At 38.9% G+C, this 72,089-nt stretch overlaps 2 protein-coding genes across 3 annotated transcripts; one reads left to right on the forward strand and one right to left on the reverse strand.

The window, feature by feature from the left end:
* Positions 1 to 10,175: 10,175 nt before the first annotated feature.
* Positions 10,176 to 29,275, reverse strand: TNMD (tenomodulin). Of its 2 annotated transcripts, XM_043896063.1 has the most exons (7): positions 29,047 to 29,275; positions 28,749 to 28,880; positions 18,312 to 18,452; positions 17,999 to 18,100; positions 12,822 to 12,975; positions 11,041 to 11,210; positions 10,176 to 10,553 (listed from the first exon to the last, which is right to left on the reverse strand). In XM_043896063.1, exons 1-7 carry the CDS (start codon positions 29,092 to 29,094, stop codon positions 10,344 to 10,346), a joined length of 957 nt encoding a protein of 318 aa, XP_043751998.1. In that variant the 5' UTR covers positions 29,095 to 29,275; the 3' UTR covers positions 10,176 to 10,343. The 2 variants fall into 2 exon arrangements, with proteins under 2 accessions (XP_043751998.1, XP_043751999.1); XM_043896064.1 differs by lacking the exon at positions 29,047 to 29,275 and having other exon boundaries at positions 28,745 to 28,880.
* A 32,089-nt stretch (positions 29,276 to 61,364) lies between these two features.
* LOC122690153 (60S acidic ribosomal protein P2-like) lies at positions 61,365 to 61,797 on the forward strand. The gene has a single exon (XM_043897167.1). It carries the CDS (start codon positions 61,373 to 61,375, stop codon positions 61,760 to 61,762), a length of 390 nt encoding a protein of 129 aa, XP_043753102.1. The 5' UTR covers positions 61,365 to 61,372; the 3' UTR covers positions 61,763 to 61,797.
* The last annotated feature ends 10,292 nt before the right edge of the window (positions 61,798 to 72,089 follow it).

Genomic DNA, 72,089 nt, shown 5'->3' on the forward strand with positions numbered 1-72,089 from the left:
GCTTCCTGACCTGCGTACAGATTTCTCAAGAGGCAGGTCAGGTGGTCTGGTATTCCCATCTCTTGAAGAATTTTCCACAGTTTTTTGTGATCCACACAGTCAAAGGCTTTGGCATAGTCAGTAAAGCAGAACTAGATGTTTTTCTGGAACTCTTTTGCTTTTTCAATGATCCAGTGGATGTTGGCAATGTGATCTCTGGTTCCTCTGCCTTTAATAAGACCAGCTTGAACATCTGGAAATTCACGGTTCACATATTGCTGAAGCCTGGCTTAGAGAATTTTGAGCATTACTTTACTAGCATGTGAGATGAGTGCAATTGTGTGGTAGCTTGAACATTCTTTGGCATTGCCTTTCTTAGGGATTGGCATGAAAACTGACCTTTTCCAGTCCTGTGGCCACTGCTGAGTTTTCCAAATTTGCTGGCATGTTGAGTGCAGCACTTCGACAGATAATCTTTTAGGATTTGAAATAGCTCAACTGGAATTCCATCACTTCCACTAGCTTTGTTTGTAGTGATGCTTCCTAAGGTCCACTTGACTTCACATTCCAGGATGTCTGGCTCAAGGTGAGTGATCACACCATCGTGATTATGTGCGTTGTGAAGATCTTTTTTGTACAGTTCTTCTGTGTACTCTTGCCTCCTCTTGTTAATATATATCTTCTGCTTATGTTAGGTCCATACCATTTCTGTCCTTTATTGAGCCCATCTTTGCATGAAATGTTCCCTTGGTATCTCTAATTTTCTTGACGAGATCTCTAGTCTTTCTCATTCTACTGTTTTCCTCTATTTCTTTGCACTGATCACTGAGGAAGGCTTTCTTATCTTTCCTCGCTATTCTTTGGAACTCTGTAATCAAATGGGTATATCATTCCTTTTTTCCTCTGCTTTTCACTTCTCTTCTTTTCTCAGCTATTTGTAAGGCCTCCTCAGACAGCCATTTTGCTTTTTTGCATTTCTTTTTCTTGGGGATGGTCTTGATCCCTGTCTCCTGTACAATGTCACGAACCTCTATCCATAGTTCATCAGGCACTCTGTCTGTCAGATCTAATCCCTTAAATCTATTTCTCACTTCTACTGTGTAATCGAAAAGAATTTGATTAAGGTCATACCGGAATGGTCTAGTGGTGTTCCCTACTTTTTTCAACTTAAGTCTTCAATTTAAGTCTGAATTTAGCAATAAGGAGTTCATGATCTGAGCCATAGTCAGCCCCTGGGGTTGTTTTTGCTGACTGTATAGTCCATGAGGTCACAAAGAGCTGGACACAACTGATCGACTTTCACTTTTGTCCTGACCAGCTTCTTTGTGATGCCAATCTGGAATGTAAACATGATGACTAGAACTAGAGTTGGTGGTAATCATCAGCTATCCTTGAGGATGGAAACCATATACTGAGGGTGGTAGAGCAGAAAGTTAAGTACAGTTGACTGGACTATGTGGATTACCTACTTCTGCCTTGTTTGTGCTGTGTGCTGTGCTAAGTCACTTTGGTCATGTCTTTGTCACCCTGTGGACTGTAGCCTGCCAGGCTCCTCTGTCCATGGGATTCTCCTGGCAAGAGTACTAGAGTGGGTTGCCATGCCCTCCTCCAGGGAATCTTCCCAAACCAGGCCCTCTACCTTTTTTAAGTTATGTCATTTTGGAATTTTCTGTTATGTGCAACTGAACTTGATTTGAAAGAGACAAATGACAAATATCTTTTGGAAATCAAGGCTTTGTGGTATCTCAGCAAAATTGGCAGGTTTATTCTGAGAAAACAGTCACTGTTGGCTTTTGAAAGAGCATGTGGAGAACTGTTGCTCTCCTGAATCCTTCTGAAAAAATCTGTCTTATACTTTCCTAACTGTTCAGAAGGAATAGATCTTATCCTGCCAAAAATATTGTGAATGACTAGAGAACAAAGAGGATAACCTATCTGCCATGCTACACTATCTAGCAGAGCGAAATGCTGGGTTCTTCATATTTTGTTAATCATATTGATGTAACAGTTACCCTAAACTGACATGCCCTGATACAGAGACACTCTCAAAGAGGGAAGTAGTCTGGAGGAACAGGAAGTGTAAAAGGTCAACGGCAAACTATTCTGATTTGAACAGAATGTGATTTAGCATAAAGTGAGTGAAAGTCACTCAGTTGTATCTGACTCTTTGTGACCCCATGGACTATACAGTCCATGGAATTCTCCAGGCCAGAATACTGGAGTGGGTAGCCTTTCCCTTCTCCAGGGGATCTTCCCAACCCAGGGATCGAACCCAGGTCTCCTGAATTGTGGGTGGATTCTTTATCATCTGAGCTATCAGGGAAGCCCTTGATTTAGCATAACCAAAACATCAAATGCTATTAGTGGGAACATGGAGGTTTAAATCACAGCAGTACATCAGACAGACACACAGGGCTAGAGCAACATTGCTGTGAAGAGGCAACCCTGCCCCAAGGGATAGATTTCAGTGGACACTGAATTTTTGGTCAGCATGCCACTTGGGCCCCTTTGCAAAATAAACAAGCTCAAATCCCTGTGTTTTACTTGTAGTTAGCCACATTGCTGCTTTTTAACTGTCTACTTCAGCAACTCAACCATAGCTAGGGCCTGAACCCTAAATCCCTTACCTTTGGCAAGTGTCTTATTCTTGGCCCACTGATGACTGATGTGGGTATGAGCCTGAATTGTATTTCAGTAGCCAACATCTCTGTAAGACCAGCGGGAATACTGCTGTCAGTGGAAAATCCAGAATGGCAAATGATAGCATCAGCAGGGAAGGATAAATATAAATAATATATTCATATCACTGTTAGAGCTCATCACAGCACTATGGACTCGCTGATTTTTATTTGTTTACTTGTTTTGGTTGAGGGATTTATTTTGGCTGGGCTGTTTTCCCTTGATTCAATGTGCTTTTCTCTTTCTGAGCCTTTTTAGCAAGGACAATAGGTCCCAGTGTCAAATAAGTGATTAAAAAAAAAAAAAGGCAAATGGGAGTGTGTGTGTGTGTGTGTGTGTGTTAGTCACTCAGTTGTGTCCAACTCTTTACTACCCCATGGACTGTGGCCCACCAGTCTCCTCTGTCCATGGGATTCTCTAGGCAAGAATACTGGAGTGGTAGCATTTCTCTTCTCCAGGGGATCTTCCTAACCCAGAGATTGAACCCAAGTATCCTGCATTGCAGGCAGATTCTTTACTCTCTGTGCCACCAGAGAAGCCAGGTAAATGGGAACCAAATATCAAAGCAGTAAGTATTCAAGTGACTTTTCACTCATTAAGCTACGAATGTCAGAATTGACCATTAATCTGAATTGCAGTCCTTGGGTAAGTAGTTTTCATGCAAGTTAATTAAAGATACCAGAAGAGACTTAGAAACATGATTTTGAAATGAGCCACAAACAATATTTTTTGTGTATACTTTCATACCTGATTTTAAATATGGAGCCACTTTTCTTTCTTGTTAGGGAACAGCATGTTGTCAGCAAAATTAAGTCCTGGAATGAAACTTCTTCAAAAAAAGAAAGCCAAAATGAAATCATTTTTAAGGGTATAAATAAAATAGTTACACACATTTCCTGACAGCGTAAATGAGAAGGTCCATATTTATCTCAGTAAGCTTTCAGCATTAGACTTTAGGAGCCAAAGTGACAGTTTTGGACTCAGCAGACAGTGAGCCTTATATATAAAGACTCAAAATAGATTTCCTTTGCCCCTAGTGCTGCCAAAGAGCCATTTTAGGTGTGCAGGAAGGGACTGAGCACACTAATGCAGCTCTGCTTCACCTGACTCTTCTTGATTGGAATTTAGATTCCCAAAGAATCTGAAAGGTGATATAGTCTTCATGATTTCACAGCAGATGTGCTTTTTGCCTTTTTTCCTTTTTATGCATGGAATCATTGAAAATTGAGAAGAAAATGCAAATAGTCTGCATTCGTATGAAGGAAAGAAATAATTGAGCTGTGGGCCATCAACAATGCTTTTGATCATTCCGGGATTAGAGGAATTCTTCATACTTGTAGAAACAGACTGTGTCAAAAGATAAGAAGTACAAATATTTAGGTAAGATAAGAAATTTCATCCTAAATTTCAACAGAACTCAAGGCCATTTTTGTATTGACATTCTGAAGAGCCTTGTAGCTGTGGTCTTTTGCAAATTCCTCTTTTTCTTCTACCTTCTTCTCTCTCTTCTTTCTTGATTTCAAATAAAAATCAAAGACCACTTATTTGTTTTTGATACTGTACTGGGTTCTGAACAGAGGAAAATGGGAGAGGTTATGGGCCATTTTTTAAAAAAAGAATTTTCAGGGTAAACTCAGATGTAAACAGTATGTGCCCTGAATGATACATTAACTTAAACAGGCATAGAATAAAATAGAGAAGACTGAGGTTTCATGTTTAGGTAAAAGGAAAATGGGATTTTAAAATATCTTCCAATTAGTAAGAGGAAGCTCTATAAAGGAAGTGGGATGACTGTACAAATAGAGCACGAAGCCAATGTACCTGTGATAAGCAAAAGGGGAAGGGAGGATATTGGGAAGATAAAAGTGATGTGAGATGGTGGTTAAGGATGGTTTGAGGAGGATTATTTGAATGCAATTTAGGCCCGATCTTTAATATAGTAAGTAACTATTATGAACTTTCAGGAAAGGAAATGGTGTTTGTAAAATCTATAAGTGAAAAATCTACTTTGTGTAAAAGCTTTTATTCTCGTTTCAGTCTGTAGCCTGGGAACTTGAGCAGGGAGGAGGTTGTAACAGCTATGTGAAGAAATAACCTATGGCCTGGACCAGAATGTAGTTGAAGAGTGGTTTAGGAGGATAAGCTGGAAGTATTTGGTGAGCTACTGGAGTAGAGGATAAGGATACATTAAAACTAATATAAGGTCACTTCTTGGGATGGGAGGGAAGGGTGGTGGAAGAAACAAAGGCAACTCTAGCTTCAGTGACGTTGGTCTGAGTGAAGTACAAGGTATGATATAAGAAGTTTATCTATTCATGCCTTGTTGTTCAGGCGCTCAGTCGTATATGACTCTTTGTAACCCCATGAAGTGCAGCACACCAGGCTTCCCTGTCCTTCACCATCTCCTGGAGTTTGCTCAAACTCATGTCTCTTGAGTCAGTGATGCCATCCAACCATCTCATCCTCTGTCACCCCCTTCTCCTCCTTCCCTCAATCTTTTCCAGCATCAGGGTGTTTTTCAATGAGTCAGCTCTTCACATCAGGTGGCCAAAGTATTGGAGCCTTGCTTTAGCATCAGTCCTTCCAATGAATATTCAGGATTGATTTCCTTTAGGATTGACTGGTTTGATCTCCTTGCTGTCCAAGGGACTCTCAAGAGTCTTCTCCAGCACCACAATTCAAAAGCATCAGCCTTCTTTATAGTCCACTCTCACATCCATATATAACTACTGGAAAAATCATAGCTTTGACTATATGAACCTTTGTCGATGAAGTGATGTCTCTGCTTTTAAATACACTGTCTAGGTTTGTCATAGCTTTTTTGCCAAGGAGCAAGCATCTTTTAACTCTTTCTGACTTCAGTTTTGGAGCCTAAGAAAATAAAATTTGTCACTGTTTCTGCTTTTTCCCCATCTATTTGCCATGAAGTGATGGGAACAATGCCATGATTTTAGTTTCTTGAATGTTGAGTTTTAAGCCAGGCTTTTCACTCTCCTCTTTCACCCTCATCAAGAGGCTCTTTAGTTCCTCCTTGCTTTCTGCTTTAGAGTGGTATCATCTGCATATCTGAGGTTGTTGATATTTCTCCTGATAGTCTTGATTCCAAATTGTGATCACGGCAGCACAGCATTTCGCATGATGCACTCTCCGCAGAAGTTAAAGAAGCAGGGTGACAACATACAGCCTTGACATACTCCTTTCCTAAGATTGAACCAGTCCATTGTTCCATGTCTAGTTCTAACTGTTGCTTCTTGACCTGCATACAGGCTTCTCAGGAAGCAGTGAAGGTGGTCTGGTAATCCCACCTCTTTAAAAACTTTTCACAGTTTGTTGTGATCCACACAGTCAAAGGCTTTGGCATAGTCAATGAAGCAGAAGTAGTTTTTTTTTTTAGTTCTCTTGCTTTCTCTATGATCCAACAGATGTTGGCAATCTGATCTCTGGTTCCTCTGCCATTTTTAAATACAGTTTGTATATCTGGAAGTTCTTGGTTCATGTACTGTTGAAGCCTAGCTTAGATTTTGAGGATTACCTTGCTAGCATGTGAAATGAGTACAACTGGACAGTAGCTTGAACATTCTTTGGCTTTGCCTTTCTTTGAGATTGGAATGAAAATTGACCTTTTCCAGTCCTGTGGCCATTGCTGAGTTTTCCAAATTTGCTGGCTTATAGAGTGCAGCACTTTAACAGCATCATCTTTTAAGATTTTAAGTCAGTCAACTGGAGTTACATCACTTCCACTAGATTTGTTCATAGTAATGCTTCCTCAGGCTAACTTGACTTCACATTCCAGGATGTCCAGCTCTAGATGAGTGACCACACCATCATGGTTATCTGGGTCATTAAGTCCTTTTCTGTATAGTTCTGTGTATTCCTGCCATCTCTTCTTACTATCTTCTGCTTCTGTTAGGTCCTTGCTATTTCTGTCCTTATTGTGCCCATCTTTGCATGAAATGTTCCCTTGATATCTCTAATTTTTTTAAAGAGATCTCTAGTCTTTCCCATTATTTGTGTTGTTCACATAAGAAGGTTATCTTATCTCTCCTTGCTATTCTCTGGAACTCTGCATTCAGATGGGTATATCTTTCCCTTTCTCCTTTGCCTTTTGCTTGTCTTCTTTTCTCAGCTATTTGTAAGGTCTACTCAGGCAACCATTTTGCTTTCTTGCATTTCTTTTTCTTGGGGATAGTTTTGGTCACCACTTCCTGTACAATGTTACAAACCTCTGTTCATAGTTCTTCAGGCACTCTGTCTACCAGATCCAATCCCTTGAATCTATTTGTCACCCCCACGGTATGCATGCCTTGAACAAGGGGCAAAAATCTATGATGGGAGAGTAATACCATACTTTCTTCCTGTTTAATATGACCTAGGCCTATGTGAGGAGAAGGCAATGGCACCCCACTCCAGTACTCTTGCCTGGAAAATCCCATGGACAGAGGAGCCTGGTAGGCTGCAGTCAATGAGGTCGCTAAGAGTCGGACACGACTGAGCAACTTCACTTTCACTTTTCACTTTCATGCACTGGAGAAGGAAATGGCAACCCACTCCAGTGTTCTTGCCTGGAGAATCCCAGGGATGGGGGAGCCTGGTGGGCTACTGTCTATGGGGTCGTGCAGAGTTGGACACGACTGAAGTGACTTAGCAGCAGCAGCAGCAGGCCTATGTGAGTGGTAGACTTATGTATTTGGGTCTGTTTGCTGTTTTGGTTTGTTTTTCCTAAGCATGAGATGATTTGGATGCTTTCTTCCAGCATGTCCTTGTATTTTCCTTTGAAATTCATGATCTGCTTCATTAAGGGGATCCACATTTTGTCAGTATGAAGTTATCTCAGTGTGAAACATGTGAAGTCGAGGTATCGCATTTGAACAAGAAATGCTTCCTGAATTAAAATAATGTGAGTAGGAACTCTTAGCTCTCACATATGATATGAAAATTTCTTTTTAAAAATTAATTTATTTTAATTGGAGGCTAATTACTTTACAATATTGTAGTGGGTTTTGCCATACATCGACATGAATCAGCCATGGGAGCACATTTGTTCCCTGTCCAGAACCTCCCCCCCACCTCCCTCCCCATCCCATCCCCCAGGGTCATCCCAGTGCACCAGCCCTGAGCACCCTGTCTCATGTATTGAAACTGGACCGGCAATCTGCTCCACATATGCTAATATACTCATTTCATTGCTACGCTCTCAAAGCATCCCACCCTTGCCTTCTCCCACAGAGTCCGAAAGACTGATCTTTACATCTGTGTCTCTTTTGCTGTCTCGCATATAGGGTCATCGTTACATCTTTCTAAATTCCATATATATGTGTTAGTATACAGTATTGGCATTTTTCTTTCTGACTTACTTCACTCTGTATAATAGGCTCCAGTTTCATCCATCTCATTAGAACTGATTCAAATGCATCCTTTTTAATGGCTGAGTAATATTCCATTGTGTATATGTATTACAGCTTTCTTATCCATTCGTCTGCTGGTGGGCATCTAGGTTGCTTCCATGTCCTGGCTATTGTAAATGGTGCTGCAATGAACACTGGGTACACGTGTCTCTTTCAATTCTGGTTTCCTCGGTGTGTATGCCCAGCAGTGGAATTGCTGGGTCATATGGCAGTTCTATTTCCAGTTTTTTTAAGGACTCTCCACACTGTTCTCCATAGCGGCTGTACTAGTTTGCATTCCCACCAACAGTGTAAGAGGGTTCCTTTTTCTCCACACCCTCTTCAGCACTTCTTGTGTGTGTGTGTGTGTGTGTGTGTGTGTGTGTCTGCACACTCATTTAGCATGTCATATACAACTGTAGTTAGTTGTGTATAAGTTTCTGTATATGGACTTGTATATTCGGGATGTCTTATTTTTCTTGGACAATAAGGAGTACGCCTTCTGCTTCATTTGTATCCCCCACAGAACATTGTGTGTGTGTGTGTGTGTATGTGTGTGTGTATGTATAAAATAATGTAGATTGCATCTAATAGAGCATCTTAGGAATTTAAAATTGGTCAATCTTAAAAACAAAAATTTTATTAAAAAATTATAGAGAACATTGTAAAGTCCATACAACCTCGGATTAATCTTTTATATTTTTCTATTTCAGCTAAAATTAATGCCTGTTATGATAATTGAAGTATCCCAAAATTCTCATGACTTCTAAATCATTAATAAAACAGTAAAATATTTTTAGTGATGTTGCGTTGTCAGATATGTTTTACTATGCTCTCATCCCATGAAAATTGGTAATCTAAGTATGGCATGTATGCTAATTATGAATTAATGACTGATTAATCTTAACTCAGCCTTGGGCAAATCTGCTTCTATTTGCTTCCTCAGCTGTTAAATGGGGGAAAATGACTGCTGGCCCACAGGCATCCAGATGAAGATCTTACTCTTTGAAAATAGAAAGTGCCAGACAGATATTTCATGACACAATAACTTTGAAGTTTAGCAATGATGGGACTATGGGCTTTCCAGGTGGTGCTAGTGGTAAAGAACCCACCTGCCAATGCAGGAGATGCAGAAGACGGGGGTTCTATCTCTGAGTTGGGAAGATTCCCCTGGAGGAGGGCATGACAACAAATTGCAGTATTCTTGCCTGGAAAATCCCATGGACAAAGGAGCCTGGAGGGCTACAGTCCATAGGGTTGCAGTCGGACACAACTGAGCACACACACACACAACTGACTACCTGCCAATGAAACTAGAAGGGGTGACAGATGAGTAGAACAGGAATTTTGAAACTAGAATTGGCTGGGACTCCAAGTTTAACATGACCCTCTAACCACTTCTCTCCATTTTGCCCCTTTTCCCATTCCCAAGCAGAGTATCAGATGATTAGAAATTAGGCCTTACCCCTCCTTTAAGAAAGTGCCATGCTGCTAGTTTCTTGTGGTTTTGGAGGAAAAACAGCATTCTATTGGACTCCTCGCCTCAGTAATGTCCTATAATGCCTATTTCTGTGAATGATATTTATGGGTCCCCATTTTCTAGGCTTATTGCCTTGGAAAGTTATGTAACCAGACACTGATCTAAAAGAGAAGTCATATCTGAAAGTTATAAAGTGTTGAATTTGTCCAAAATTGAGCTCTTATTCACAGCAGGAGAGCCTGGGACCATTTTTGCTAGGTTAGCTTTCTCCATTGCTGAGTCTGAGCACTTGGAATATTTTAGTGTTGGCCTGCTGTGATTCAATGCCTGTCCAGTGGCTTAAGAGATGCTTAAGTAAGTCCACAATAGGTCTCTCAGATAATGAAACACTGGGATATGCACAAAAGGACATGGTTTTAGGCATCAGCTATGGGGGGGCATTTTATCATCAGCCCCTATTTCCACTTTTTCAATGCAGTCCAGTAAAATACAATATTTGAGAATCTTTATGCTTTGCCTTTTCCTACACCCCAAACCTGATGAAGTGCAAGTTTTCATCATCCTCCACGTGAGGCAGATCTGCTCCATTCAGTTGCAGGAAATATTCTTAGCAAACACTTACCCAGTGTGTTCAGCAGCAATCAGGCCATTGATGATGATGTAGAAGTTTATTAGAACATGAAGAGAAGAATTACCTACAAGTAATTCCAGAGTACTGGCTACCGGGAGCCAAATGCCTCATAGGCAGAAATTCATTGAATAGCATGCATTTATTATATGTTGGCTGCCAGAAGTTTAAGCACTCGAGCTCAGACTTGCTATTAAACCCTCCCTAGCATGCGAGCCACCCACCAGTTGCATGGCATGATGACACGACAGATAACCCGCCCTCCTTGGTAGCAATATGGATACGGGTAGTAACCTAGTAAAGGTTCACAGACGCGGCGACAGTAACGGTTGCCTCGACGGCAGTAAATGCAACAGTAACCTCTCTCATCCAGCATGGAGTCGAATTCTATTCCATTTTCAGTCTGAAAGAAGAAGAAACCAGTGTTGGAGGGGAAGAAGTCCACCAAACAGGGGAGGAATATGAAACTATAGAAGTTGGGGCCTGGTGAGTAATTAAGTTCCTGAGCCTGATTTTGGAGATATATCAATGGACTAGATCAAGATTGATTTAGTTTTCTTAATTTAAATTTTTTAAAAAAACTTAGTTTTATTGAAATAGAGTTGATTTACAATGCTGTGTTAATTTTTTTCTGTACAGCAAAGTGATTCAATTATACATATATTTATATATATATATTCTTTTCCATATTCCTTTCCATTATCTTTTATTGTGAAATATTGACAAGATTGATTTTGAATGAGCCTTTTAGGTATTCCAAGTTTCTTAAATACTTTTTTTTGTTAAAACAATGACCATTCTCCTTTCAGTGACTTTGATCTGAGAGGTAGTGAGGTTTGTGAAGGCTCTTTGTTTTTCCTCTAAACAAGAATAATGTGCACAGAACTCACATAGTCATTGATTGGGAGTTCTTCCTCACTTGCTGCTTGTCTGGCGTGACGGGTCTTCTCCACCTTCACTTGAGGGACCACCCACTGCTCATTTTGTTCAATGCCTTTTTTTTCACTGGTAGGAAAGTGAAGGTCTTCACCATCCTCCTCAAAGTCTTGTAACTCTGAAACTAAGGTAATACGAACAAAGTTGTGATGCAGCCGCTTTGCTTGGGGGACTATCATTTGGGGATAGAGATTTTAATTGTGTCTTCTCACTGTCCTCATTTAAGTATGCATGAACCACTTTTCCAGGGTTCTGTAGCTGACATTTTATGGAGGTCTTCAAAAAGAATCTGACCATTCCTATGTACACAGACACCTTTGCTCATTTGGCATCAAACACTTACTGTTTTGCCTTATTAGTGTGTTAAATTAAAAATTGAGGGCAGGGGACTTTGGTGTCTCCCACAATGATTTTATTCATGGTTGGTGCTCAGTAAATATTTTTGGTTGCCTGATGTGATATAGTGTCCTCTGTCCTCCTTCCTCATCCCTTCTCTTTTCTGTGTTAAATATGTTTTATTAAACTTTGTATTTAGAAATTATCTTAGATTTATAGAAGAGTTGCTAAGGTGGTACAGAGTATCTGTATATCTTTTCACCCAATTTCCCCTAAGGTTAACATTTTATATAACCACAGTACAATGAGCAAAACTAAGAAATTAACATTGGTACAATGTGTTGTTGTTGTTTAGTCACTAAGTTGTGTTTGACGCTTTGCAATCCCATGGACTGTAGCCCACCAGGCTCCTCTATCCATGGGATTTCCCAGGTAAGAATACTGGGGTGCGTTGCCATGCCCTTCTCCAGGGGATCTTTCTGACCCAGGGACTGAACCCATGTCTCCTGCATTGCAGGCATTGGCAGGCAGATTCTTTCCCACTGAGCCACCAGGGAAGCCCTTTATAGGTACAATAAAATTTACTAAACTACAAACTTTACTCAAATTTCATCATTATCTCCACTAACATCATTTAGGAGAAGGATGTTGAAGCAGAAGTTGTAGTGTCCAATCCAGGAAACCACAATTTTTTTTTTAAGATCAAAGAGTACTAATAGATGCCCACATTGATTAGCTCCTTCTCTCTTGGGCAATATAGTAATCTATGCTGTCCAAATGAGGGAGGCCAAATTCTATGCTAGTTAGGCAGAATGAGATGTCCAGGGACATTTGCCCTCTCTGTGCGCTGACTGGAAGTTGAGATCTGGAGTCTTTAACTCTGGACCTTTAGCATCCAATTGCTTTTATACTGATTCCTAAAATAGTCACAAAGAAATTGGTATTGCAGTGACCGTCCTTTCTTCTGAAGAGAATGCCACCATTTGACATAGAAAATCCTTCTTGAGACAATAGGGCATTATTTTGACTCTCCTCTCCTCCGTTCTTGGGTTGGGCACACAGTGGTTTGAGCCATAGTTTGGTAGCCCGACTGCAATGAATATAGATGTACAAAGAGAGACAGGTTAGCTTTTAGCTATCACTGCTCACATTGGGGTGGCATTACCTTTGATGGGATATTTAATAGACTGTCAGCATTAATTTATCTGATTTATAACTTGGCTGTGAAAAATCTCCTACTGGCCGTCAGCATATACAGTTTCATTTAAGAAGATACAAGCTTATCATTTGTTTTCATAGAAATGTAGTCTCTGAATGCTGGTAACATTAACCCGTCACTGACTTTGGAAAGCAGAAGATGAAGAGGAGGAGGAGGAGGAGGAGGAGGGGGAAGCCATACCTGCTATTAGAGTAGGATTGATCCAATACATGGTCACATTATCACAAATCTCCAGAATTTTGGAATTTTTAAGAAAGTCTCGGTTTTCAATAGGTTTTTCTGCTGGGACCCAAATCACTGACTGTTCAAAGAAAGTTGTGGTAATTTCTTCATTCTGAGAGAAGAAAGTAGTTCAGGGTGGGGATGGGCAGAGAAATTTAAAAAGTGAGTGAGACATTATGGAATACTGGAAAACATATTTCAAGTCTGAATAATAATTACAGTCCCAGAGCTTCCTGTGAAGTAGCTCTGAGATGTGCATACAGTAGGTGCCCTTGAGAGAGTTCGCAACTTGTTTCACCTTCTCCCCTCTAACAGTAAGTCTGCTCACTGAAACAGCAGCTTTCTCTGCTCAATTTCTCTTAAAGTCAGGAAAGCTCTCCATCATTTTCTGGGTCTCTCACTGGGCCAAGTATGTTTTAATTTGGCCTCTGGAACCCTGAGTGATTTATATTTGTTTTCTTTTAAGTGGATGTTGTGTGTGTATGCTCAGTCACTGAGTTGTGTCTAACTCTTTGTGACCACATGGACTGTAGCCCACCAGGCTCCTCTGTCATGGGATCCTTCAGGCAGGAATTCTGGAGTGGGTTGCCATGCCTTCCTCCAGGGGATCTTCCTGATCCAGGGACTGAACCTGTATGTCATGTGTTGCTTGCATTGAAGGCAGATTCTTTTACCTGTTGACCCATGGGGGAACCCCTTGGATGTTGTGAGTGCCTGCCTTATTTTAGGCTTATGACTAGGATTGCAAGCTGAATTTTATCTCAAGCTGAAAAACACTCCTATAATCCAAATTGGTGAAATCATTTAAGTAGCACTAGGACCTAATATTTTGGTTTTCAAGATTGCCTGCTAATGGTATAGCTGTAGTACCAAAGATGTTTTTATTTTTTGTTTGTTTGTTTCAAAGTCAAGTCTCTAACTTGTGACTACAATGCCCTTACTACTGTTTTACTCCTTTCATTCTAGATGCTTGGAGTTTGTCTGACAGAATGCTTTTTATTTAGGCAACCTTTTTTTTTTTTTTATTGTCAAGAACACTACCTTCTTTTCTGTTTATCATGTTGGAAGTAATTGTCTTGTATACCTAGCTCTTTTTAAACATATTTTTTTTTTTCTAAATAACAAAAAAAAAATACTTTACTGCGCAGGCGCCGCCTCCCTACTCCTCCTTCGGCTCGCCTCTTCAGCCCCCACCCTCCTTCAACCCTCTCTTCGCTCCTTACCGCTCTCCCTTAAACATATTTTTTTTAAAACTTACTTATTTGGCTGCATCAGGTCTTAGTTATGTTACACAAGATCTTTGATCTTCTTTGAGACATGCAAATTGTTAGTCACAACATGTGGGATCTAGTTCCCTGACCAGGAATCGAACTCATGCCCCCTGCATTGGGAGTGTGCAGTCTTAGCCACAGCACCACCAGGGAAGTCTGGTATACTTATCTCTTAATCATTTGTCTCTTGGGCTTTGACACTTTACCCTGTAATCTTAATTAGACTTTTCCCTTTCTCTCTTGTTTCTTTCTAGTTTTATGGTTTCACTGTTTTTATTCTTTGAAATATGGCTATGTGTAATTTTTCTCCTAGTCATTTAAAACTCTTCATCTTAGCTCCTTTGCCCTGGGGTCTGTAAAGACTGGTATGCACTGAAAGGGACTGTATAGAATGAGGTTGGTACACTGACTAGCTTTGTTAGCAAAATCAGGGCTATTTATATACCTGCTCTGCATGTTTAACATGTAAAAACTATGGATGCAATGGTGAGGGAAGTACAGAATAAAGGATTTTTCTCATTCAGGACCACAAATTTGTCTCATGAAAACAATCTGTATCCTGAGTATAAAAATAGGATTTTCTTGAAGACAAAGCAATTTCACTATCACGAGATGAATGTTTACGTTATTTAGACAATCTGGCAGACTGAAGAATAAATTATGGCCAAAATGAGACATTATGGGCCTTTGCCTTTAACTTTTCTGGGGGGCAGCACCACATGTAGAAACTTTGTTCCCTGACTAGGGATTGAACCCATGCCCCCTTCAGTGGAAGTGCGGAGTCTTAACCACTGGACTACCAGGGAAGTCCCTGCCTTTAACTTTTTCAGAAAAGAAATCTTGTCATATCAGTGTGGAATGTCACTGGTGGCTGGCCCAACTCAAAGGCTTACGTTATTTACTGTAGGAACCAGGGTCTGTAATTTCTCTGGACATAAGGAGACTAAGAGCTTGTCTGTGGGAGCCAGTAACAGCCATCAGACTTGGATAATGTAAAGTAAAGATGATCCCCACACCACCTCATCCCCTAAAATAATAAGAAAAGTAAAAGAAAAAGATAAATGGGTAGACAAGAAGTAAGATGGAGAGTTGGGCAAGAGAAAAATGTAAAAGAACCTAGGAGAGAGAGAAGAAAAAGAAAAAGGTATTTATAGTAGAGTGGTCACTGTGCTATTGGCATAATTTCATTTTAGATTTGCCAGTTAAGTGCTAAGAAAACCAACCTAACCCATTTGTTTCTTCTGGCTATAGTCACAATACGTCCTTAGCTAAGGTCCCCCTCCTTCCTCCACTGACAGCAAAATACCATAATTATTGTCAGATTATCATGGAAAAATGAAGAGTCTCCTGGGCTTTATTGATGGCTGTATTTTATTTTATTTTATTTTTTTATTTTTTTGATGGCTGTATTTTAAGCAATAATCCTCCATCTCCCACTAGGCCTACAAAGGCCACTAAGCTGTTGCACTGATGCCCTAGGTTATCTTACCCTGACCTAGGAGTGTGCTTTCAGAGAATTTGTATTACACTGTACTTCTCACCTTCTTTGCTTTTTCTTTTCTTAGAGATATTAAGGATAGATCATTCCATTAGCAGTCCAGCATAAAATGGTAAGATGAATGAACTGAAATATTTTTTTAATTTTTACTTCACTCTGTATAATTGGCTCCAGTTTCATCCATCTCATTAGAACTGATTCAAATGAATTCTTTTTAATGGCTGAGTAATATTCCATTGTGTATATGTACCATATTTATTTACCTGGCTGTGCTGGGTCTTAATAGTGGCATGTGGAATCTTATTGTTTGACCAAGGATGGAACTCAGGCCCCTTGAATTGGGAGCGTGGAGTCTTAGCCACTAGATCACCAGTGTTAGTAGTTCAGTTGTGTCCCTCTCTTTGCAACTCCAGGCAAGGATACTGGAGTGGGTAGCCATTTGCTACTCCAGGGGATCTTCCCGACCCAGGGATCGAACCTGGGTTTCCCACGTTGCAGGCAGATTCTTTACCATCTGAACCACCAGGGAAGTCCCTTAATTTTAATTTTTTTTTAAAGTATAGTTGATTTTGGGCTTCCCTTGGCTTAATCATAAAGAACCCACCTTCCAATGCAGGAGACACAAGAGATATGGGTTCAATCCCTGCGTCAGGAAGATCCTCTGGGGAAGGAAATGGCAACCCACTCCAGTATTTTTGCCTGGGAAATCCCATGGACCGAGTAGCCTGGCAGGGCTATAGTACATGTGGTCACAGACAGTTGGACATGACTGAGCACACAAGCAATAGCAATATAGATGATTTACAATGTTGTGTTACTTTCAGGTGTACAGTAAAGTGATTCAGCTATATATTTATTACAAGATATTGAGTATAGTTCTCTGTGCTATGCAATAGGTCTTTGTTGGTTATCTATTTTATATATGGTAGTGTTGAACTGAAATCTTTATTTCTTATTTTAAACTTTTATATTTTGCATTGGGGTATAGTCGATTAACAATGCTGTAATAGTTTTAGGTAAACAGCGAAGGGATTCAGCCACATATATACATGTATCCATTTTCCCCCAAACTTCCTTCCCATCCAGGCTGCCATATAATAATCAGAAGAGTTCTATGTGCTATACAGTATGTCCTTGTTGGTTATCTATTTTGCATATAGTAGTGTTGAATTAAAATATTTAGAATAGGTGAATGTCACAGTGTGACAAAAGCAGCGAGGATCCCAAATGGCTTTGGGGCTTTTGATTTGGCAGGATTGATTTTGTTCCTGTAGCTCACTACTCTTACCAGAAATCTTTGGTTTGGAAGCAAACGTACATAATGTTAATGGCTGCTATCCTTAAGTTACTTTTTAATTTTTATTGAAATATAGTTGATTTACAATGTTGTGTTAGTCTCAGGTGTACAGCAGTGATTCAGCTATATATATATATATACACATATATATATATATATAACTCATATATATATGTTATTTTAAGATATATAAGAGTATATACCCTTATGTTCATAGCAGCACTATTTACAATAGCCAAGACATGGAAGCGACCTAAATGTCCATTGACAGATGAATGGATGGAGAAGTTGTGGTACATATATAAAGTGGAATATTATTCAGTTATTAAAAATGAAATAATGCCATTTGCAGCAACATGGATGGACCTAGAGAATTTACTGGGTGAAGTAAATCAGAGAAAGAGAAATATCATGGCATCACTTATATGAGAAATCTAAAAAAATGATACAAATAAACTTATTTTCAAAATAGAAACAGATTCAGACTTAGAGAATGAACTTATGTTTACCAGGGGTCAAGGAACTGTTAGGGAGTTTGGGATTGCCATGTACACACTGCTATATTTAAAATGGAAAACCAACAAGGACTTACTCTATAGCACAAGGAACTCTGCTCAATATTCTGTAACAACCTAATTGGGAAAATAATTTGAAAAAGAATAGATATATGTGTGTGTGTGTATATATATACATATATATATTCACATATATGTATATAACTGAATCACGTTGTTGTACACTTGAAATTATACAACACTGTTAATCAACTGTACTACAATATAAAATAAAAAGTTAAAAAAAACTAAAAAAAAAGTACAATGTTGGACCTAAAAACATGAATTTTAGTTTTTGAAAGGTCTGAGTTCAAGATCCCAATTTGCTCTTCTCTAATTGTGTAACACTGGGCAAGTTACTTTTTGGTTCGCATCTGAAAATGGGGACAATAATAGTACTTGCCTATAGGATCATCGTGAGAATCAAATAAGAGTAAAGCATGTAGTACAAAGTCTGACACATAATTAGTCCCCAACAAATTATGGCTTTTACTACTACTATTATTCTTACATACCTCATCTATTTCTTCCTCTGGTTCAGAAAATTCAGGAATCACTTTAATCTGAGTTTTGATGAAGCATTTTTGAAGACCTACAAAGTAAATGCCAGTGTATCCCTATAAAACAGACAAAAAAATAAGAAAACTTCCTGAAATAGCCACAATTAATGGGTGTCATGATTTGTCATGGCCCCAGACTGGCAAAATTTGAATTCAAAAGGAATGCTTTCTCTTATAAATTAAATGGAAGCTACAGGCTATTTTTAACTTGACTCAAGTGTTCTAATATTTTAAGTGGGAAGCCTTAGGGGGAAAACATCCAACTTACATTTTTAAAGTCATGTACTTCCAATGTTTCATCAGTGCCATTTCCACTTCTGAATATTTCAGTTCTGGTAATGGGATCAATTTCCATGTAAATCTTCTTCTTTTCCCCATTGCTGTAGAAAGTGTGCTCCATGTCATATGTCTGGGAGAACAAAGCAAAGCAAGCTGCAAGATACTCAGTATGACCACCAATGCAGGTAGACGTAAGAAACCTAGGTTTGATCCCTGGGTCAGGAAGATCCCCTGGAGGAGTGAATGGCTACCCACTCCAGAATTCTTGCCTGGAGAATCCCACGGACAGAGGAACCTGGCAGGCTGCAGTCCACAAGGTCACAAGGAATCGGACACAACTGAAGCAACTTAGCACACACACACAGATGTCCATTCATGGTGGTGGTGGTTTAGTAGCTAAGTTGTGTCTGACTCTTGCAATCCCATGGACTGTAGCCTGCCAGTCTCCTCTGTTAATGGGATTCTCCAGGCAAGAATACTGGAGTGGCGATCTGGTTCTCGGGGCTGGTGCACTGGGATGACCCAGAGGGATGGAATAGAGAGGGAGGTGGGAGGGGGGTTCAGGATGGGGAACACATGTAAATCCATGGCTGATTCATGTCAATGTATGGCAAAAACCACTACAATATTGTAAAGTAATTAGCCTCCAACTAATAAAAATAAATGAAAAAAAAAAATACTGGAGTGGGTGGCCATTTCTTCTTCCAGGGGATCTTCCCCATCCAGGGATCGTTTCCTGCATTGCAGGCAGATTCTTTACCACTGAGCCACTAAGGAAGCATGTTCGTTCATAAGACACTTTAATTGGGTAATATCTGGGGCACCTTTTTTTTCTTCCAGAGCCTTTGTAGAGAGGTGCCGTCTCAGCAGCTTGCTGTTGGGAATTCTCTGAGACTTGAGATTAAAGTGAGGTGTTTTTCGGCACTAGAGCTGATATGGGGATCCCTTCAGAGTTGGTATTTTGTATTCAAGCCAAGTTGTTGAACTAATTACTAAGAATTCCAACAGCTTTTCTTGGCACCCTTGACTAAATAGCAAATGATATTTTGCAAATCAGTCTGTAAGGTGCTTTTCCCTTATGGTAAGAAGAGGAACCACCAAAAACCTCTACTGCTTCTTTAAACTGCCACTTCCCTTTCTAAGTACTCAAGGGTCACCCACTTTCTTCCTGTGAAATTCAGTAGCGCTAAGAGATTTGAACAGATTTAGAATGCTTAGGTATTGCTCTTTATCTCCTTATCTATCCAGAGATTTAATATTGCCTCAACAGTCTTGGATATGTCCTCTTTAAACACTGAAGACCATTGTCTTTGGCGAATATCAAGTAAAAATCTTACCCTGACCTCAACTGCTTCCTTTTGCCCTTTAAACTCCAGGAAATATTTACTGCCTTCCCCTAACCTTCTCTGTTACGGGCTAACAAAATCTATTCAGTTTATTCCTGAGTTCTCTTTTCCAAACTCGATTCAGCTGACTTTAAGTCTTCAGGTTCTCCTGTATATAGAATTTAATAACCATGAATTGTAATATGCACTATGTAATATGGTATCTTCCAAGAAGAGCACCTTGGCAAAGCTAAATATCAGGTTACTCCTGAATGGTTGAAACAAAACCCCAGACTCTCTGCTAACCTCTAAAAGAGACCATTCTCTTTCTAAGGACCGCAAGGCCCAGGCCCATAGAGTATCCCAGTCTATTAACATGCCCATTGCTTATAACTGAGGACATGTTTATGTTGTTGTTTAATTTGTATGTCGTGTCTGACTCTGTGCGAACCTGTGGACTGTAGCCTGCCAGGCTCCTCTGTCCATGGAATTCTCTAAGCACGAATCCTGGAGTAGGTTGCCGTTTCCTTTTCCAGGGGATCTTCCCGACCCTGGGATCAAACCTGGGTCTCCTGCATTGCAGGCCAATTCTTTACCGCTGAGCCACCAGGGAAGCCAGATGTGCTTACAGCTAGAAGCATAAGAAAAACCTGAAGGAATTTGCTATCACAAACCAGGCCAGCCCTGATGGTGCCATGTGGAAGTCTATCTTATCCCTGTTGTTAGGAGGCCTTTTGCTATCACGTTTCTTCATATTCATCTTTCCTTATGAAAAGCATTTGGTAAACTGAAAGCCTGAAAAAGCAAGTCATCCACAGAGCCAACATTGCTTTCTAATGATTCTATTCCCAGCTGCAGTCTTTTAGAGCTTGCACTGGGTTGGGTTGTTTTTTAATGTCTGCCAGTGTCTGTGACTGAATGTTAGATTAACGTGGTCAAATTTTCCCCACCTCAAGTAGAAAAACAAGTTGGAAGGGTTTGTAGAAGCACTGTTACCTCAAGTGTGAAAAGTTGATTTAGTCACTGAATAGGAAAGCAAGAGACAATGATATTTACCTCTTTGCTGCCCTACAGTAACTTGGACATGGTCAGAGCTGAAATATTTGTTGAATACATTTTTCCCACCAATGGCAAATTCTTGTCTTCCTAAAGACATTTGGCATTTGAGCATTGGCAAGGTCTTTTAAGAGACAACATTTTAAAAGGAGAAGGAAAACACTCTTTAGAACTTTCTAGCAACTGCAGAGTTAACACAGTGAGTCTGACTTGGTTTGTGACAGGCAGTAAATTCCCTTAGACTTGTTATTTGCTTCTAGTTATAAATTTGTTCTGAGTTGCAGCTCTGCAGCCAGCCTGAGAAACTTCTACCTTATGGCAACAAATTGAGCTCTCAGTGGGCCTGACCTAAGTAGAGGAGAGAGGCATCTAATGCAGATTCAGCCTTGTCAGATCTCCCAACAGGGGGGAATTTCTTTAGAAATATTATCCATTGCTGAGACAAATGTCGACACCACCAGTCAGTGGGGGTGGGGTGGGGTGTTTGTTTCAACAGTAGCACAACTGATGGATTATTGCACGGAAAAATGAGGTTAGAGACCAGGGGATGTTGGAACGCTGCCTACCTGGGCAAAAGAGAAAATACAGGCTGCATTTTCAATCATTGGGAGAAGACTATGGAACCATACTGGTGACATTTAGGATTTCAGTGTACTTCTGTGGAATGAATTTTCCTGCACTGTTGGCAATGCATTTCACTTGGACACCTTGCTAGATGAAAACTATTGGAAACTGCCAAGCTCAGCAGATCTTGATTATTTTCAGCATTCTTTCAAAGAGTTTTGTTGTTGTTGTTGTTGGGGGAGGAGGCGTCCATTCTGATTGTAATTATTAACGAGCATGTTGCCTTTTTGTTAATAATGATAGTGGGATCAGAATGACTTAATTTATATGTGAATTCTGGGTGGGAGGTGGGGGCTATATATTCACTCAGATGGAATTCCATTATCAAAGGTGTCCTTTTGGAACAAACTTTGTCTAGGCAGATGATGCTGGTGGCCCACTTTGGACTGCTTAGGGATGAGTTTAAGCAAATCCAGACATACTGTCTCGTCCGAGTCCCCATGGAGCACATTGCTTAACTGGCCCATATGAAGACTGAGCTCATGCCTTTGGCTTTAGAAGTACTTTTCTTTCTACTAAGCTCACTGGCTAAGGGGCTAAGGGTCTTTCTGGAGATGAAGGAATAAATGATTTTGTCCACTCTGGGTGTAAACTAAAGCAGAGACAGGATGACTTGTCTGAGAGAAATGTGAGTGGGCTCCTCGTAGCTCATTTCAGACTGCCTCCAAGTCAGCTTTATTCCAAGAAGAACAGAGAAGGGTCAGAATATGATAAGAACACTTCTGCCAAACTGGCAAATTAGGGCAAGTTAATCTTTGGTGCTTCTAGCTTCCCTTTTCTGTACTTTATATCCTGTTCCTTTTGCGCCTTTCTAGCCCTTCCTTCTCTTCCCATCTCCCTCTATTCCTCTGTCTCCTGTCTAGACATCTAGGAATTTTGTGGTTTTTCTGACACCTTTTATCAAATAAATCGATCTGGCAAATGATCTCACACCAAGATATTAGTGATGGGCATTTAAAAAATTGAGTTTGATACTTAACTCAAAGGAAATAATTATTGCTAGTGGATTTTAAACACAATGGCAATAAGAGTAAGAGATATTTTAAGGGCATCTTTCCTGCACCACTCAGATGGGCTCCAGCTTCATCCACAGGTAAGGCTGATCTCAAATATCAAGGACCAGAACACTGGAGTGGGACAGGTAAACCAGTGGGATGGGATATGACTCAGAAGTAAAGTGAGATAGATATGTGGTGAAGTCCAAGGAGTGAGGGATATAAGAGGAGTGCACTGATAAAACATGGAGAAAACACAGATTCATTTCTCTTCCTTGCCCAGGAATTCTTTCCTCAGTCTGGTTAAATCCTCCACTCAGGCAGCAAATGAGCCTTAACACCCCCCTTTCACAGTTTGCTGTGTTTTCTGGCCTCCATTTGTGACAATCTCTGAGATCAGAGAAAAAAAAAAGCTTTTTATAAAGAGTGAAGCTGCCTGAGACCTCAGTGTGATGGATCTGTTTGGGGGCAAGTAGCTTTAGTTTGTCCTGAACAAGTATCTGAGCACATTTGGCTTAGGTTTGTTTTTTGAAGCCTGTGATTAATCTAGCTGTTCTCTCCACCGTCCTTCTTCACTGTCTGTTTATGAGGTACACCCTCCAAAGGTGAAATACATGCTCAGAATAGCTGGCTAGCAGGTGTTAGGCTGGAAGGAAGGGAGGGAATGCATTGTGGCATATTGTTACCGAACTAGCCTGTGGGAATTAAAGGGCCTCTGGGTGTTTCCTTAACTAACACAGAGCAGACACATTGTTTCTTATGCAAAGTTGGACTTCTGCATCTTCCATCACCAGTTTTCACCCTTGAAAAAAAACTGGCAAGGCAGCACAGACATTCCTCTTTTTCAAAAAGAAAAAAAAAACCAAAACACCCACATTTCTTTCATCTAGAGATTCAAGCTGACTTGGAAGTTTTTCCTACCCACTACCCTTACCACTCCTTATTCTTAAATGCAGCTGAAGAGTAGTGGAAAAAAATCTCTAGACCAGTTTCTAGTCCTAGCCTCAACTCTGCCACTTACAAGCTGTGTGACTTTGGACAAGTCACCAAATGTCTCTGGAGGTTTGGGTCCCATCTTTATCTCCCACCCCTTGCCAGATGCAATGTTGAATAGTTGACAAAATTAATTGTCTTTTTTAACTGAAGTATAGTTGATTTTATCCTCTAGAGTAGGAAATGGCAACCTGCTCCATTATTCTTGCCTGGAAAATTCCATGGACAGAGTCTGGTGGGCTACAATCCATGGGGTCACAAAGAGTCAAACATGAACGACTGAGCCACTGACTGATAGACTGGTAGCTACGACTAACAATGTTGTGTTAGTTTCAGGAAAGTGATTCAGCTGTTTAGATTCTTTTCCATCATAGGTTATTACAAGATATAGAATATATATATACAAGGTATAGAATATATAGAATATATCCCTGTGCATACAGTAGGTTCTTGTTAATCTATTTTATATACAGTAGTTTGGCAAAATCAATTCTTTTCAGATTTGGTAGACAGCGATCAAGCTGAACCATTGAACTACTACTACCTGTTGATTCCTGAGCTACTTCCTAACAGTAGCCTCAGCCCCTCTCTTAGCCACTAAAGGACAGCTCCCTTTGAAGACCTAGAGTTTTTCTGGCTGGTACCATGTGATTTGCCAGCAATGCTGCCTTAGGAGAATAATGAGACTGAATACAAATGTGTTCCTAGTAGCCAGAGCCCTAACCTACGTGATTGATGCGGACCCTCAACAACATAGAGTAAGAGCTGACCCAAGACAGTTTCTAGACAACGGTGGACTTCACTTTTGCATGGTTTGGGAGGAAAATAAAATTTTAAAATGCTGACATGGCACCATCTGGTAAAGTTCAGTATCCCTGCTAAAGAGACTCCAGCTACAGCTTTCACTTGAGAGGATGAAATGCTTCTCCAGACCCACATTTCACCCACCAAACTGTGGAAAACCCAGGGAACTCAGGGAAGAAAGTTGTATCCCCCGTGTGCCTAGAAGGGGGGTGAAGAAAGTTGGCCCCTGGCCAATACTAGTATTAGAGAAATAGGCACAGAAAAGCCAGATCCTGACTTATCAGGAAACTGCTTTTTCTGAGCAAGGGATTTTCAGGCTAGAATGCTGTTGGGTTTGCGGCCCTGAGTGAAACTCTTTGAATTGTCATCTGCAGTTGAAGTGAGGGGGAGGGCTGACAGATGCCCACCTATTCCACCCCTTCTCATTTCATCCTGTTTGTATGCAGGAGCTGAGGGAACATCCCCAGGAATCTGTGGATTGCCATGTGGACCTTAGGACTTAGGCTTTCTAAATAGCCCTAAAGTCATCAGGCAGTTTCTATATATGGCAGGAAGGGCAGCCTTTCATTTATTTAATTTATTATTCTTCTGCCTCATTCTACAAAGGATTTGAGGGAGGATAGGCTACAAGGTCTGTGCTATATATATCAACTGTTGGTTTAAAAGCTGGGACTTTTCTGCCTTGTTTTCTCCATATTGAATGAATTAGCTGGAGAGTTGATTTCTCCTTGTTTCAAATTCAATGTGTAGTACAGGAAGCCTTAAGCAAGAATGTATCTCTAGGGAGTCTGCTTCAAAGATGGCTGGGCAGTCACTGCATTGAAGTGGAGCCTTGTGATGTCCTCTTGAAATCTCTGGGACTGAATAGGTACCTTCTGCTCGGTTTAAGAAAGCTGAATATATAACTCAATTGACTGGCTTTCATTCAGCTCAAGTGGCTTCTATATGTGACTGTGGGTTGGGGATCTGTAGCCTGTAAGGGAGTGCAACAGTTCTCTCAAAGTTAGTCTTCCTTGTTTCACTTTATTTTCATCCCTTCCTCTCTCTATGTTATGTGTGCATGTTCTTATGCCTGAGGTGTGTGGTGAGAAGGAGTTCATCATAGCTTACTTCTCATTTCAGATAAAAAATCTGGATCTTTTGTCCACATCAAAGTGGGAGATAATGGGAGGAGGAGGGGCAAACTTACTGGCACGGAAATGTCAACACCAGATGTGGAATGTTAAATACTTTATTATAAGCAAATGTCAAAAAGCAAAATAAAAAGGAGGTGTGGTTGGAGGCTAGAGGAGCAAACGTTAAAAACTTGGAGGGAGTCCTGGGATGCCAAACACATCACTGTCATCCATGAGCACAACAGCATCACCAGTTCTCTCCACCAAGGGCCCTACATCTCCATAGGTCCCACAGTCTTATAAAGGAAAGTCCAGAAAAGCCTGGGTTTTCATCTGCTAACTGCTGTTTCTTGCCAGGCCATACTCTTAAGGGGAGACTCCTTAATTTGTGCAAGATGCCTGGATCATTTTCCTCTGCAAATCTTCTTCCAAGACTAATCTGATTTCTCTTCACTTCCCAGCATTCGTTAAGTCCTCTCCGAGGCAACCTCACTGGCAGCCCTAGCCATTGGAAATCTAGATGTTCCCTGGGGCTTTTTGTCTGGGAATTGAAGGTAGTGGACTTAGTGGAACATCCACATCTCCAACTGGTTCCTTGGTTTGCAGTAGACCTAACCTGGTCTTCTGGGGTAAGGCCTGGACTTCAATATCAAAGGCAGTAAATCACAACTCCCCATTGAAATGGAGAACAAACAACCTTTGTTCACAGTAGAGCAAGTTACCCCAGGAGACACCTATTTATTATCTTTTACCAGATTGCTTTATGTTCATTTCTGAGAATCCCTTTGCTAAAAAGTTACATATTCAAATGGATTACTTCTTGAGAGATTTGGTTCTTGATAAACTTTATTTGGTAACACACCCCACCTCTTCTGTGCCCACAATGACAAGGTTTGACCTTTAGTTTGAGGAAATAACAAGATTGCATTAAAAAGCAAACTGGAGTGAGAAGCAAAGATAATATAATACAAAAGCAGAGGTGACCATGGGCTTTGTTAGTGAGCTTGACACCTTGTTAGATGAAAGCAAGGTCTCTACCTAGTCATTTATAATTACACTGAGACAAATAGCACTGTAAGTTTAGGAAAATACAAACTTTTTCAGAATAAGATTTGCAATTAAAATGGCTACAGTAAAACCAGAAAAGTCATATAGCCCCATATTTAGGCAGATACATATTCGTGGCCAAAAGGGCTAGTGACTGATTACATCCTGTTAAGTACATTATGGTCATAAAGGACGAATGGTTTATTCTCCTCTCGTGCTCATGCTCAGTCATTTTATTCGTGTCCAACTCTTTGAGACCCTAGGAACGTAGCCCACAAGGCTCCTCTGCCCACAGGATCCTTTAGGCAAGAATGCTGGAGTGGGTTGCCATGCCCTCCTCCAGGGGATCTTTCCAACCCGGGGACTGAAACTGTAACTCCTGCATCTCCGGCATTGCAGCCGGATTCTTTACCTCTGAGCCTCCAGGGAAGCCCAATTCTCCTCTAGCCCATCTGTAATTGTCAAGAGGACCCAAGATTCAATTTGTGGGGCAGCGTGTCACCTTGGGAATGAGTTATGTAATAGCAAAATTGGGTCAGAATGTATCTTGGCACTCTTATTTATTTACTGTTTCTTTCCTGATCTCAATTACTTTGCCGACTTTGCTAGTCCCAACATTAGATGGCTTCTCTAGAAAAACACGTGAACAGAAAGTAGTTGAGAAGCAGAGAACAGTGAGAATGATAAGAGAAAGGGCTAACTATATGCAATGGTTGATGCAAAAAATCCTTTCTGGAACAAGGTATTAAAAAAAAACAAAGAAAGAAAGTTCACTATTCTCTCTCCTGCTTAAACTTGATAAGGTAGCCCCTGGGACTAAATGAAAGTCAGTATGGCAGCAGAGGTGAAGAACCCAAAGGTTGCTATGTCTTACTTCTCTCTTTTTTTTTTTTTTTAAGACACTTGTCCAGTCAACTTTTGGCTCAGCTGGTAATCAATCCACCTGTAATGTGGGAGACCTGAGTTCAATCCATGGGTTGGGAAGATCCGCTGGAGAAGGGAAAGGCTACCCATTCCAGCATTCTGGCCCGGAGAATTCCATGGAATGTATAATCAGTGGAATCGCAAAGAGTCGGACACAACTGAACAACTTTCACTTTCACTTTTCACTTTCCAATTGACTTTCTATTTTCTATACCCGCAGTGTCCTTCCTTATTAATCCATGTTATTTCCTCTTTGCTCCTACCACTCCTTTGGCTCCTAATGGTTCATGCTCAGTCACTTCAGTTGTGTCCGACTCTCTGTGACCCCATGGACTGTAGTCCGCCAGGCTCCTCTGTTCATGGGATTTTTCAGACAAGAATACTGGAGTGGGTTGCTGTGCCCTCCTCCAGGGGATCTTCCTGACCCAGGGATCAAACCTGCGCCTTCTGTGTCTCCTGCATTGCAGGTGGATTCTTTATTGCTGAGTCACTGGGGAAGCCCCCTAATGGTTCATAACAACCCATTATTTTCTTCTCCCCTTCCCCATTATTTCATCCTGCCTCCTGGATGTGTGCCTTTCCCTTCCTATGTCTGCTAACAAATAATTAATAACAGTGGTAACAATAGTAACATTCCACATCCTGAAAGAAAAAAATGTGATAAAGCCAGAAAACCATCTTCACACTTAACAGCTTGTAAATTCATTAATTCTCTTTCAAATGGAAATTGTTGGCATGAAGGGGCTATGATTTTTTTTTGAGTCACAGCTAAACTTGCTCATTGTGTATGAGCCCAGGGGTGACAATAACACTAAGGTACACTAATATCAACAACAATGGTCTGCTAAGCATCACTAAATAACCCTAATATCAGAAGCATTCTGAGACATCTGTGATTAATGACTTGGTGTCACTTTTCCACCTTGTGGCATTACTATCTCACTGGGACAGCAACAACTGTGGCTAAACCCTAACATAACACTAACCTGTGGTGAGAAGCCGAAAAGCTCTAGTTGTTTTTTTTGAGTCACAAATAAATGTGAACCCAGGTATGAGAATTACTCCTTCTGAAAAGGAGTTTGCTGCCTGTCCTCACAGCAGATGCATTAAGTCAGAAACGTAATCCTTGAAAATCCTTTGCTGCCATTTCTGGTGGTTTCTTCTTATGTGGTAGCATAATTACTTTTCCACCAGTTTCTGCCCAGATAATTGAAAGAAAGATGAAAACTATTTTTTCTTACAGTAAGAATTTTTCTTCTAGGAGGAACTTTAACTCCTTAAAACCAAGCATTAAAAAAGAATGGATAATTCTATATCTTATCATTACTAACTGAAATACAGAAAAAACTTTGTTTTCCATTGCCAAAATAATTAGGCAAAAAAAGAGAGAACCGAAATTTTGGTTCGGTTTTTCATATCACCAAAAAATAAATGCAAAACAAACTTAGTGAGTTTCATTTTCAGAGTAATATACATGTCAACCACTAATTAAATTTAATAAACTCAAAAGAGAAACTTTGGATAATAGTGTGCATTTACTTACTTTTTTGGGTGTCTCTGGCCAGAAGTGCTTACTCCCCCAAAACAGGACAATTAGAGTTAAGGCGAGGATACCAAATACCAATCCACAAATCTTAAGTAATTTGCATATCTTCTTGGATTTAAAAGCTTCTGCCTAAGCAAAATACAAACAGAACAAAACAATAAATAATTGCCCTTAAAAATGCAAGCCATAATTCAAAGTCACTTTTAAGTTCACTTTTTAATGTTCACACAGCAATTCAATATCTCTGTAAAGCCATGCTTTTGCTCAAAAGGGAAAAAAATATGAATCAACTTACATTTAGAATGTGACAGTCCTCACAGTTCTCTGGAGGATTCTTTGCCATGGTCTCTCAGAACACAGCACTCTTTCCCTGCTTTGAGAGGACTGAGAGACCACTGCTGAGGTGGAGTTGCAAGTGAGTCGACTAACAGATGCCAGAGGAGAAGCTGAATTTATATGGCTCAAATATGTCATACCAGAGCCTGAAGGAGCCCAGGGGGCTCCTGTGCTGCGATTTGTTGCACCGATATACCCATATATGTATATAACTTCTGTGCACAGAATTCCATCCAGAATGGCAAAGACAGAAGGTTATAATGAAAACTATTGTCCTGGGGATTGGTTTGGAAGGGGACCAAGCCTAGGACACTTTGAAATGATTTTTCACTATGAACTTAAAATATCAGTGGCAATGCATGCTGCATACTCCAGAAATAAGCAAACAAAACAAAGAAAGGAATGGAGACCTAATTTCAATTCCATTTGATCTAACAAATATTTATTGCAAGGATATTAAATGTCAGCACTGTGCTTAGTGTAGGAGATTCAGAAATGAATAAGATAGTGCCTTCTTCTCTATATTAAAGCTCTTTGAAGACTAAGATCAATATGTAGTCAACAAATTATAATTAAAAACAAGATTTAAATGGTTAATTACAAGTTTTCTCTGTCTCTCTCTTCATTCTGTCTCTCTGATTATTTTCTTTTCCTACATTCTCTTCCTCAGTCTGTTCCTTAATGTTGATTTTCCTTATGATTCTATCATTGATGATCTTCTCACTCTATATATACCCTTCTTAGATGATCTCATCCACTTCTACAGTTTAAAATATAACTTACATACCAATGATTTCTAAATGTATACTTATAACTCCAATCTGTCTTTTGAATTTCAAAGTCATTTGACTATCTCTACCTCAACGGACCTCAAGAATCTCAAAATACAACATGTCCCACATCAAAATCTTCTTTCAACACCACTTTCTTCCAACCTACTTTTTTCCTGATATTGTTAATCTTAGTTGGTGGCTGTGTTAGTTTGCTAGAGCTGGCATAATAAAGTACCACAGACTGCATGGCTTAGACAACAGAAATTTATATTTCTACAGCTCTGAAGGCTAGAAGTCTAAGATCAGGGCCTCAGCAAAGTTGATTTCTTCTGAAACCTCCTCCTTGACTTGTAGATGGCCTTCATGTTCACATGGTACTCCGTTTCTATGCATATATATGTCCTATTTTCCTCTTCTTATAAAGACACCAGTCATATTGGATTAGGCCATGCAACTTCATTTTTCCTTAATTACTTCTTTAAAGGTCCTGTCTCCAAATGCAATCACATTACAAAATAATGGATATTAGGGCTTTAACATATGAATTTGGATGGTGGAGGGGGCACAATTTAGTTTGTAACACTGGAACCATTACTCACTCAGGGCTCTAAAGCCAAAAATCTATGGTTTGTCCTAGACTTCCCTCTCTGTCACATTCCTTTATCCAATCAGTGACTAAGTATTTCTTATTCTAAATTCTTAAATCTTTCAAGGCCATTCTTTTCTCCCTATATTGACTTCTAAAGCCTTAGTTTAGGTTGTCCTCTTCTCTGATGAATCTCAAATCCATATCTCTTACCCAGTCTGCTTAGGGCTCCAGACTCATGTGTCCATCTAACCTGCTAGACATTCCCACTTGGATATCTCAGAGGTGCCCCAAATACTACATGTCCTCTGCTGTGTCATGCTTAGTCACTCAGTCATCTTCAACTCGTTGCAACCCTATAGACTGCAGCCCACCAGGCTTCTCTGTCCATGGGATTTTTCCCAGTCAAGAATACTGGAATGGGTTGCCATTTTCTCCTCCAGGGGATCTTCCTGACCCACATGTTTCAAACTGAATTAATTATCTCTCCTTCCAAATATACCTTTCTTTCTATAGTATCTCTCTCACTAAATGTTATGATGATCAGTTTCTAGAATGAAAACCTCCAAATGATCCTTTATTTCTTCCTCTCTTGCCTAATTAGGACTCCATGACTAGTGAATTATTAAATCCAGTCATTTTTGCCTCTGAATTATCTTCCCAATCTTATTCTTTCTATCCTAAAGTTCCACTGTCTTAGTTGAGGTTCTCATAGTTACTTTTATTGTTGCAATAGGGTCCTTACTGGTCCCCTTGCCTTCAGTGATCTTTTCTAGGACTCAGATTTGAGTATAATCCTGCCATGATTAAAATCTTTCTGTGTTTATTCATTGTCTATAAACATCAAAACTCATTATGGTGATATCATAGGCACGTCAAGGTCTTGACTGTGCCTAATACCCACAGCCTTGCTTTTGGACAATTTCTTCCATAGAGATGGAGACAACTGGGTGTCACAGCTGGGCAGAGCTATGGAACATATATGTGTGACTTCACCCACATCCTAATGTCTCAAAGGAAAATATTTTTCTAGTTGTTTCAGACATAATCATGCATGAATTGATTATGCAAGTTATGAAATATCAGTCATGGTTCTATTTGCTCTACAATTCTTTGGCCAAACTTAAAAAAAAAAATGAATCTATGAAGAAATCCATGTTTGTTGTGTTAGATTTTTTTCCCCCTCAACAATGTTACTCACACTATGCTTCTAATACCTTCCTTACACTTTATGCTTTATTGATTCTGAGCATTCTCTGCTTTTTAACCCTGCAATGCATTTTCACATGCTACTTTCTTTGCTTGGGTTTCCCTTCCTACCCTTGTTTACCTGAAAATTCTCATTTAGTCTTCAAAATACTGCCTGCAAGACTTCGCTGATCTCATCTCTACCACTTCATTGAGTTCATTACCCTTTCCCTTGTTCTATTTTTGTATCTTGCTCATACTTCAAATGTTGCACTTATTACACTGTATTATAAGTAGTTTCTATGTGTTTTTCTTCTGAGCAGACTTTGAGATCCTTTAAAACATGCCTCATTTGTTAAAAGGATTGAAATAAAATAAAGGTCAAATCGATATGCCATGAAGCACAGAAAGAGGAATGATTAATTCTGATTCAGAAGAGTAGGGAAAATGACACAAAGCACCTGAAATTTCAGTAGGTTGTTCATTTACTAGCACTCTATGTGGCAAGCACTGTTGTAGGGGCTAGATATATACTCAGTAGTGGACAAGACAAACACAGTCCCTGACATTATAGAGCTCAGAAGCTATTTGGGGAGACAGAAGTTAAACTAAAGGGGAAAAATCCTGCAAATAAATAAAATATATAAATAACAAAATAGATTAAGAAGGAAAAGTTCAAGGTATATTATGAAAAAACCTAATTTAGATTGGGAGGGGGTGGTCAGGGAAGCCCATACCAAAGAGAAGTCCCTTAAGCTCAGATCTAAATATTGAGTGGAAATTAGCCTGTGAAGAGAGGGAAAGAGATTATTCCAGTCAGAGGGATCAGCAAATGCAAATACCTTGAAGCAGAAAAGAGATTGTATTTGAAGAATAAAAGGAAACTCAGTGTAGTGGTAATATAGTGAATGTGGAGGAGAGTTGCTTGAGATAAGTCTGAAGAGGTAGGCAGGGACTATATCATACAAGATTGTATCTATTAGGACTCTTAGACTGCATGTAACAGAAACCAAATTATGGTGGTTTAACAAAATAAAAAGTTTATTTTTTTAACATAAAGAAGCCTCAATGTCAACAGTTCAAGACTCATACAAGTTTCAGGACTCAAGCATCTATCTTTTTGTTCTATGATCCAGTGAGCATGGCTTCTATCTTCAGGCTGCCTGCTGTTCTACTTCCAGGCAGCAAAAGGAAAGAATGCAAAGGGCAAAAAACATGTGACAGCTAAGTCTGTCTCATTCCATCAGGAAAGTAACAGTTTTCCTGGAAGCCCCACTTATCTATTAGATAGAACTGGGTTGGATGGCCACCCTTAGCTACAATAGAGTATGAGGAGGTTTCATTTTCAATTTAGTCTATTACTACTCCTAAAAAATCTACTGGCTTTATTAGAAAAGGGGAAAACACATTGGGTAGGCAATTTGTAGTTTCTACCACAAAGTGTGTGGGATTTCTTAGTTTATTCTAAAAACAGTGGGGGTTCATTGAAGGTCATTGAAGGGTTTTAAGCAGGGGAGATACACAGTTCCTTTTATGTTGATTAGCATCTGTTTGGCTGTTGTGAGAAGGATGAATTGTAAGGGGGGCAAGAATGTTTTAAAAGTTGACCAGTTAGAAGGTAATTGCAAGAGCTTATGATGCCTTGGATTAAGGAAGTGGTAATTGAGATGGAGAGAAGTAGACAGTAGACAGAAGTAGAGGTAGCATGCTTTTGGTGAGAAATTGGATCCACAGGATGAGAGGAGAGGAATAAAAAAATGATTCATGTGTTTGTGGTTTATGCATTTGGATGGAGAGTGCTGTCACTTATTGGGATTATGAAACATGGAGGACCAGATTGGGGTGATGAGTATGATTTTGGACATGTTGAATTTGAGGTGTTTATGAAGCATACAAAAGGAGATGTCTTGTTGGCAGTTGAAGATATGTGTCTGGAATTCAAAAGACAGGCACTGGAGTAGAAATAGAGATTTGGGAACCATTTACCTGTGAATGGTATTCAAAACTATGGGAGTTGATGACATGGTTTAGAGAATGAGTGCAGAACAGAAGGAGAGAAAGGCTCAAGGCTGACCACTGGGAATCTTCAAGAGTTATTTATTTAAAAATATACTTTTAGAATGTTTTTTGCATTTTATTAAAAAGTACATGCAATATTCATTATAAAATAAGCCAGCAATATAGAGAAGTGCAAAAGGGAGGAAAAAAAATACCTTCAGAAACCTGCATGAACTAGAACTAATCAGTATTGTGCCTTAATTTGCTTATCTGAATAAAGGAGGATAAAAATAGTAACTATAAGATTGCTGTGATAACTTAATAAGATAATCTATTTAAAGTGCTTACTTTGCTATCTGGCAAATAGTAAATAGTTCATAAACATTAATTACTAAGATTAATGAACATTATTCTGGACATCACTTTTATTATAAAGGATTAAGGAATAGATAGATAAAAAATTTAATAGAAATAATATACATGCTCTTTCAAAAAGTCTGAAGTTGAACAAAAGACAAATAGATTAAAGTGAAAGTAAAGAAACTGACAAATTTCAGATAAATGTTTCTTCCCTCTCAAGAAATAGTAGTCTCTGAAAGACTGTTTTAAAGTTAAGACTAAAGATTTGGAAAATATAAAGAGGTTATAGTTACTATATTTTTATCTCATGTTTCAGTTCCTGATAGTGTTAAACTGATTCCCTGGGTAGTTGATTAAGAAATGGGTTCTGAAGACAGCCTGATTGGGTTAAGATCAGTTCTGCAACTTACTAGCTATAAGGTAGGCAAATTATTTAATCTCTATGTGCCTCAGTTTTCTCATTTTTAGAATGAAGACTAAAAAGTGCCTACTTCATAAGGGGGAGAATACATACATGTGTATGTATGGCTGAGTCCCTTTGCTGTCCATCTGAAACTATCACAACATTTTTGCTATACTTCAATATAAAATAAAATGTTAAAAATTTTCCTACTTCACTGGATTGTGAAGAATAAAAGAGTTAATACATACAAAATACTTGGCACAGTTCCTGGTACATAATGAACTATTATTATAAATATGAGGAAATGAGTTTTTATTATAAACTGTGATGAAATACACTTTTCCTCTCATGACTTTTGTTAGCTATATTATTATTTTTACCTTCTCATAGTTTATAACATTTATATTCTGTTCTCCACCTAGAATTCTCTAAGTTGTTTGGTCCTGCTTCTGTGTTTAAATGAATTCAGTGCTTAACACTACTCCTTTTATTACAGCTTCTTTATTCCTGAGTTCTTTGTTTTCATGTATCTCTTGGTTGTCTAGGTTTTATAAGATGTTAGTTATTTTTTTTTTAAACCAGCCCTCATGAGTGTTGCATTTCTTTGGCAGGCTTGAGAATATCTGTGTGTTGAAGGGCAAACTGATAGGATAGAAAATCCTTGGGTCACACTTTGGCTCCCTCGGGAGTTTGTTGATTATCACTCCATTGTCTATGGCACGGTGGGCTACACTGGTCTTTTCATCATGGCCTCTTCCATTTGTCCTTTGGCTGGATGGGTTTCATTGTAGAAATTCTAGCACTAGGAGTCAAATGATGGAGGAGGAGGAGCTGTCAAATGAGACTGAAATAGTGTAGCCAGGAAAAAGGGAGGAAAACACTGATGTGTCACAAAAGCCAAGAGAAGGTTAGGTTTGACAAAGATGGCAGTAGTGAATTCTGTCAGAAGCCTCTACAAGGTCAAAAGTCTGTCAAAAATAGGAGTTGGGTGGATACAGAGAATGTGGAAGAGCATTTTGGGCTGCAATAATAACATGAGCAAAGTTTTATAGGTGTATAAGTATGTGTTTGGGTTGTGGGAGTACTGAGTAGTCCTTTGTGGGTGGAAAATTGATTGCAGGGGAAAGATGAAGTTATGACAGATCATGTTGCCCAGATCTCTTTTTCTATCAGGCTGCTTTTTTTTTTCCTTCTGCCTGTTCACCTAGCTCTTCATCTGGGTTAAAGAAAAATATCTCTGAGTTATCTTTCTCTTGTTCCCTTCTTTAGTGTCTTCTATTTGTTGTTTTTCCATTGCTCAGTCTTGTCTGACTCATTGCAACCCCATGGACTGCAGCACGCCAGGCATCCCTGTCCTTCACCATCTCCTGGAGCTTGCTCAAACTCATGTCCATTGAATCGGTGATGCCATCCAATTGTCTCATCTGCTATCATTCCCTTCTCCTCCTGCCTTCAGTCTTTTCCACTTTCCCAGCATTAGGGTCTTTTCCAATGAGTTGGCTCTTCACATCAGGTGGCCAAAGTATTGGAGCTTCAGCTTCAGCATCAGTCCCCTCCAGTGATTATTCAGGATTGATTCCCTTTAGGGTTGACTGGTTTGATCTCCTTGTGGTCCAAGAGACTCTCAAGAGTCTTCTCCAACACCACAGTTCAAAAGCATCAATTCTTTGGTGCTCAGCCTTTTTTATGGTCCAACTTTCACATCTATACATGACTACTGGAAAAACCATAGCTTTGACCAGATGGTCAATGTCTTCTATATTTATTTTTTGGAATACAAAGATCTGGATTTTCAGTAATGTCCTGTCCAGAAATCAATAAATAAATTCAATAAATATTGAATATCTATTGAGAATGCTGTAGTACATAAAACAGTATAATGGGGAAGACAGGGAATGCAACTATCACAGCCCAGTGTGTGCTAAGTGCTATCTTTTTTTTTTTTTAATTCTAATTTTTTTCCATTTATTTTTATTAGTTGGAGGCTAATTAGTTTACACTATTGTAATGGTTTTTGCCATACATTGACATTAATCTGCCATGGATTTACATGTATTCCCCATCCCGATCCCCCCTCCCACCTCCCTCCCCACCCCATCCCTCTGGGTCTTCCCAGTGCACCAGCCCTGAGCACTTATATCATGCATCCAACCTGGGCTGGTGATCTGTTTCACCCTTGATAATGTACATGTTTCGATGCTGTTCTCTCGAAACATCCCACCCTCACCTTCTCCCACAGAGTCCAAAAGTCTGTTCTGTACATCTGTGTCTCTTTTCCTGTTTTGCATATAGGGTTATCATTACCATCTTTCTAAGTGTTATCTTAAAGCAGTATGGGATGCTTTGGAATGCAGAGGAAAGCCTGGCCTCTAACCCAGCTCTGCAAGGTTACAGGGAGGTTCAGTTCAGTTCAGGAGAAGGGTATTAGGGCAGGCTTCCAGGAGAAAATGACGGAGAAATCAAAACTTGCAAGATGAATAGGCAGGCAAAGCTGTTGAGAGAGAGTGTGTTTTAGGCAGAAGGAAATCATGGATAAAAGCTTGAAAATGTGAAAGAGAATGGAATGTTTAAGCAACTGAAAGAATTTTAGTGTGGAAGGAGTGTTTAAACTTTTCTCTGTTACAAAAGAAGTACATCCTCACTGGGAAATAATCAATCAAAAATAGGAAGTAAAAAAAAAAAATCAAAATTTTTTCCCTACCTCTACAATCCACAGATTAACAACTAATAGTTTAGTGAGTATTATTTTAATATCCTTTACTTTTCAAGTGAAAATTCACACTCACATACACATGTATGTGTGTATATATGCAGTATTAATAGCCTGAAAAATATATTATCTTATAAAATATTAATATTTGTCTTCTATGTGAATTGCCATTTAGAAATATATCACAGACATCCTTACTTTTCAATACAAGAACTGTATTGACAATTGAATAGCATTCCATATACAATGCAATAAAAATTTCCATCTACCTGATGAATGATTAAGTGAAATATAATATAGACATGCAATGGAATATAGTTAGGCAATAAAGAAGAATGAAAGGCTTCTTCATGGTACAACATGACTGAATCTTGAAAACATTATCCTAAATGAAAGAAGTCAAATGTTGCTATGAACATTCATGTAAAAGTTTTTGTGTGAACATATGTTTTTAAATTCTCTTGAGTATATCCCTAGGAGGAGAATTGATGGACCATTTCATAATTTTATGTTTAAATTTCGGAGGAACATCCAACATTTTTGGGCAGTGACATGAGTTTGCTCAAACTCATGTCTATCGAGTCGGTGATGCCATCCAACCATCTCACCCTCTGTCATTCCCTTCTCCTCCTGCCTTCAATCTTTCCCAGCATCAGGGTCTTCTCCACTGAGTCACTTCTTCACATCAGATGGCCAGAGTACTGGAGTTTCATTTTCAGCATCAGTCCTTCCAGTGAATATTCAGGACTGATTTCCTTGAGTATAGACTGATTGGATCTCCCTGTAGTCCAAGACTCTCAAGAGTCTTCTCCAACACCACAGTTCAAAAGCATCAATTCTTCGGCACTCAGCTTTCTTTATAATCCAACTCTAACATCCATACATGACTACTGGAAAAACCATAGCTTTGACTAGACAGACCTTTGTTGGCAAAGTAATATTTCTGCTTTTTAATATGCTGTCTAGGTTGGTCATAGCTTTTCTTCCAAGAAGCAAGTGTCTTTTAATTTCATGAATGCAGTCACCATCTGCAGTGATTTTGGAGCCCAAGAAAATAAATTCTGTCACTGTTTCCATTGTTTCCCCATCTATTTGCCATGAAGTGATGGGACTGGATGCCATGATCTTAGTTTCTTGAACGTTGAGTTTTAAGCCAACTTTTTCACTCTCCTCTTTCACATTCATCAAGAGGCTCTATAGAGCCTTTGCTTTCTGCCATAAGGGTGGTGTCATCTGCATATCTGAGGTTATTGATATTTCTCCCTGCAATCTTGATTCCAGCTTGTGCTTCATCCAGCCCAGCATTTCATATGATATGCTCTGCATAGAAGTTAAATAAGCACAGTGACGTACTCCTTTTCCAATTTTGAACCAGTCTGTTGTTCCGTGTCCAGTTCTAACTATTGCTTTCTGACCTGCATACAGATTCCTCAGGAGGCAGGTAAGGTGTCTGGTATTCTCATCTCTTTAAGAATTTTCATAGTTTGTTGTGATCCACACAGTCAAAGGCTTTGATATAGTCAATAAAGCAGAAATAGATGTTTTTCTGGAACTCTCTTGCTTTCTTGATAATCCAACAGATATTGGCAATTTGATCTCTGGTTCCTCTGCCTTTTCTAAATCCAGCTTTTACATCTGGAATTTCCCTGTTCACGTACTGTTGAAGACTGGCTTGGAGAATTTTGAGCTTTACTTTGCTAGCATGTAAGATGAGTGCAATTGTGTGGTAGTTTGAACATTCTTTGGCATTGCCTTTCTTAGGGATTGGAATGAAAACTGACCTTTTCCAGTCCTGTGGCTACTGCCAAGTTTTCCAAATTTGCTGGCATATTGAGTCCAACAGTTTCACAGCATCATTTTTTAGAATTTGAAATAGCTCAACTGGAATTCCACAACCTCCACTAGCCTTGTTTGTAGTGATGCTTCCTAAGACCCACTTGACTTCACATTCCAGGATGTCTGGCTCTAGGTGAGTGATCAGACCATCGTGGTTATCTGGGTCATGAAGATCTTTTTTGTATAGCTCTTCTGTGTATTCTTGCTGCCTCTTCTTGATATTTTCTGCTTCTGTCAGGGCTTCTCTGATAGCTCAGTTGGTAGACAATCTGCCTGCAATGCAGGAGACCCTGGTTCAATTCCTGGGTTTGGAAGACCCACTGGAGAAGGGAAAGTCTACCCACTCCAGAATTCTTGGGCTTCCCTTGTGGCTCAGTTGGTAAAGAATCTGCCTGCAATGTGAGAGACCTGGGTTTATTTCCTGGGTTGGGAAGATCCCCTGGAGAAGGGAAAGGCTACCCACTTCAGTATTCTGTCCTAGAGAATTCCATAGACTATATAGTCCATGGGGTCACAAAAAGTTGGGCTTGACTGAGCGACTTTAACTAAGCAGACTTATGTGCTTATTAGCCATTTGTATATCCTTTAAATGTCTGTTCAAATCCATTGATCATTTTAAATGGTGTTATTTGTCTTTTTATTTTTGAGTTAGAAGAGATTTTATGATATATTATAGATACAAATCCTTTGTTAAGCATACAATTTGCAAATATTTTCTCCCATTCTATGGATGACCTTAATAGTTACTAATAATGTCCTTTGATTCACAAAGATTTTAATTTTCAACTTATATATTTTTCTTCTGTTGCTTATGCTTTTGATGTCATATCTAAGAGTACCTTGCCAAATCCAAGGTCAGAAAATTTATCCCTATGATTTTTCCTAGGAGTTTTACAGTTTTAGCCCTTTCATTTAAGTCTTTGACTCATTTTGAATTAGTTTTTGTATGTGGTGTGAGGTACAGATCTAAATTCATTCTTTAGCATGTGGATATCCAGTGTATATAGCACCATTTGCTAAAAAGACTGTTCTTTCTCATTTAATTGTCTTGGCACCTTTGTCAAAAAACAACTTACCAAAGAGGTTTGGGTTTATTGTAATTCTATTCTGTTGGTCTAAATGGAATATCATATCCATGGATATGATAGATGGTCATCTAAATAGTCTATCCTTATGCCAGTTTTGCATTGTTTTGATTATTGTAGCTTTTGTAATAAGTTTTTATATCAGAAATTGTGACTCCTTCATCTCTGTCATCGTTTTTCAAGATTGTTTTGGCTGTTATGTGTCCTTTGAATTTCAGTATAAAATTTAAGATTAGCCTTTCAGTCTCTGCAAAAGAGAATGTTACAACTTTGATGGGGATTTTTTGACTCTGTAGACCTATGTGGAGTATTGCCTTCTTAACAGTATTAACTCTTTCAATCCATGAACACAGAATGATGTTCTATGTCTTTTCATTTATCTAGGTCTTCCTTAATGTCTTTCAATTATGTTTTCTAGTTTCCAGTGTACAAGTCTTGCATTTTTGGGTTAAATTACATCCTAAGATTTTATTCTTTTTGATACTATTGTAAATGGAATTATTTTCTTAATTTCATTTTGTATCATTCATTGCTAGTGTATAGAAATACAACTAGCTTTTGTATATTGATCTTGCATCCTGAAATCTTGCTGAACTTGTTTATTAGTTCCAATAGTTTTTTAGTGGCTTATTTAGATTTTTATCCATTAAATGGTCATGTCGTCTACAAATAGTTTTATTTGTCAGTTTTATTTCACTTTATTCCTTTCCATTTCTGCTGCCATTTATTTCTTTCCTTTGCCTAATTTTCATGGCTAGACCCTCTATTAGACTAATTGGATTTCGCAGATTCAGTTTTGGACAGGCCAAGTTAGAGGTGCTTGAGCATTATTCAAGTGGAGAAGTCAAGGAGATAACCATTCAGGTCAGGAGAGAGATTTGGTCCAGAGATTAAAATTTAGTAGATGTTAAATGAAGCCCCTTGAAAAGATGACCTTGCCCAAGATGAATGTTTAGAATGAGAAAAGGGCCAGAACAGAGATCAACATCCTATCAGGAATGGGAATAGGAAGAAGGTATCACAAAGGAAACTAAGTAGTCACTGCCAGAAAATTAAGAGCTAAATCTTGAGAACCTGATGTCATGGAAGTCAATTGCAGCAAGAATTTCAAAAAAGTGGAGGTGGCCATTGCTTTAGAGTATATGAAATGCTTCAAATGCTGCTGTAAAATTTAGTAAAATAATGTCTATGGTAGATTAAAATGCTCAAGGAGCAAAGATAATTAAAAGTGATGGTGAAGATGCTAAAGATAGAGGGGATAATTAGTAGCCTATATTTATTTCCGTCAGTAAATACTATTCTTGGATTTGGATTATACCTGAATTTTCTGTGTATTGCTTATGACTTTTTAATATGAAAGAATACTCACTGTAAAACTTTTTGCTTGGAAGACCTTGTTCTAATGGGCCATATATGAACAGGTGCCAGATAGAAGCAGTCTGATCTATTCTCTCTACTCCAGAGTTTCTTACAGTATGTTCTGACTTGCATTAGAATCGCCAGCAATATTTTTTTAAAGATACAGATTGGTGGGTGTAATTTCAGACCTTCTGAATCACAATCCCAGGAGCCATACCTTGGAATCTGTGTTTTAACAAGTTTCCTCAGATCATTCTCATGCATTCTTAAATTTGAGAAATATGAGTTTATTTGGCTGCCTCCATGTTCATGGGTGCACAACCTCACAGAATGTTTGCCAAGTGTCAAACATTCTGTTATGTTACCAATGATGTCATCAGTGTTTGGCCGAAATAGTGGTGTCCATTATCTGTAGATTATTGAATCTTTCACTGGTCAGACTCTGTCCTTCCATACTCTTCACTTCTTAAGGTCCTTGTTTTCAGCTCATCCTATATTCCTTTTGCTTGGTAACTACCCCAACAAACAAAAAAGCACAACTTAGGGGTGGAATTTGACCATCTAATCCAAGTCTTTAGGTTCTCTGTAAAATGACGAACCTATACCAAATGATATCTAAATCCATTTCTAGGTTGCTAACAGCATCTCATACTTCTCAGCCTCATACCTCTTTGGACTTTTCTTTGTGTAGAGTCCTGACCAAAAGTTAGTCTCTTTTCTTTCTTCCCTATTTACTCCATGTGCTCACTCACAGAGTGTGGTTTCTTTTATTTATTTTAGCATCAAGGAAAATTGGGACTAAAATGATCTTGGCAATTTTCTGCTCTAATCTTTATTTTTAAAGATAAGAAAACTGAAAGCCAGTCATGAAATAACTTACCCAAAGTAACATAGCTAGTGATCCATCTAGAATCAGGGCTTTTCCAGGACTCTTCTCACTATAGCAGGAATAGTTGTTCCTAGAGAAGACAAACGAATAATTTTTCATATGTTCTGCAAGAAGGACCAAATCTGGGGTGCAAAAGGAAGAACTGAAGGAAAACAGTGAGTTTCTTTTTAAGCTTAGCCTGTTAAAGAGATTTAACTTTCAACCACTGTATTAGTTTTCATTTTCTCCCCCTTCTCTGCCAGTAACAATAAAATGACTGCTGTGGAACTGAAAGCAAGGCAAGGTATTATACTTAAATCTGAGTTTAAATGATTTACAATTGAGTGGGAAGACTGGTGTACTGAATTTACCAAACTATTTATGAATGCCACAGACAAGCCATGTGACCTTCATCAAATCACAATGGGTCTCTGTCCCTCAGTTTCTTCATTTTACAGGATGGACTCTGCTCAGAGTACTTAGGCAGAGACCAATGAGAAAGAAGTGACAAAAAAAGAAAGAAGTTACTTATATTCAAGGATAATCACCTCTGGACAACTTAGTGACTGCCTTTTACAAAGGATAAAATTGAGCCATAGAAAGGTAAATGGACTCCTCACTGCCTTATACTGTGGCTTGACTAATATTCACTTCTGAAAACTTGAAAACATCTTCAAGATGAATAGAATATCATATTTTAAGATGTGAGAAAAACCTAGAGTAAGAGAAGATGTTTTTCTTCCTACTGATCTTTTTCTTTCTAAATAAGCTTTTTGGATATTACCAAAAGTGTCATTCGAAAGTAAGCAAGAAATAGAGACAGGGAGAGAAAGTGATCATTCAAAGAGAATTTGACAAAAGAGCAATGATCATAGAGAGAAAAAAAGAATCTCAGAGAAACGTGGTAAAATCAAGCAACTTGCGTGAAAAAAACATGTGGTGCTGTGTAGTAGTAGATGCCAAGGAGGATAGATGGAAAATAGCATGTGCCTGACCAAAGATGTATTTTTTTTAAATTAAGAACAGTAGGAGATAAATGGGAAGTCTCCAAGGTACTCTGGAAAATCAATCACAAACATCTAGAAGCAGCTGACTTAATTCATTCTATTTCTATTACAATAAATCTGACTGGCATATAAAATTCGTGTGCTTGGAAATACTTGCCTGAAAAATAACTTTTGGGCTCTTGCTTGAATTTTTATATGAATAAAGAAAACTAGGAAACCATCAAAAAACACAGAGAATCCAACTATTTCCTTCTCCAGAGAATATTTCAAGACCCAGATCCAACCTAGTGTGTGATAGTAGTTGACTATATAAAATAATTAGTAAATTTTGATTATTCAAAATTAGGGGTCTTCCTTTTAGACATGAAGATACAGAATTTCCACTAGGACAGGTACTTGGAATGCTTTACTGGGGGTGGGTTTTGAACTGACCCATCTGTACTAACAATGCCTCCCTCTTGTTCAATGTTAAGAGGCTGGGCATGGAACAGAATTAATTGAATGGCTCACCCAGGGTTTTGGCTGATGACTGGGGCCTCATTAGCACTTTGGCCCAGCTAACTGATTCTAATGAAAACTCCACTGAAGTGGCTGTAATGGATTCAAAAGCCTTATATTGTGTGTGTGTGTGTGTGCTCAGTCGCTCAGTCGTGTCTTACTCTGTGCAACCCTATGAACCCACCAGGCTCCTCTGTCCATGGGATTCCTGAGGAAAGAATACTGGAGTGGGCTGCCATCCTCTGCTCCAGGGGCTCTTCCTGACCGAGGGATTGAACTTGTGTCTCTTGTGTCTCCTGTATTGGCAGGCAGATTCTTTACCACTGCACCACGTGGGAGCTACTGAAAAAGAACAATTATCTTTTATAACACGAGATCTGTGATGACCTAGAAGGGTAGGATGGGGGAGGGGAGGGAGGCTCAAGAGGATGGGGATATATGTATAATTATGGCTGATTTGCATTGTTGTATGGAAGAAACCAACACAACATTGGCAAGCAATTTTCCTCCAATTAAAAAATAAATAAAAAAAAGAAACCTCCATAAACTTAATTAATGATAGGCTAATCACTTCCAAATGGTCAAGCTCTTTTCATGGATGTTGCTGGGCATTTGGTGGGCTCAGCAGGTACCTACCAAGTATACTAGGGACTTGTATCCCTCAATTCTGGAAAATTTTCTTGCACTATTAGATAATTTCATCCCCTTCATTTTCACTCTTTCTGAACTTTAATTAGGTGGCTATTATACTATCCGATTGGCCCTCAAATTTTATTATCTTTTCTCTTCTTTTTACCTCTTTATCTTTTGGTTTTGCTTTTTTTAAAAAAAATACACTTTATATTTTAGAGCAGTTTATGGTAACAGCATCAGTTGAATGGAAGGTACAGAGGTTGTCCGTGTACCCCTGGCCCTTATGCATGCATAGCCTCTCCCACTCTCAAAATCCCCTACCAGAATGGTACCCTTATTACAGTTGATGAACTTACATGGACACATCATAATCACCTGAAGTTCATACTTTACATTGGGGTTCATGATTGATGTTGTATACACTATGAGTTTTGACAAATGCAAATGACATGTGTCCACCACTATGGTATCTTACAGAATAGGTTCACTTCCCTAAAAATTCTCTCTGTTCCACCTATTCATCCCTCCCTCTTCGCTAACTCCTAGAAGCCACCTTTCACTGTCTGTATAGTTTTGCTTTATCAAGAATGTCCCATGGTTGGAATCATATAATATGTAGCATTTTAGATTGGCTTATTTCATTTAATAATATGCATTTACTATTCCTCCATGTCTTTTCATGGCTTCATGGTTCATTTGTATTTAGTGCTGAATAATATTTCAATGTTTGAATCTACCACAGTTTATTTGTATATTCACCTACTGAAAGACATCTTACTTGCTTCCAAGTTTTGACAATCTTGAATAAAGCTGCTATTAAACATCTGTGTGCAGGTTTCTGTGTGGACATAAATTTTCAACTCCTTTGAGTAAATAATGAGGAGTGCTGGATTGTATGGTAAGAGCATGTTCAGTTTTGTGAGAAACTGCCAATCTGTCTTACAAAGTGGCTGTGCCATGTTGTATTCCCACCGACGATAGAGGAGAGCTCCTGTTGCTATACATCCTGGTCAGCATTTGGTGGTGTTGGTGCTCTGGATTTTGGCCATTCTAATAGTTGTGTAGTGGTATTTCATTGCTGTTTTAATATTCATTTCCCTGGTGAAATATGATGTGAGTAATTTTTTATGTACTTACTTTCCATCTGTATATCTTCTTTGGTGAAGTGTCTGTTAAAGTCATTGGCCCATTTTTTTTTTCCTTTGACCCATTTTAAAATCTTGTTTTCTTGTTGTTGTGTCTTACGAGTCTGGGTATTTTAGATAACAGAACATTATCAATTGTATTTTTCAAATATTTGATCTTAATCTGTGGTTTTACATTTAAGTTTATAATGCATTTTGAAGTACTTTTTGTGAAGAGTGGAAGATCTGTGTCTAGGTGTTATTATTATTTTAGATGTGGATGTCTGATTACTCTAGCACCATTTCTTGGAGTGACTGTTTTTGCTCCCTTGTACTGTCTTTCCTCCTTTGTGAAAGATCAGTTAACTATATTTATCTAGGTCAGTTTATGGGCTTTTTATTTTGTTCCATTGATTTGTTTGTCTATTCTTTTGCTAGTGCCATACTGTCTTGATTACAGTAAGTCTTGAAGTTGGATAGGTTCAATCATCCAACTTTGTTCTTCTACTTCAATATTTTGCTGGTCATTCTGAGTCTTTTACACCTCTGTAAAAACTGTAGGGTCAGTTTGTCAATATTCGCTAAATAAAGTCCTGGTGTTTTGATTGGGGTTGCATTGAATCTATAGATCAAGCTGAGAATAACCAATATTTTTGGCTATTTTGAGTCTTCCTATCCATAAATGTGGAATATTTCTCCATTTATTTAGTCCTTGATTGATTTCTTTCATTAGAAAGATTTGTAGTTTTCTTCATATATATCTTGTACATATTTTGTTAGATCTACATATAAGTATTTAATTTTTTGGTTTTAATGTAAGTGGTATTGTGTTTTTAAAAAGGAATGCATTTGAGTCAGTTCTAATGAGGTGGATGAACCTAGAGTGTATTGTACAGAGTGAAGTAAATCAGAAAGAGAAAAATAAATATCGTATTCTAATGTATATACACGGAATCTAGAGAAATGGTACTGAAGAATTTATTTGCAAGGCAGCAATGGAGAAACAGACATAGAGAATAGACTTATGGACATGAGGAGAGGGGAGGAGAGGGTGAGATGTATGTTGAGAGTAACATGGAAACTTACATTACCATATGTAAAATTGATAGCCAATGGGAATATCCTGTATGGGTCAGGAAACTCAAACAGGGGCTCTGTATCAACCTAAGGGGTTGAGATGGGGAGGGAGATGGGAGGGAGGTTCAAAAGGGAAGGGATACATGTATACCTATGGCTGATTCATGTTCAGGTTTGACAGAAAACAACAAAATTCTGTAAAGCAATTATCCTTCAATTAAAAGTAAATAAATTAAAAAAGAAATAGTAGCAGTGGGTGGGTTGGGAAAATCATCAAAACAGAGGAATCTAAAATAAAACATAAGAAATTTTTAAAAAATGGTATTTGTGTTTTTAATATGAAATTTCACTTGTTCATTGATGGTATATAGGAAAGTGGCTGACCTGTCTATGTGAATCTTGTATCCTGTATTTTCCTTATCATTACTTATTAATTCCAGGAATTTTAGGTCATTTTTTTTGGATTTTCTTCATAGACCATCACTTCATCTGCAAACAATGAAAGTTTTACTTCTTTCTCCCGTATAAGTTTACCTTTTTATATCCTTTTATTGTCTTATTGCATTAGCTATCAATAGAATTTGCAGCTCAATGTTGTAAAGAAGTGATGACCATACGTTCTTGTCTTGTTCCTCATCTTAGCTGAAGAGATTCTTGTTTCTTACCATTAAATATGATATTAGTTGTAGGTTTCTTATAGATGTTCTTTATTGAGTCACCCTCTAGTCCTACTATGCTGAGAGTTCTAATCATGAATGATTCTTGGATTTTGTGAAATGCTTTTTCTACCTCTATTTTTTAAATTAATTAATTTATTTTAATTGGAGGTTAATTACTTTACAATTGCTTCCCTGGTGGCTCAGATGGTAAAGCATCTGCCTGCAACGCGGCAGACCCAGGATCAATCCCTGGGTCGGAAAGATCCCCTGGAGAAGGAAATGGCAACCCACTCCAGTACTCTTGCCTGGAAAATTCCACGGACCGAGGAGCCTGGTAGACTACAGTCCATGGGGTCGCAAAGAATGGGACACGACTGAGCAACTTCACTTTCACTTTTTCACTTTACTTTACAATTTTGTAGTGTTTTTTGCCATACATTGACATGAATCAGCCATGGGTGTACATGTGGTCCCCATCCTGAACGCCCCCCCACCTCTCTCTCCATCCCATCCCTCAGGGTTGTCCCAGTGCACCAGCTTTGAGTGCCCTGTTTCATGCATTGAACTTGGGCTGGTGATCTATTTCACATATGGTAATATGTTTCAATGCTATTCTCTCAAATCATCCCACTCTCACCTTCTCCCACAGAGTCCAAAAGTCTGTTCTTTATATCTGTGTCTCTTTTGCTGTCTCACATATAGGGTCATCATTACCATCTTTCTAAATTCCATATATATGCATTAATATACTATATTGGTGTTTTTCTTTCTGACCTACTTCATTCTGTATAATAGACTCCAATTTCATCCACCTCATTAGAACTGATTCAAATGCATTCTTTTTAATAGCTGAGTAATATTCCATTGTGTATATGTACTACAGCTTTCTTGTCCATTTGTCTGCCAATGGACATCTAGGTTGCTTCCATGTCCTAGCTATTGTAAACAGTGCTGTGATGAACATTGGGGTACATGTGTCTCTTTCAATTCTGGTTTCCTCCTAGCTCTATTGATTTTGTTTGATTTTCCCTTTTTTAGCTTGCTAGTGGGTTACATTAATTGATTTTCAAGTGCTGAACCAGTGTTGCATACCTAAGATAAATCCCACTTGGCCATTGTGTGAAATCCTTTCTATATTGGATTTCAATTCTCTATTGGATTCAATTTGCTGCTATTTTGTTGAGGATTTTTGAATTGATGTTCATTAGAGATATTAGTCTATAGTTTTCTTTTCTTATAATGTCTTTGGTATTTGTACTAGGGTGTTGTTGGTCTCACAGAATGAGTTAAGAAGTATTCCTTCTGCTTCTATCTTCTAGAAGAGATCATATAGAATTGGTACAATTTCTTCCTTTAATGCTTGGCAGAATTCAACAGTGACCTCTGGGCATAGTACTGTCTGGTTTGGAAGGTTATTAATTATTGATTCCATTTATTTAATATATATGACTATTAAAATAGAGTATTTGTTCGTGTGTAACTTTTGGCTTTTTTGCTTTTTAAAGGAAGGTTTGCTCTACTTTACCTTCTAACATCTTAATAAAATTGATTTGTTTTTTAAATTCCAAAGGTATCTTCTTATTTTTTATTCTTTTTCCAAAGAATTCTGCTCTTGTACTATGGATATGATAATTTCTTAATTTTCTAGGGATATTAATGTAAGCTTTTAAAAAGACTCTTTTTTTTTAAAATGGAAGCTGAAGAATTGATGTTTTTAAATTGTGGTGTTGGAGAAGACTCTTGAGAGTTCCTTGGACTTCAAGGAGATCCAACCAACCCATGCTAAAGGAGATCAGTCCTGGGTATTCATTGGAAGGACTGATGTTGAAGCTGAAACTCCAATACTTTGGCCACCTGATGGGAAGAGCTGACTCATTTGAAAATACCCTGATGCTGGGAAAGATTGAGGGCAGCAGGAGAAGGGGACGACAGAGGATGAGATGGTTGGATGGCATCACTGACTCAATGGACATGACTTTAAGTAGACTCCAGCAGTTGGTGATGGATAGGGAGGCCTGGCATGCTGCGGTTCATGGGGTTGCAAGAGTTAGACACGACTGAGCAACTGAACTGAGTGAACTGAATCACTTGGAAAGTTTCCCAAATATGGAAAGAAGCAGAAAGAGGGAGAGATGCGGGGAAGAGAGCGAGAATGAGAATTCAGTAGAATGGTAGAATACAAAGTTTATTTATAGGAATCAGTCAATATCGTCAGTATCTACAAACAATCCAATAGAAGATTTAATGGAACAGAACATTTTTGCAATGGTAACAAAAAAGGAAAAAATGTGTTTAGCAAAAACTGTGCAAAACGTATGAGGAAAATACTACTGAGAGACAAGATACCTGAAGAAATGAAAAGACATACTCTATTCATGGATAGGGAAGATTCACATTGTAAAGCTATGGATTTTATGTAAGTTAATTTATAAACTTAATGCAACCCCAATAAAGTGTCAGTAGTTTTTCTTGAAGAGTATTATAAAGTTCATATGGAAAATAAAAAAAATCAAAAATAACTGGGACTCTGTGAAACAGAAAAATCAAATATTGAATCACATTATAAAGCCTCAGATGTTAGAACTGTGTGATATTGGTGAATGAATAGACAATCAGATGGAACAGAAATAATTCAGAAACAGACCCAAATAGATATGGGAATTTAGTATAGGGCATCTCCAGTCTATGTGGTAAAGGTGTAATTTGGGGGGAAAATTATGTCACCAAGACGGCAATATAAATTGTGTTCTACTTCACTTCTTCTCATAAAAAGAACAACTAACATACTATTGAAGAACATAACACCATTGAGAGAATCATAGAACACTGACATGAGACTGAAACACTTCCTGCACCACAGAGATCAAGATAGACTGCAATAGAAGGACAAGAGAAGCAGCTACATATTTATTACATTGCCCACCCCCAGGTCTGTGCAGCACCATATGAAGAGGTGTCTTCTGACCTCTGGTTCCTCCAGTGAGAAAAAAAGCTGAGAGGACAATTGGCATCCCTCCTCTAGCAATGTGGGTCATTTGTTGGAATCCCTCCCCTGATCTCACACCATGGGAATTGTAGGGGAATCTCTGGGACTCCACCACTGGAAATCTAATTGGGATGGAGAAGGAGGGAGGGGCTTGCAACAACAAGTAGCAGATCTTGGTATCCAAGTTCACATCTGCAGTGCCAAGTAGTAATCTCAACCAGCAGCATTGCTCATCTGCAGAACCAAGTTCGTGGAGCATTCTGACAATGGAACTTGGTGAGGTGCAGATGTGCCTAATATAATCTTCAGACAAGGAGTTTTGCTGGCTCTAGAGCCTAGTTGCCTGTGACCAGACAAGGACCTGAATCATATTCAATCTGCTGTGGAGAATATCTTCCAGCTTCATTTGACCAGAAAGGCTGGTGACAATTCCCAGAAATTGTGCAGCCCAGTGGCACTTGAGCCTAGATGTGGGTGGGCAGAACCAACAGTTTGCAGAGAAAAGCCAGTGGTCTTGCCTGACCAGGGAATTCAGTGCACATTCTAGCCTGATTTGGGTCCCCCAAACAATGTACTATGGAGGCCCAGGGTCATAATCTGTCGCCCTGCCAAGGTAGGGAAGCTAATTCACAGTCCCATCTATTGATGTTAGTGAATATAGTACCCAGTCTTGACTATCTAGTAATCCTGGCCAGAGGACCTAGGCAAATTCAGAGTCTGTCCTATACCTTCACTTAAGTAAGGAACAAAGCCAGTAGTCCTAGCCAGCTCTTCTCAGCCAGTGGCACACCACCCCTGCCATGCGCATCCTCAGGGCTTGAACAATTGCCTTACCCCAATACAGATCATAATAGCAGACTCCACCTACCCAAGGGCACTACCAGAAGACATACTCAGAAATCTAAACTGAACTGACTGGTGAAGAAAAGTCTCTGCTAAAGTAAACCTGCAAAATCTGGAAAAGGAGCCTGATTACTCAAATGTGAAGATATCAATAGTAGGAATCAAGAATCATGAAAAATCGGGTAAATATAATACCACCAAAGGAAACTAGTAAAGCTTCAATAACTGACCCTAAGGAATTGGAGATCTATGTACTGTTAGATGAAAAACTTCAAAATAACCCTCTTAAAGAAGTTTAGTGAACTGTAACAGACAACAACTGAAATTAGGAAAACAGTGCATGAACAAAATAAGAAATACAAGAAAATAGCAACCATTAAAAAAAAAACAGAAATCCTTGCATTGAAAAATACAATAACCAACCTGAAGAATTTGATAGAGGATTTCAAAAGTAAACTCAATTGAGTATGTGTACTTCTCTCCCAAACTTCCCTCCCTTCCAGGCTGCCACATATCACTGAGCAGAGTTCCATGTGTTATACAGTAGAAAGAAAATTTTAAGGCAGAAACCAGAATACAGTCTACTATTACTTTGTGAAATAAATAAGGAAAATAAAAATATTCATATTTGCTTATGTTTACCTAAAGAAATAATAAAAAGGCAAACAAGAAGCTAATAAAATCATTTCCTGTTGGAGACCGGGAATGAGAAGGAGGTGGATGGAGGCAGAGTTGAGGGTGTTTCTAAATGTGACTACTCAGAGCCATACAATATTTGTCCCTCAGTGAATGTTCAAGTCCCTGTTTTCAATACTTTGTAGTATATTCCCAATAGTAGACTTGCTGTGAAGTGAAGTGAAGTGAAGTTGCTCAGTCATGTCCAAATCTTTGTGACCCCATGGACTATAGCCTACCAGGTTCCTCCATCCACAGGATTTTCCAGGCAATAATACTGGAGTGGTTTGCCATTTCCTTCCCCAGGAGATCTTCCCAACCCAGGGATTGAACCTGGGTCTCCTGCATTGCAGGCAGATGCTTTACAGTCTAAACCACCAGGGAAGTCTTATCATGTGGTAATTATATGTTTATTTTTTTGAGTAACTGCCATAATGATTTATACAGCAACTGCACCATTTTATATTCCCACCAATGGTGCACAAGGGTTCTGATTTCTCCATATCCTTCCCAACATTTGATATTTTATGGGTTTTTAAAAAATAATAGCCAGCCTAATGTGTATGAAATCGGTATCTCATTATAGTTTTGATTTGCATTTCCCTAATGATTAGTGATATTGACCATTTCTTGTGCCTGTTGGCTGTCTGTACATCTTCTTTGGAGAAATGTTTAAGTCCTTTGTCTATTTTTTTTTAATTGGGTAGTTTCTTTTCTTGTTGTTTTCATCATTACAGGAGTTCTTTATATATTTAGAATGCAAATTCCTTATCAGATACATGATTTATAAATATTTTCTCCCATTCTGTGTATTACCATTTTACCCTATGGATAATGTCTTTTGATGCAAAAAAGAATTCTTAATTTTGATGAAATACAATTTATCTAGCTTTCTTTTGTTGCCTTTAGTGTCATATGCAAGAAATCATTGCCAAATCCAAAGTTATGAAGCTTCTCCCTTGTTTTCTTCTAAGGCTTTTAATAGTTTTAACTCTTATGTCTAGGTATTTGAGGGCTTTCCTTGTGGGTCAGCTGGTAAAGAATCTGCCTGCAATGTAGGATACCTGAGTTTGATCCCTGGGTTGGGAAGATCCCCTGAAGAAGGGAAAGGCTACCTACTCCAGTATTCTGGCTTGTATTCCATGGACTGTATAGTCCATGGGGTCACAGAGTTGGACACACTGAGCAACTTTCACTTCACTTCACTTCACTTAGGTATTTGAACCATTTGGATTAATTTTTATATATGATGCAAGATAAGGGTACAGTTTCATTCTTTTATGTGACTATCCAGTTTCCCCAGAACCATTTGTTGAAAAGAATGTCCTTTCCCCACTTAATCATCTTGGTACCCTTATCAAAGATCATTTAACTATATGTGAGGATTTATTTCTGGGCTTTCTCTTCTATTCTATTGATCTATATGTCTATCATTATGCCAGTATTAATTACACTGTTTTCATTAGTATAGCCTTGTAGTAACTTATTTCAAATCAGAAAGTTTGAGATCTCCGACTTCGTCTTTTTTCAAGATATTTTTGGCTGTTAGGGATCTCTAGAGATATTATATAAACTTTAGGGTGTATTTTGCTATTTTTGGAAAATATACCATTGAGATCTTGATAGATATTGTTATTAAATCTATAGATCTGTAGATGGACATTTTAACAATATTAAGTCTTCCAACCCGTGAACACAGACATCTTTCAATTAATTTCTTTCACCATCATTTTGTAGTTTTCAATATATGCCCTTTACCTCCTTGGTTAAGCTTATTTCTAAGTATTTTATTCTTTTTTTCTGATGTTATAAATGGAACTGTTTTCTTACATCACTTTTTAGATTGTTCATTGTAAGTGTATAGGAAAGCAACTGATTTTTTCTGTATTGATTTTCTTGCAACTTTGTGCAATTCATTTCTTAGTTCTTGCAGATTTCCAGCTATGTGGCCTTTAGCATATTACTTAATCTTCTGTGCCTCAGTTTTCTCATCTGTAAAATGAAAATAATGGTAGTGTTTAATTATATAGGCTTGATGTGAAGACTATATGAAATAATTCATATAAGCACTTGGCTTCCCGCCTGCCAGTATAGGAGACTTAAGAGATGTAGGTTTGATCCCTGTATTGGGAAAAGCCCTTGGAGAAGGAAATGGCGACCCACTCCAGGATTCTTGCCTGGAGAATCCCATAGACAGCAGAGCCTGGTGGGCTACAGTCTATAGGGTCGCAAAAAGTTGGGTCACAAAAAGTTGGACACAACTGAAGCGACTTAACATAGCACATATTAGCACCTAGAACAGTATCTGTCTCATAGTACTCATTCAGTAAATGTTGGATATTGTATATTTTAAATTGTATAGAAAATGTAACTAGGGCAAAAAACTATAATTTCACAAGTATCTTGCTTCAGTGAGTCAAAGTAAGAAAATTTACTTGATTTAAAGAAAAATATTAAGTGAACTGTAGTACAGATAATTGGACATAGCAAAAATTGAGAGTTGATAGATGACTGAAGTTTGGAAAACTTGAAAGCACTGTATTGTAAAGCTTTAAAATTAAGTTTTCCCCTTGCTTTCTTGATTAATGTTTCAAAAGCCTTAGTGAAGTTTTCATCAGAGCGTCCCTTTCCTGCAACAATTGATGTAAGAACTAATTTATTAGAAAAAGCATTTGAACTGAAAATAAAGATAGAAGCCCATAACCATGACTGCCTGCATACTACCTCCCACAACACACACACACACACACACACACACACACACACACACACACACACATGTCTGCACTTAGAGGGAGAGCCATTTTGCTTTTCTGATGTTTGGAATGGTCAGTACTGAAGCTTTTAAAGTACTCTGAACCTCCAGACTGAATTGCTGTAAGAAAGTGTGATAGGGTCAAGCCTTCAGTTAAGAAGGGTAAGAATGTGGAGGGAGTGGGGTGTAGGGTGATCAAAAGTAGAGAAAAATGCAGTGACATACATAGGGAGGAGAAGAGAGATGGAAAAAAAAAACTGTCCTTAATTATTTTTAACTATTGTTTCTGGAAAATTTTACACGTGTCTGGATACTTGGGTCTTATTTTCATGATTACAATGTGAAAAGTCCTGTTCAATCACTAATATGAGACTCTGTTGTTCAACACACCCTTGGCCACTGGATGTCATCTTTCAAAGATGCCTGACACCTGTGTCTGATACCTTGAAAGCTAAAAGTGAAAGTAGCTCAATCATGTCTGACTTTTTGTGACCCCATGGACTATAATCTCTGTCCATGGAATTCTCCAGGCAAGAATACTGGAATGGGTAACCATTTCCTTCTCCAGGGGATCTTCCCAACCCAGGGACTGAACCTGGGTCTCCTGCATTGCAGGCAGATTCTTTGCCATCTGAGTTGAGTCCTTTATGGGCCATAGTTGTAACTTTTGCCACATGTGCCTATCATCTTCCCTTTTGGCTCAGTTGGTAAAGAATCTGCCTGCAATGCAGGAGACCCTGGTTCAATTCCTGGGTTGGGAAGATCCGCTGGAGAAGGGAAAGTATACCCACTCCAGTATTCTTGGGCTTCTCTTGTGGCTCAATTGGAAAAGAATCTACTTGCAATGCAGGAGACCTGGGTTCAATCCCTGGGTTGCGAAGATCTCCTGGAGAAGGGAAAGGCCACCTACTCCAGTATTCTGTCCTAGAGAATTCCACAGACTGTACAGTCCATGGGGTCGCAAAGAGTTGGGTATGACTGAGTGACTGAACTGAACTGAAGAGACATGGATTCTATCTCTGGGTCAGGAAGATCCCCTGGAGAAGGAAATGGCAATCCACTCCAGTATTCTTTCCTGTGGGATCCCATGGACAGTGGTGCCGGGTGGGCTACAGTCCATAGCGTTGCAAAGAGTCAGACACAACTGAAGTGACTTAGCACTAGCACTAGCTTATTGATGAATATTTTTTGTGTTATGGAAATTTTTGCTCCCTGCAGGAAATTACTGTGTAGACACAGATAATGAATACTTGGATAATAAGAACCTCTCTGTACATCCAATAAATTCCATCTTTATTTAATTAGGATTATTTTACCATAGACATAAATCAATGACTTTAAAACTGATTTATTCTTTAGTGTACTAGTTGTAGAAATATTTTTAAACCAATAGAAGTCAGTGTTGTAGGTCTTAGTGATATATAAGAAAGAAAACTTCGGATATCAGTGAACCAGACTGACCAAACGCTTTAACTTGAACTGAACCAGACTATGTCCTACCTAGAAACGTTGCAAAATGGGCTTACATTGGTCGATTGAAAAGAAAAGACACTCAAGAAAACACTGCAAGGTAGTTATATCAGGCTGTACAAATGTCAAGAATTATGAAGGTCCGGAGACTTATTTGCATGCCAGTTTCAAAGATATTGCCAGAAGATATGAAATCCCTGGGTCAGAAACAGAGGACTTCATTACTTATTACACAGCAGTCAACATGAGCTTTATGTTCAAATCAGGCACCCTTGCCACACCTACTCCTCTTCCCTCAAGATGATGAAGAGGGGGCTTAGTGAAAGCTGTGCACACGGTGGGTTTGCATCACAGCTAAGGAACCCTGAGCTTAGGGAAACTGAGTCATTCATAATTGGCTGTGCATTAACCTGTTCAACTTTTACTTTATAGGGAAATATTGTTTATTATCCTGGAAGTTTCAATCATCTCCTCCTCACTCCTTTGCTGAGAGGGAGTTCACCCTAGAGTTATGGATGTGACCAAACAATCTGGATTTAGAAAAGGCAGAGGAATCAGAGATCAAATGGCCAACATACGTTGGATCATAGAGAAAGCAAAGGAATTTCAGAAAAACATCTGCTTCTGCTTCACTGACTATGCTAAAGCCTTTGACTATGTGGATCACAACAAACTGTGGGAAATTATCAGAGATGGGAATACCAGATCACCTTACCTGCCTCCTGAGAAACTTGTAGGCAGGTCAAGAAACAACAGTTAGAACCAGATATGGAACAATGGGCTGGTTCAAAATTGGGAAAAGAGTACATCAAGGCTGTATATTGTCACCCTGCTTATTTAACTTGTATGTAGAGCACATCATGTGAAAGGCCTGGCTGGATGACTCACAAGCTGAAATCAAGATTTTTAGGAGAAATATCCATTTGGTATTTTTTTGGGAGCTCCAAAATCACTGCAGATGGTGATTGCAGCCATGAAATTAAAAGAAGCTTGCTCCTTGGAAGAAAAGTTATGACCAACCTAAACAGCATATTAAAAAGCAGAGACATTACTTTACCAATAAAGTTCCATCTAGTCAAAGCTATGGTTTTTCCAGTAGTCATGTATGAATGTGAGAGTTGGATTAAAAGAAAGCTGAGTGCTGAAGAATTGATGCTTTTGAACTGTGGTGTTGGAGAAGACACTTGAGAGTCCCTTGGACTGCAACGAGGTCCAACCAGTCCATCCTAAAGGAAATCATTCCTGAATATTCACAGAAAGGACTGATGCTAAAGCTGAAACTCCAATACTTTGGCCACCTGATGTGAAGAACTGACTCATCTGAAAAGACCCTGATGCTGGGAAAGATTGAAGGCAGGAGGAGAAGGGGATGACAAAGGATGAGATGGTTGGATGGCGTCACTAACTCTATGGACATGAGTTTGAGTAAGCTCCAGGAGTTAGTGATGGACAGTGAAGCCTGGTGTGCTGCAGTCCATAGGGTTGCAGAGTCCGACACGACTGAGAGACTGAACTGAGGAGACATATCAACAACCTCAGATATGCAGATGATATCAGTGAAGAGGTATTAGAGAGCCTCTTGATGAGGGTGAGTAGAATGGCAACCCACTCCAGTATTCTTGCCTGGAGAATTCCATGGACAGAGGAGCCTGGCAGGCTACAGTCCATGGGATCGCAAAGAGTCAGACACAATTGAGTGACTAACACTTTGATGAGGATGAAAGAGGAGAGTGAAAAAGTTGGCTTAAAATTCAACATTTAAAAACTAAGATCATGACATCTGGTTCCATCACTTCATGGCAAATAAATGAGGAAAAAGTGGAAACAGTGACAGATTTTATTTTCTTGGGCTCCAAAATTACTGTGGATGGTGACTACAGTTATGAAATTAAAAGACACTTACTCCTTGGAATAAAAGCTATGACAAAACTAGACAGCATTTTAAAAAGCAGAGATATCACTTTGTTGACAAAGGTCTGTATAGTCAAAGTTATGGTTTTTCCAGTAGTCATGTATGGATGTGAGAGTTGGACTATAAAGAAGGCTGAGCACGAAAGAATTGGTGCTTTTGAATTGTGATGCTGGAGAAGACTGTTGAGAGTCTCTTGGACTGCAAGGAGATCAAACCAGTCAATCTTAAAGGACATCAACCCTGAATATTCATTGGAAGGACTGATGCTGAAGCTGAAGCTCCAATACTTTTGGCCACCTGATGAGAAGAGTTGAGTCATTTGAAAAGACCCTGATACTGGGAAAGATCAAGGGCAGGAGGAGAAGATGGCAACAGAGGATGAGCTTGTTGGATGGTATCACCAACTCAGTGGACATGAGTTTGAGTAAACTCCGGGAGTTGGTGAAGGACAGGAAAGCCTCGCTTGCTACAGTCCATGGGGTTGCAAAGAGTCAGACACGACTTAACAACTGAACAACAACAACAACAGCAAATGTGACACCCAACATTGCACAGAGGAGAGCTACAACACTTTATTAGTCACACATATTCACAGCTCAGGGTAGGAGAACATGACGGGCTTTGCCGGGCCCATGGGACTGCATACAGGAACAGAGTTAACAACCAGGGGTGTGGGAGGCAAGCTATGTAGTATCAAGAGGATGAGGTGTCCCCAGGTTTCTTTGGGAAGATGTGATTATACTGGACAATAAACAAATCTGCATTTTACCCCAGAGGGGGATACTATCTCTATCTTTCATAGATATTTGCTATATAAACATTCTTGCAAGAGCCTCTGCTTGCAAGACATGCAAAAATGTGAGAGACTCATGCATAACTGTCTTCCAGTACAAAGACAATAGTATTGCAGAACAAGCATATTTTGATGATGGTAGTAGAAATTCTGTAAGATTATGACAGTTATATGTTAAAATGAGAACTTACCTGATCAATCAGAGTCAATAATTTTGACAGTTCCTCTTATGATGGATGAAGTCAAATCATACAAATGGACCCTTTCAATTGTATTAAAGGCTAGAGTAGATTTGTGGGGGAAGGCACATCCAAACTTCTGTATTCTATTTGACCACTAACATGTTTAACAACTAGAGGTCTGATATGGTAAGCCTAACTTTCTAGTTAGGTGAATAAAATTATGAGGAAAAAAAGAATAAGAAAAACAAACCATATTGATAGTAACTTTAAAAAATTGTAAAATTTTACTTGTACCTTTTTATATTGTTTCCTTTCAGCTGAAGCTCCAATACTTTGGCCACTTGATGCGAAGAGCCAACTCATTGGAAAAGACCTTGAAGCTGGGAAAGATTGAAGGCAGGAAGAGAAGGGCGACAGAGGATGAGATGGTTAGGTAGCATCACCGACTCAGTGGACATGAACTTGAGCAAATTCCAGCAGATAGCAGAGGACAGGGAAGCCAGGCCTGCTGCAGTCCATGGGGTTGCAAAGAATCGGACATGGCTTAGTGACTGAACAACAACAATTGCTTCCTTATTACAATAAAACAAGTGTAATAAATAACTTTTACTATACAAATGATAAACAGAGTCAGAAGTAGAATAGACTTCTCTGCAGAAATGTTGCCTTCTCAGTGGGGCAAGAAAACCCAACATAATAATCCTCTTTCCATTCCTAGCTCAAATACTACCTCTTTTGAGAAGTCTTTTCCATTTCCCCTTTCTAAAATTAACCTCCTCATCTCCTGTGAATGAAAAGGATTTTTATAACATTTATTATAGCATCTATCACATTCTCATTCTCTTATACTATAATTTTTTAATATCCTCTTCCTGATACGGTTTCTGCCTCCAAGCAGCTTACAGTCTCATATTCCCAAAATAGATATTTCTTTACTTTTTAAATTTCTTTTTCCTTTATTTCTATGTCTCTCATAGTTCTCTATAGAAAGCAGGTCAATTCTCGTTGAGTATAATTGGACAAAATAAATGGAAATAATACTGTGCTATATGTCTGTAGCACTTTTAAAACTTGTTAAAGCTCTGTTATATCAAGGATTTCATTTCATGCTTGCAGTATCCTTATAAACAGAGGAGGGCTTGCTTTGTTAACCTTATTTGACAAATGAGAAACCTGATGCACGAGATAAGTGACTTGCTCTAAGTAATGAGTCTTGTTGGGAATGTAAATTAAATCAATACAAATTTTATGTAAAGTAATTTCAAAATCTGTATTTCCTTCCTCTTTTCCTTCCTTCCTTCTTCCTTTCCTCCTTCCTTTTTTCATATCTATCTATCATCTATCTTAAAAATATTCTTACTTTTGATTCAGTAAGTCCACTGATAGGAATCTACTCTAAAGAAATAATTTGAAATAGATTATTTTTTGCATTAATTATAATAAATGAAATGTGAAAGCAGCTTAAAATGCCCAACAAGAGGAAAATATTTAAACGCATATGGTAAGCAATACTATAGAATGTTTTATTTTAAATAATTTGTTGTATTTATTTTTTGCTTATTTTTCTTTCCATATGTATATATGATTAAAAATAATAACTTAATGTTGTGTTGATATAGGATATATGTATCAATTAAATAGAATTGAGAGTCCAAAAATATGCCCTAATATTTGTAATTAATTGACTTCGACAAAGAAGCAGTGACAATTCACTGGGTCCACTCAATGAATAGTCTTTTCAACAAATAGTGCTGAGACGACTGGCTATCCACACACAAAAGAATGAATTAGGATTGTTTACATTATCTCCCACACAAAAATTAACTCATAATGGATCATAGACCTAAATGTAATAAAGACTAAGAATATAAAACTCTTACAAGAAGACATAGGAAGAAATCTTCATGACCTCAGATTAGTCAGTGTTTTTCTTAGATATCATATCAAGAGCACCAGCCATGAAAGAAAAAGACAACCCACAGACTGGAAGAAAACACTTGCAAAGCCATAGGCAGTTGACCCTTGAATAAAGTGAGGGTTAGGGGCACCCATTCTCTATGTAGTCAAAATTCCATGTATAACGTAGTTGGTTCTCTGTTTATGCAGTTCCTCAATATCTGTGATTCCCCATCCATGGATTTGACCAACTGCAGATTGTGTAGAACTATAGTATTTACTATTGAAAAAAAACTACAGATAAGAGGACCCATGCAATTCAAATTCATGTTGTTCAGTGGTCAACTGTATATGACCAGGAACTGGGATCCAGAACAGAGAACTCTTAAAATTCAATGATAAAAAAAATAAACAGCTTTTTTTTTTAAATGTGGAAAGATTTTGAATAAACATTTCCCCAGAAAAGATCTATGAATGGCTAACAAGGACATGAAAAGATGTTCAACATCATTAGGCATAATGCAAATCAAAACTATAAAGTGATGTCAATTCATAGTCAGTAGAATGGTTATTAGGTATAATAATAAAAAAGATAGCTTTCCGTCCCTGATGCCGCCGAGGTCACACGCGCGAGGCTGCTCTGCCACCGCTGAGACGCGTTACGTTGCCTCCTACTTGTTGGCCACCCTCGGGGGCAATTCCTCCCCCAGCGCCAAGGACATCAAAAAGATCCTGGACAGCGTGGGCATCGAGGCAGACGACGACCAACTCAACAAGGTCATCAGTGAGCTCAACGGAAAGAACATTGAGGACGTCACTGCCCAGGGTATCGACAAGCTGGCCAGTGTGCCCGCGGCCGGGGCTGTGGCCGTCTCTGCTGCCCCAGGATCCGCAGCACCTGTTGTGGGTTCTGCTCCAGCCGCAGCAGAGAAGAAGGAGGAGAAGAAGGAAGAGTCGGAGGAGTCAGATGACGACATGGACTTTGGCTTGTTCGACTAGAGTCCCGCTTCCCTGCAAATAAAACCCTTTTTATGCAAAAAAAAAAAAAAAAAAAAAAAGATAGATAGCAACAAGTATTGGTGAGGATTTGGAGAAGTTGGAACTCTCACACATTATTTTTTTTAAATTTTAATTGGTGGATAATTGCTTTACAATATTGTGTTGGTTTTTGCCATACAATAACATGAATCAGCCATAGGTATACATATGTCCTCTCCCTCTGAAGCCTCCCTCCCATGTCCCACCCCATCTTACCCCTTTAGATTGTCACAGAGCACATGATTTGAGCTTCTTGTGTCATGCAGCAAATTTCCACTGGCTATTTTACATATGGTAATTTATATGTTTCCAAGTTACTCTCTCAATATGTCCCACCCTCTCTTTCCCTCACTGTGTCCACAAGTCTGTTCTCTATGTCTGCCTCTCCATTGCTGCCCAGTAATTAGGTTCATCAGTACCATCTTTCTATTTTCCATATATATGTGTTAGTATATGATATTTGTTTTTCCCTTTCTGACTTACTTTACACTGTACAATAGGCTCTAATTTCATCCACCTCACTAGGACTGACTCAAATGTGTTCTTTTTTATGGATAAGTAATTTTCCATTGTATATATGTAGCACAACTTCTTTATCCATTCATTTGTTGATGGACATCTAGGTTGCTTCTATGTCCTAGCTATTATACATAGTGCTGCTATGAACATTGGTGTACATGAGCCTTTTTGAATTATGGTTTTCTTAGGGCATATGCCCAGTATTGGGATTGCTGCGTCATATGGTAGCTTTCAAGAGTCTTTATGCCTCTTTTTCTCTAAGAGTTTTATAGTATGCAGCCTTACATTTAGGTCTTTAATCCATTTTGAGTCTATTTTTTTGTATGGTGTTAAGAACTGTTCTGGTTTCATTCTTTTATGTGTAGCTGTCCAGTTTTCCCGGCACCACTTACTGAAGAGGCTGTCCTTGTTCTTGTATATTCTTGCCTCCTTTCTCAAAGATTAGGTACTCATAGGTGTGCGGGTTTATCTCTAGGCTTTCTATCTTGTTCCATTGGTCTATATTTCTGTTTTTCTGCCAGTATACAGCATTGAGTACTGTAACTTTGTAATATAGTGGGTCGTAAGTCGAAGTCTTGGCAAATTCAAGAAAACTGAAATCTTATCTTTTCTGACCACAATGCTTTAAGAGTAGATATCAACTAAAGGGGGAAAAAAGCCGTAAAAAACACAAACACATGGAGGCTAAACAATGCTCTTCTAAATAACCAACAGGTCACTGAAGACATCAAAAAGGAAATTTAAAAATACCTAGAAACAAATGACAATGAAAACACCATGACCCAAAACCTATGGGATGCAGCAAAAGCAGTTCTAAGAGGGAAGCTTATAGCAATACGAGTACACCTCAAGAAAATAGAAAAACATCTAATAAACAATTTAACCTTACACTTAGAGCAACTAGAAAACAAACAACCCCCCCAAAAAGTTAGTAGAAGAAAATAAATCATAAAGATCTCATATATTATTGATATGTAAGTAAATTGACACAACCTTTATGAAAAATGATTTGATAGTGTCTCAAAAAGTTAAACATATTTAACCGCATGATCTAGCAATTCCACTGCTACTTAGCTACTCAAGAGAAATGAAAACATGTCTACACAGAAACTTGCACATGGCTATTTATAGCAGCATTATTTATAATATCCAGAAAATGGAAAGAAGCCAGATGTCCATCAGCTGATGAATGAATAAACAAAATGTGGTATATCCTTGCAATGAAATATTATTTAGTCATAAAAGGAATAAATTACTGATGAAAAAAATATACTAAAATTAGATTATGGTGATGATTACACAACTCTGTAAATATATAAAAAACATGGAGTTTTATACTTTAAATGGGTGAATTTTATGCCACATAAATTATATCTCATTACAGCTACTAAAAATGTTATCATATGGACTTCCCTGGTGGTCTAGTGGTTGGAAGTTCACCTGCCAGTGCAGGGGATGTGGGTTCAATCCCTGCTTCAGGAGTATTCCACATGCTGCTGGGCAACTGGGCCAATGTGCTGAAACTACTGGACCAGTGTTCTAGAACCCATGCACAGCAGCTACTGAGCCTGAACGCCACGACTACTGAAGATCACATGTTCTGGAGCCCATGTGCCACAATCAGAAGCCCAGGCACTGCAACTAGAGAAGCCCCCACTCATTGCAACGAGAGAAAGCACAAGTGCAGCAACAAAGACAATGCAACCAAAAAGAAATAAAAATTTAAAAATAGCATCAAACAATATATGCTTTCTATAGTGACTTTATTCAATTATAAATTCATTCTTAATATATTTCTTGCTAATGTATTTCTACAATATTTAAAATCTTTATTTCCTGTCAATTATAGAAGTAATGAATGTTCATTGAAAAAAACAATATAGAAATGTCTAACATAGAATATCAAAGTGTTCACATAATCTTATTATTCCTTCAGAATTCTATTAACAGTAGTTACAATGATATATTTAATGGCTGCTTAGTAATCTGCTGTATGGCTCCATCATAATTTACTGAGCTAATTTCATATTATTTTCTATTTAGTATTAAATTAGAAACAATCTCTGATAAATCCCCTTACTATGAGTATCTTTGTGCATACACTGTGATGCAATTGTCCAAATATCTTGTTAGAATAAATTCTTACAAGTGTATTTACTCATTAAAGTGAATGAATGTATATTTTTTAGTTTTAGTGTTATATACTGCTAAATTTTATCAAAAAATAAATACTTATTTGTACTCTTATCAATAGCATTTATGGAGTATCTAGTCTCCCTTATCTTTTCCCAACTCTGGATATTATTTTTTGTTAAAACACCTTTGCTAGTTTGGTAGCTGAAAATGGTATCTTATTTTAATCTAAAATTACTTTTGATTATTAATTAAGTTGAACACATTTTCATGGACCTTTGGCTGTTTACATTCCTTTATTAATCGCTTGTTTTAAGTCCTTTGGTCATTTAAAAATGGAAGTGTTATCTTTTTCTTCAAGACTATTTGCTTGCTTGCTTAGTAACTCAGTCATGTTCGACTCTTTGTGACCCCATAGACTTTAGCCGGCCAGGCTCTTCTGTCCATGGGGATTCTCCAGACAAGAATACTGGAGTTGGTGGCCATGACCTCCTCCAAGGGATCTTCCCAACTCAAGGATTGAATTCAGGTCCCCCACATTGCAGGCAGATTCTTTACCATCTGAGACATCAGGGAAACCCAAGAATACTGGAGCGGGTAGCCTAACCCTTCTCCAGTGGATCTTCCCTACAAGAATAGAACTGGGGTCTCCTGCATTGCAAGAGGATTCTTTACCAGCTGAGCTACCAGAGATATCGAGTAGAATAAATATATTCAACGTAGTATTGTATATGTTCAGTGCTAAGTGTGTTAGTCACTCAGTAGTGTCCAACTCTTTGCAACCCCATAGTCTGTAGCCTGCCAGGCTCTTCTGTCCATGGAATTCTCCAGGCAAGAATATTGGAGTGGGTAGCCATTCCCTTATCCAGGGGATCTTCCTGACCCAGGGATTGAATCCGGGTCTACTGCATTCTTTATTGTTTGAGCCACCAGGGAAGCCCCAGTAGAATAATATATAGTCAATAAAAAGATTTTATGAAAATTTTATAATAGTTTCAATTTTAAATTAAAAAATAGAATACCGTATCTTTTCTATTTTAAGTTTATTTTAACTTTGTATTTTCCCTGTTTTCTACAATGAGCATATATTACTTTTATAATTAAGGGATTTTATTTTTTTGGCTGCACTACTTGGCTTATGGGATTGAACCTGGGCCCTCGGTACTGACAGCACACAGAACTAACCACTTAACTGCCTGGGAATTCCTGAAATTCCTTTTTCTTTCAAAGCACAGAGCTAGTTAGTTTGTGGCAGAACCAGGACTAGAGTCTTTGTGCTCTCCTGCACTCTGTATTACACATCTACAAAGGTGTGATCAGAGGTAGAAGAACCAAGGTGCATTCAGGTATTAAGAAGACTGTTGTAGCAGGATAATCTTATCCTTAAGAGATGCATGATGAAAAACCTAGGTCTCAAGTGTTATGGTATCTGCAACTTAAGAAATGTATGCCAAAGTATTTAGAGTATTATGAAGTCTGAGGAGAGAGAAGGGAGGAGGGAGGGAGAAAGGGGAGGTGAGGGAGAGAGGGTGAGGTCCAAGGAATGGAGGAAATGTGATGAAATGTTAACTGGTGAAGCTAAGTGAAGGATATGTGGTTGCCTATTGTATTCTTTCAACTTTTTGTGGGCTCAAAATTTTTCAAAATAAAGAAGTTGGGAAAATTGTGGGAAAAAAAGAATGGGGTAATCACGTTGCAAATGTTTCAGAGAAATGAATTGGGATGAACCCTATGGAACAGAAGACCGTTGGAAACCTTTAAAAAAAATGATTTTTAAAAGGAGTGTGGAAGGAAGGGGGCAAAGTCAGATGCAAAGGGTTGGCAAGTGAGTGGGAGGTGAGGTAGTCGAGTCAATAGTCTGAACTGCAATTACGAGAATATGCTTGTACTCAGTCACTCAATTGTGTTCAACTCTTTGTGACTCCATGGACTGTAGTCCACCAGGCTCCTCTGTCCATGGGATTTTTCAGGCAGGAATATTGGAGTAGGTTGCTATTTCCTACTCCAGGGGATCTTCCTGACCCAGGGATCAAACTCATGTCTTCTACGTTTCCTGCACTGCAGGTGGATTCTTTACCACTGAGCCATCCAGGAAACCCCTCTGAGAATATGAACAAAGAGGAAAAAAAAAAGATGGGAAATTGGCTTGAAAAGCAATAGAATTTGGAAACTTTATATTGCTATTAATTTTCAAATTGTTATGGATTTCTATTAAAATGAGTTAATATTTGACCATCTATCGCCCCCCACCATACATTTGGATTTCTTGATATATAAAAGGGTGAATTAGAAAACCAAAGGAAGTAAAAGAATAATACACACAATGCTACCATCTAGAGTATCTACTGAAAATTACAGCTGTTGTTTACCATCAATTCAGGAGACTTGCTCAGAGACTAGTTTTAGGCCTTTGAGTTTTTCTCTGTGTTTGTTAATTTGTGTAAACCATGGAGGCTGCTGCTGCTGCTGCTAAGTCGCTTCAGTCGTGTCCAACTCTGTGCGGCCCCATAGACGGCAGCCCACCCGGCTCCCCCGTCCCTGGGATTCTCCAGGCAAGAACACTGGAGTGGGTTGCCGTTTCCTTCTCCAGTGCATGAAAGTGAAAAGTGAAATTGAAGCCGCTTAGTCATGTCCGACTCTTCGCGACCCCATGGACTGCAGCCTGCCAGGCTCCTCCGTCCATGGGATTTTCCAGGCAAGAGTACTGGAGTGGGGTGCCATTGCCTTCTCTGAACCATGGAGGAGGGTCAGCAATATTCTTGGTGAAGCCCAGTGTTTGGGTACCAATATTTTTATCCCTTAATGAAATATTTAGAATCTCCATAAAGTCCTAAAATTTGATTTCAAACTAGGAAAGCCATTTTGGCAATGTTTACATCAATAGTGCTTTGGAAATGAAACAGAACATTTAGAAGGGGAAGAGGAGGTCAAAGACAACCATAAGTATAAGAATTAAGGGGGTTATTGTGCTTATATGAGGGAAGGGTGAAATTACTCTTGAAGTTTATTTTTTGCTTCAGAAATCTTCATCAATCTTTTTCATTAGTCTGAAACCAAGTGTTACTGGATAATGGTGGAGGTGCACATATGGGAATGGACTCCTGGGGAAGGGTAGACAGAGTAATTGAGGGTAGGTAAGAGCTGACTCTTGGCGGGTGTGTAGGATTTCAGCAATCAAAGAGGGGGGGGGGTGGTAGACTGCAAAAATTCCAGGCTGAGGGATCATTGAGAACGAAGTGAGAAAAGCACAGGGCCTGTTTGGAAAGCAAGGGATCTGCTCCCATATGACTAGAGTATGAAAGTCACTAGGTGAAAGAGTGGGAGAGAAAGTGGGAAAGGTAGATTGGCATCTGTATTCCTCTCTTCCCTTAAGCAGAGGTTCACTCTTGAGAATAAGGGGTTGGGGTGGGCTTGTCTTTTACTTCCCTCTGAGGGCCTAACACTTGGCTGGGTATACAGTAGGACCCAAATAAGTTTTGGTCAATTAGATCATTAGCTAGTACCATTGTGCACTTAAATCTCCTAGAGTTTGGACATCAGAGTGGATGGAATGAGAGTGGATGCTGGGATTTAGCTACTAGAGATGTGATGCAAGTGCTTGAAATCAGGCAAGTTCCAGTTAACATCCAGAGCAGCACTTCTCAGACTTTAGTATGAATCACATAGGGATCTTGTTAACATGAAGATTCTGATTCCATATGACTGACTGGGATGGGCCCTGTGAGTCTGCATTTTTAACAATCTCTCCACTGATGCCTGTTTGTTAGTCTGGGGACCTAATATTGAATAGTGGGGATTTAAAGACTCCTCTATCTCTTACTCCTTGAACTTCACAGACTCTAGACTTCTAAATTATTGAGCTCAACTAGTGGTTGTTTACTTAGTATAATGATGAAAAAGCTCAAATTTGAAGTATCTCATGAAAATATCCTGCCACTAGAATTGATGGGGTATATTTGGACTGATGGAATCCAATCTATGTCATCTTTTGGTTGTTTTTTTTTTTAATTTTCCTTGGTAAAATGAGTATGATTCTACCTGGTGGGACTCAGAATGTAATCTAGCCTATTTTTTAAAAGGTGAGGCTTAACTTTCCAAATATAGATTTATCTATTGAATGAACATCTCTTCTGTCTAAATTCCATGCCTGCTTTCTCAATAACTACAAGCATGTGTTTCTCAGGCTGATAGCTCACACGGGACAAGAATTTTTGTAACTGATATTCTGAAAGTGATCATTGTCATATGGTTGTTCAGGTCTATATTGATAGGTGAGGTGTCCACAGTGAAAATGAAAGCAAAGCTGTTGGTGGGAATGTAAATTTGTATGGCCACTATGGAGAATGGTACAGAAGTTCCCTAAAAAATAAAAATAGAGCTACCATATGACTCTGCAATCCTGGGCATATATCTGAAGAAAAACATGATCCAAAAGGATATATGCACCCCAATGCTAATTGTAGCACTGTTTACAATAGCCAAGACATGGAAAGAACCTAAACATCTATCAAATGGATAAAGAAGATGTGGTGCAAATATACAATGGAATATTACTCAGCCATAAAAGGAATCAAATAATGCCATTTGCAGCAACATGGATGGACCTTTAGAGTGTAATACTGAGTGAAGTAAGTCAGATAGAGAAGGATAAATATCTTATGATATCCCTTATATGTGGTATCTAAAATGAAATTACACAAATGAACCTATAGAAAGAGACTCACAGAAAATGAACTTATGCTTGCCAAGGTGAAGGGATAATTAAGGAGGGAGTTTGGGAAGGCCATGTACACACCACTATATTCAAAATGGATAACTAACAAAGACCTAATGTATATTACATGGAACTCTACTCAATGTTATGTGCCAGCCTGGAAGGAAGGGGTATTTGAGGGAGAATGGATCCATGTACATGTATAGCTGAGTCCCTTTGCTATTCATCTGAAACTATCACAACATTGTTAATCGACTATGTGTGCTAAGTCACTTCAGTTGTGTCTGACTTTATGTAACCCTATGGACTGTAGCCCGCCAGGCTCCTATGTCCACGGGATTCTCCAGACAAGAATACTGGAGTGGGTTGCCATGCCCTTCTCCAGTTAATCGACTATGTGCAGTGCTGTAATTAGTTGCTCCGTCATGTCTGACTCTTTGTGACCCCGTGGACTGTAGCCCTCCAGTCTCCTGTGTCCATGGGGATCTTCCAGCCAATAATATTGAAGTGGGTTAGAGTAATGTGAGGTGAGAGCTCCAACAATCTTAAAAAAGTCTTCCCCCCAAGAGTCACCAGAAAGGAATACAGACCTGCCAGTACCTTGGATCTAGTCCAGGGAAATGCCCAAGCTACAGAAAAGAAATTCTTCTAGGCTTGTCCAATGGGGAGCAGCAGACGGCTGTGGGTGGGACTGAGAATGAGATCAAGCCCTGAGCCTTTGGAGTGGGAGCACTGACTCCAAAACCCTAGACTGCCAGAGAGCTAACCCGAGGGAGTATCAGATAGTGAGAACTCACACAAAGAAAACCGCTTGAATACAAGGTCTGGCATCACTCAACCACCAGTAGCATCCAGTGCAGGATTCCTCATCTAAATAACAAACAAAACAAAAATAAAAACCAAATCATGAGCAGACAGGATTACCACCTCCCTCAGCCTTGCCCATTAGAGGAAAAACAAACAAACAAACAAACAAATTCAGCACAAGTCTCACCCAATACAAAATTTACACAAACCACTGGACCAACCTTCAGTTCAGTTCATTTCAGTCGCTCAGTCGTGTCTGACTCTTTGCGACCCCATGAATCGCAGCACGCCAGGCCTCCCTGTCCATCACCAACTCCCAGAGTTTACCCAAACTCATGTCCATCGAGTCAGTGATGCCATCCAGCCATCTCATCTTCTGTCGTCCCCTTCTCCTCCCACCTCCGATCTTTCCCAGCATCACGGTCTTTTCCAATGAGTCAGCTCTTCTCATCAGGTGGCCAAAGTATTGGAGTTTCAGCTTCAACATCAGTCCTTCCAATGAACACCCAGGTCTGATCTCCTTCATGATGGACTGGTTGGATCTCCTTGCAGTCCAAGGGACTCTCAAGAGTCTTCTCCAACACCACAGTTCAAAAGCATCAATTCTTCGGTGCTCAGCTTTCCTCACAGTACAACTCTCACATCCATACATGACCACTGGAAAAACCATAGTCTTGACTACATGGACCTTTGCTGGCAAAGTAATGACTCTGCTTTTTAATATGCTGTCTAGGTTGGTCATAACTGTCCTTCCAAGGAGTAAGTATCTTTTAATTTCATGGCTGCAATCACAATCTGCAGTGATTTTGGAGCCCAAAAAAATAAAGTCTGACACTTTTCCCACTGTTTCCCCATCTATTTCCCATGAAGTGATGGGGCCAGATGCCATGATCTTAGTTTTCTGAATGTTAAGCTTTAAGCCAACTTTTTCACTCTCCTCTTTCACTTTCATCAAGAGGTTTTTTAGTTCCTCTTCACTCTCTGGATAAGGGTGGTGTCATCTGCATATCTGAGGTTATTGATATTTCTCCCGGCAATCTTGATTCCAGCTTGTGCTTCTTCCAGCCCAGCATTTCTATTGATGTACTCTGCACATAAGTTAAATAAGCAGGGTGACAATATACAGCCTTGACTATTCCTTTTCCTATTTGGAATCAGTCCATTCTTCCATGTCTAGTTCTAACTGTTGCTTCCTGACCTGCATATAGATTTCTCAGGAGGCAGGTAAGGTGGTCTGGTATTCCCATCTGTTTCAGAATTTTCCACAGTTTATTGTGATCCACACAGTCAAAGGTTTTGGCTTAGTCAATAAAGCAGAAATAGATGTTTTTTTCTGGAACTCTTTTGCTTCTTCGACGATCCAGCGGATGTTGGCAATGTGATCTCTGGTTCCTCTATCTTTCCTAAAACCAACTTGAATATCTAGAAGTTCACGGTTCACATATTGCTGAAGCCTGGCTTAGAGAATTTTGAGCATTATTTTACTAGCATGTGAGATGAGTGCAATTGTGCAGCAGTTTGAGCATTCTTTGGCATTGCCTTTCTTAGGGATTTGAATGAAAACTGACCTTTTCCAGTCCTGTGGCCACTGCTGAGTTTTCCAAATTTGCTGGCATATTGAGTGCAGCACTTTCACAGCATCATCTTTCAGGATTTGAAATAGCTCAAATGGAATTCCATCACCGCCACTAGCTTTGTTCGCAGTGATGCTTTCTAAGACCCACTTGACTTCACATTCCAGGATGTCTGGCTCTAGGTGAGTGATCACACCATCATGATTATCTGGGTCGTGAAGATCTTTTTTGTACAGTTCTTCTGTGTATTCTTGCCACCTCTTCTTAATATCTTCTGCTTCTGTTAGGTCCATTCTCTTTCTGTCCTTTATCAAACCCATCTTTGCATGAAATGTTCCCTTGGTATCTCTAATTTTCTTGAAGAGATCTCTAGTCTTTCCCATTCTGTTGTTTTCCTCTATTTCTTTGCATTGATCACTGAGGAAGGCTTTCTTATCTCTCCTTGCTATTCTTTGGAACTCTGCATTCAGATGGGAATATCTTTCCTTTTCTCCTTTGCTTTTTGCTTCTCTTCTTTTCACAGTTATTTGTAAGGCCTCCT

This window comes from Cervus elaphus, chromosome X (genome assembly GCF_910594005.1).
Source record: "Cervus elaphus chromosome X, mCerEla1.1, whole genome shotgun sequence".
NCBI lineage: Eukaryota > Metazoa > Chordata > Mammalia > Artiodactyla > Cervidae > Cervus > Cervus elaphus.

Excerpts from the sequence above, each read along its gene's own strand:
- LOC122690153 (XM_043897167.1), top strand. The coding sequence starts at position 61,373 with ATGCCGCCGAGGTCACACGCGCGAGGCTGCTCTGCCACCGCTGAGACG.
- TNMD (XM_043896063.1), bottom strand. The coding sequence starts at position 29,094 with ATGGCAAAGAATCCTCCAGAGAACTGTGAGGACTGTCACATTCTAAAT. Across the intron at positions 28,881-29,046 it reads AGGACTGTCACATTCTAAAT|GCAGAAGCTTTTAAATCCAA; the intron begins GTAAGTTGATTC and ends TATTTTGCTTAG. Across the intron at positions 18,453-28,748 it reads GGCCAGAGACACCCAAAAAA|ACATATGACATGGAGCACAC; the intron begins GTAAGTAAATGC and ends TTGTTCTCCCAG.